The sequence below is a fragment of the Pipistrellus hanaki genome (genome assembly GCF_964339955.1).
Source record: "Pipistrellus hanaki genome assembly, chromosome: 5".
Lineage (NCBI taxonomy): Eukaryota > Metazoa > Chordata > Mammalia > Chiroptera > Vespertilionidae > Pipistrellus > Pipistrellus hanaki.
In genome coordinates, this window is record NC_140507.1 from 89,679,684 (window position 1) to 89,751,772 (window position 72,089).

Genomic DNA, 72,089 nt, shown 5'->3' on the forward strand with positions numbered 1-72,089 from the left:
AACCATGGGATTGGGCCTAAACTGGCAGTCAGACATCCCCTGAGGGGTCCCAAATTGGAGAGGGTACAGACTGGGCTGAGAAGACACACACACACACACACACACACACACACACACCTCCAATGCACAAATTTCATGCTACTACCGTGTTTCCCCGAAAATAAGACATCCTCCGAAAATAAGACCTACTTACAGGTTTCCTTCTGAGTGAAATATAAGGCATCCCCCGAAAATAAGGCCCCCCCCTAGGTTAAACATGAGAGATTTGGTCCACTGATTCTGAAAGAAATAGAGTCACAAGAAATTCACCAGGAAATTCAGGAATTGGATTGTTATGATGATGTTCCAGAAGATGATGACATGATTGTCATTGAATAAATGAGTAAATTCTTGATACTGTAGGATACAGTTTGTCTGGTTTGTGTTGACAACTACCGTACTACCGTACTGTATACAGGTAATAAATTTCCTTTATTTTCATTTAACAATAAATGTGTACCGTATTCTTCTTCATGGAAAAATAACACATCCCCTGAAAATAAGACCTAGCGCATCTTTGGGAGCAAAAATTAATATAAGACACCACTGTCTTATTTTCGGGGAAACAGGGTAGTGTACTATAAAAAACTTTAGGACATGGTTCAGATAAACATTTTTGTGCTCATTACATTTAATCATCTTGAGAACATAGTAACAACCAATGACATTGAGTGATGTTGGATAGAAGTTCCTGCCAGTGCATTATGAGAATTCTTTGTTTCATTCCCTAACTTTACCCAAAGTTCACTACAAAACATGTGAAACATACTGAAAGAAAACCAGAATCATGATCTTAACCTCAAGTTTGTTAAGATTTATTATTTTCTTCTTTTCAACTTCCAATCCCATCTGCTGCATGTTTTCCTTGACAAACAGAAAGAGAAGTGTCAAAAATTTTCCTACTCCTGTTTCCTCACTCCCAATTTCTGAAATCTCTCTTAATTATCCCTTGTCCCATACACTCAATTCTCATGTCTGTTTATTTATATCCATACTCCATTCTAAATAATCCATGCCAGCTATGAAGCTACTGTCTATCAACATCAAGTTGACCCTCCTAATTCCTCTTTTTGACATAGATCTGGGACTCTGAGAAAAAGACTTCTGCTTGTGGTTGCTTCCTATGAACTATTCTGGTTGGAGGCACTGCAGTCAATCTGCCAGGCTGAGGGGAGAGAAGAACTTACTCCATCCTGTTTTCCTTTGTCTCGATGCCACCTCAGCAATGTGCCTTCTCCCTGGTGGTGGCAGCTCATTCCAGAAGCATCAGCTGACTCTGGTTTGCAACACCTACACAACTAGCCCTTCATTCCCCTCAGGGATACCAACACCAGCTTAGTAGCTCCCTTCTCAAAAACTGGGAATCAACTCCATGGGACCCTACTGCAAATATCCAAGTTCCAATAAATCCAACCTATTGCTTTGCTCCATGAAACTGTGTCTTTCCCTCTTTTTAGGGAGGCAATCCTTAATTAAAAAATGTTATTGTGTGCCCTTGAGTTGGCTCTGACTCCTGATGAGTAATGTCCACAGTGTCCTGTCCTCAACAGCCCTTCTCAGCTCCTGGAGACTCGTGCATATGGCTTCTTTTATGGAGTCAATCCATCTCATATTTGGTCTTCCTCTTTTCCTACTGCCTTCTATTTTTCCCAGCATTGTTGTCTTTTCCTTCTTACGATGTGCCTGAAGTAGGACAGTTTCAGTTGTTCATTTTTGTCTCTAGTAATGTTTCAGGCTTAATTTGTTCTAGGACCCACAAGTTCATCTTTCTAGTGGTCCAGAGTTATAGATCTCTCCTTCAACATCATATTTCAAAATAATAAATTTTTCATATCAGCCTTCTTTGCTTTCCACCTTTCACATTTGTACACAGTAATTGGAAATACAAAGGTGCTGATGATCATAGCCTTGGTCTCTAATAATATATCTTTGTTCTTGGTGATCTTTCCTAATCCTCCCTAATTTCTGCCTTTCTGAGTCTTAGCCTTCTCTCAAATTCTTGGCTGCAGTCTCCATTGAATTGGCTAAATCAAAGTAAATAAAATATTTAATGATTTAGATGTCTTCATTGTCTATGTTTAAGTTTTGTATTTCTTCTATAGTCATGATTTTTGTCTTCTTGGTGTTCAGATGCAGTTCTGCTTTCTTTTGCTTTCATCAGAAGTTATTTCAAGTCATTGCTGCTTTCTGCCAGTAAGATAATGCCATCTGCATATCTTAAATTATTGGTATAACTTCCACCAATTTTCACACCTTCCCCTGACTCTGGTCCAATTTTTCATATGATATGTGCTGCATACAAATTAAACTAATAGGGAGATAAAATGCACCCTTGTCTGATAACGTTGCCAATAGTAAACTATTCTGTCTCTCCATTTTCTGTCCTGGCAGTGGCTTTCTGTCCACAATTTGGGTTACACATCAGGATAATAAGTGTTGAGGCATGTTCATCTTTTTTTTTTTCCAGAGCAACCCATAGCTTTTAAAATTCCACAAGTCAAAGGCTTTACATTTATTAACAGTCTTTTTTTGTTAAATTTCCTCTGTTAAAACAACTGGTCTGCTTTCTGCATGTGACTGTATTCTGACTGATACACCTGTATATTATTTAGATATTATCACCGCTTTGAGATAAAACAATAGGACTCTTGCCCAGCTTATGTGGTTCAGTGGTTGAGTGTTGGACTATGCACCAAGAGGTCAACTGGTTCGATTTCTTGTTGGGGCACAGGTTGCAGGCTCAAACCCCAGCAGGGAGCGTGCAGGAGGCAGCTAATTGATATTGATGTTTCCATCTCTCTCTTCTTCTCCCTGTCTCTCTCTCTCTCCCTCTCTCTTTCTCTCCCCACCCCTCTCTCTCTCAAAAAAAAAATTTAAAAATAAATACATAAATTAATAAAAGAGTATGACTCTTACCTAACAACTCCTTAGGACATCCACAGAAGAAGCTTAATAAAAGGATTTACTATAATGGTTATTCTTATAATTGAGGCATCAATAATAATTCCTAAATTTTAGCTTATATGTCTGTTAAGGTAATTCTGGATATAGCTAAATATCATATGACATGGCTTGAAAACAAAAACCTTTTACCTTTTCATGGTCACAAGAATAAACATCTCTATCTTTCCTGGGTCAGAAATGAGAAACCGCATTCCAAACTAAGTCCTCCAATCCACTGAGAATGCTGTGTATCATAATAGAAATTGAAATTAAACTGTTAAACCGTGACCTTATTGTGACATTTAAACATCAGAGTGTGAGAGGGGAAAGAGAGGTAAACAGACATATTGTATTCTGGGTACTGTTCTGAGTGCATTGGTAATCCTTCTAAACCTGACAGCAACAAAATAAAGTGGATATAATCATTATACTGGGTTGGGCAAAAGTAGGTTTGCAGTTGTTCTTAAGGAAAATAATAAAATAATTAATAATACAAGAAGAATCTGTGTTTCATGTTCTCACAACTGTAAAACTACTTTTGCCCAACTCTGTATGCATTTTTACACATAAAGAACAGTGAAGTGACTTTCCCAAGGTGGAAAAGTGAGTGGAGGATGATTTGGAATCCTACATTCAAAGACCAATTCTTCATTTCCAACCAGGTGTCCAAAAATCCAATCCAATGTTGTCACTAAGTATTGCTTTCAATATTTTAAATTCATTTTTTAGAGAAAGAGGTAGGGAGAGGGAGAGAGAAAAACATTAACTAGTGCCTCCTGCATGCCACTCACAGTTATTACTTAGACAGAAGAGGCTTTTTGCCAAATGGTGACCTCTATCTTTTGGGTTACAGAAGGGCATGCTTGCAGTCTAGATTGCTGCATCCATGTACCTTCACATTCTAACTGGCCTTTAGCATTTGGTGTACTAGAACATAATACATATTTATATGAAGTATCTAAAAGTAGTAGGAAAGTAAAACAAACACAAATCCCATGGAAACTAAGAAGAGGAAGGAAGTTAGTAGTGAGCTCAGGGACAGAACTTTATAAATTTAATTTTTTAAAAATCACTAAAGGGTATGTATTATGTGAAATCATATATTCTTTATCTTTTTTTGTCTTACTTCTTTTACTTATCATAATACCTTCTAGTTTCATCCATGCTATCACAAATGATAAGATCACATTCTTTTTTATGGCCAAATAATATTCCATTGTACATATGTATCACTTGTTTTTTATCTACTCATCTATTGATATATAGCTTGCCTCCATACCTTGGCTATTGTAAATAATGCTACAATAAATTAGAGGTGCATATATATATATATATATATATATATATATATATATATATATTTTTTTTTTTTTTTTTAATAGGAATTTTGGGTTTCTTCTGATATATACACAGAAGTGGAATTTCTGGGTCATAAGGTGGTTCTATTTTTTTATTTTTTGAGGAACCTTCTGCTATTTTCCATAAGAGGCTGAACCAATTTACATTCCAACCAACAGTGCACAAAGGTGACCTTTTCTCCACATCCTCACCAACACTTGTTTGTTGATTTATTTTTTTAATCTACTTTTATTTTTAAACTAGAGGCCTGATACACAAAATTCATGCAAGAGTAGGCCTTCCTTTCACCGGCTCCTGGCACTGGCTTTTCTCTGGCTTCCCTCACAGCCCTGGCTTCATCCAGAAGGTCATCAGAAGGAAATCTTGTCTAATTAGCATGTTATGCTTTTATTATTATTGATTTATCTTTATTGTTGAAAGTATGTTGATTTATTGATAATAGCCATTATGACAAGTGTGAGGTGATATCTCATTGTAGTTTTAATTTGCATTTCTCTCATGATTAGTGATGATGAGCATGTTTTCATATGTTTATTAACGCCAAAGTTTCTTTATTGATTTTTGTTTAGATCTCCCCTACTACTATTGTAATATTGTCAATTTCTCCTTTAGGTCTGTTAATATTCTCTTTATGTTTTTACGTGTTGTTATGCTGGCTGCATCAATCTAAATGAATGTTAAATTCTTTTCTTTGATTGGTCTCTTTATCATTTTGTAGTGTCCTTGTCTATTGTTAGTCTTTGTTTTAAAGTCTATTTTGTCAAATATGATATTGCCACCCCACCTTTATTGTTTGTTTCCATTTATATGAAATATCTTTTCCCAACCCATTATTTTCAGCCCAAGTGTGTCTTTAAATTTGTAGACAGCATATGAATGGTCTTTTTTAAAAAATATCCATTCAGCCACCCTGTGTCTTTTGTGAGGCAAACATGATAACCACTACATTACAGAAACTGCTGGTTGCCCTGTGTCTTTTGATTAGAACATTTAGTCCATCTACATTTAAACAAATTATAAATAGACATTTACTTATTGCCATTTTGTTATTATTTTCTAGTTGCTTTTGTAGATCTTCTCTGCTCTTCTCTTGTTATTTTAGTAATATGTTCAGATGCCTTTATCTTTTGTGTGTCCATTATAGGTATTTAGTTTGTGGTTACCATGATGTTAATATATAACAACCTATGTATGTAGTCATTTTAAGTTAATGGCCACTTAAGTTTGAGTGCTTTCTACAAACACTATATATTTACTCCTCCATTCCCATGTTTTACGTTTTCAATATCATAGTTTACATCTTTCTATTTTGTGTATCCCTTAACTAATTATTGTAGATATAGGTGATTTTACCACTTTTGTCTTTCACCTTCATATTCGCTTTATAAGTAGTTGATTTACTAACTTTATGTTTGTCTTTACTGGTGAGATCTTTTTTTTCTTTCCTTTGTTTTCTTGCCTCTCTGGCAGTGATTAAGATCAGTAAGTGGGTCATCTTCACTATAGTCTATGCATTTTCCTATGGAATCTTTGCACTGATTTCCAGGCTAGGTAAGTCTGGATATGAGCCCTTTAAGAGTGGTTTTCCCTTCTATACTTTTTCTGGACATGTTTCCCTTTGGTTTTCAAATTCAGGTGTTGTGGGGGTTCATCTCTCCAGTGCAGGATCTAAATGTTGAGGTACTTGATGTGGAGTTCAAACCACTCAGTCCTCAGGATAAATTTCTGTACCTGAGATCCCTCTCAACCGTGAAACACTGTGTCTGGGGAGTAATTTTTCCTTAGCAGGACTGTATCTCTGCCTCTTCTACCCTTCTTTATGCTGCCCCAGTTGTGGAGGCTGGGTTCATCAAGTTTCCAGGTGCCCTTTAGAGGGCACCATTCCTTTGTGTAGCTGTAGATGCAATGTGTTTGAAAGAATGTGAATTCAGGATCTTCCTACACCACCATCTTGAACTCCAAAGATTCAGAATATATATTTTTGAATGTCCATTTTACATGGATAAGGAAGTGTGTTCATCAAGATTACATAGCAGTAGGAGACTTACTGGAGTGTGCCCAGTGCTCCCCTGAGCCAGGTTTCTCAAAAGGGGTTAGCACTTTTCCTCCTCAAAATCACTTTAAAAATCTTGTTTAAAATTTTGCATTCTCCCTGGATAGTATAGCTCAGTGATTGAGCATCAACCCATGAACCTGTAGGTCACAGTTTGATTCCTCATTAGGGCACATGCCCGGGTTGCAGGCTTCAGCACCAGTAGGAGCCATGCAGGAGGCAACAATCGATGATCCTCTCCATCATTGATATTTTTATTGCTCTCTCCCTTCCTCTCTCTCTGAAATTTTTTTAAAATATTCTGCATTCTGGGCTAATGCTAGAGCAGCAGAGTCATCCAAGGGTGAACATGGAGCTCTAGTCAGTTAACAGGCTCCTTGTCTGGCTGGATAACCACTAAGTTGCTCCTGAGGCTCACTGAGAGTGAAGTGAATTACTCAAGACCTCTCAGGCATCACTGGAGATAACTTTGTGAAGATTCTTTGGAAAATTAAATATGATTCAGCAATTCCACTTCTGGGTATTTATTCAAAGGAAATGAAAACACTAACTCAAATATATATATACACCCTCATGTTTATTGCAGCATAACATACTATAGCTAAGATAGATAATAGCCATTATGATATGATAAACATACTTAGGTTGGAACAACCTAAGTATGTGTACAATATCACATCTTTATCCATTCATCCATCTATGTATGGACACATAAATTGTTTCCATATTTTAGTTATAGTATTTATAGTGTCCCCAAAAACGTATATATACTTTAACAGCTGATAACTCAATTTTGAAAATGAAATGTATTTTAATAAAAACTGTCTTTATAATTATCCAAAGTATGTGTATACATTTTGGGAAATATATATTTCTTTCTTTTTATGGCTGAATAATATTCCATTTTATATATATATATATATATATATATATATATATATATATATATATCCTATTTAATATAAATATGACTCTCCTATATATTAAATGGAATATATATTAATATTATTTAGCCATAAAAAGAAAGAAATCTTTCATTTTAGAACATTATGCTCAATTAAATAAGTTAGAAAAAGACAAATACCATATAATCTTACTAAGATGTGGAATCTTTAAAAAAAGAAGAAGCACTCATAGATACAGAGAATAGGTTGGTTGTTACCAAAGACAAAGGCAAGTGTGGAGGTGGGAAAATGGGTAAATGGGATAAAAAATACAACTGCCAGTTATAAAATAAATAAATTCTGGAGCTGTAATATAGAGCATAGTGACTATAGTAAATAATACTATAATATATATTTGAACGTTGATAAAAGAAAAAATCTTAAAAGATATGAATGGTCACTAGACTTATGAAAAGATGCTCAGTGTCACTTATCATCTGAGAAATGTAAGTTAAAACCATCATGAGATACCACCTCACACAAGTCAGAACAGTTATCATCAAAAAATCAACAAACAAAAAGTGTTGTCAAGGAGGTGGAGAAAATGAAACCCCTGTGCACTATTGGTGGGAATGCAGATGGGTGAAGCCACAATGAAAACAATATAGAGAGACTTCAAAATTTTTAAATAGAACTGTCTTATGACCAAGCCATCCCACATCTGGGTATATATCCAAAGAAACTTGAGACACTAATCTGAAAGAATATATGCACCCTATATTTATTGCAGCATTATTTACAACAGCCACATTAGGAAGCAACCCCAGTGCCCATCAATAGACAAGTGGATGAAAGAAACCCTGGTACGTAAACACAATGGAATATTAGTAGGCCACAAAAAAGAATTCAATCTTAACATTTGTGGCATCCTGGATGGACCTAGAGGGCATTATGCTGAGTGAAATAAGTCAGAGAAAGACAAATATCGTATAATCTTACTTATATGTAGAATCTAAAAAACAATGTAAATGAACAAACAAAATTGAAAGAGACTCATACATACAGAGAACAGTCTGATGATTGCCAGATGGGAGAGAGGTGGGAGGGGCTGGCTGAAAAAGGTAAAGGTATAATTAAGTACAAATTGGTAGTTATAGAATAGTCAGGGGAATGTCAAGTACATATAGGGAGTATAGTCAATAATATTATAACTAAATGTGGTGTCAGATGGTGCTGAAAATATCGGGAAGAACATCCTGTGAAGTATATGATTGATTAACCACTATGTTATACACCTGAAACCAATACAAAGTAATACTGAATGTAAACTGTAAACTGAAAAATAAAAATATTCTCATTACAAGAAAAAAATTATGTAACTATGTGTGCTGGCACATGTGCACTTATTGTGGAGATCATTTTGCAATACACCCAAATATTGAATCAGTATGTTACACTCTTGAAACTAATGTAATGTTATTTGTCAATCATATTTAATTTTAAAATAATCAATTAATTAAAATTGCCTCTCTCTCATAATGTCTTTTGTCTTGTTTTGTCTTGCCTTTGCACTGGTAAGCAGAAGAAGAAAGAAAAGAAATCTAAGCATAGACCTGCTGCCCTTATGTCCAGCCTACCATTTTCTCTTCACCTTTAGAAAAATGTATGTGGTTGACTTTGTATGTGTCTTTATGGACACATACACATAAAACCATAACAATGGCTACTTGAAGGGACACGGGATTGAAACCACATAAGAGCTTGGGGAGAGGGTAGAAGGGTAGAGAGCATCAATGAGGGCAAAAAAGAGAAATGTTGTAATACTTTCAACAATAAAGATAATTTTTTTAAAGAAATCAAATGACTTGCCTATTTGTACAATTCTGTATGTATGGGTTTTCTTCCATAAGCACATTTAAAACTTAAATAACAAATTAAGAAATCCTTCCCCTGGATCTCAGTCTCCTCTGACTAGATTTGAGTTTTGTTCTTGAGAAAGAAATCACTGCATCTAAACCCAAACACCTGACCAAAGGAAAGCACAAGAATGGAAGGAAGCCAGACTGAGAAGGCCCTGAAGACAAATAGGATTTATTGCTGAATTGGTTTATAAACAGAAGAGTCTAATTTAGGCACCTCAGAAAACACAGAAGACTTTCATGGTGGGACAGCTCATAGCAGGCACAGTTAGGTCCAGGGGTGACTGATGTGACCACAGAAGGCATTCAGGTGTGAGGCTCATTTTCATCTGCGAAGGGGTCCCAGTGGCTTATCCATCTCAGGTGAGTCTTCTTGAAATAGGCAGGAAATTCCAGGGCACTAGTAGTCATCTCCATCCAATTCTGTACCCAGCATAATAATAAATGCAGCTCTCTAATCCCAGTCCTCCTTTAATGACCATATGTCCTGGAGGTAAGTCATTTACCCCCTTCTCAGGCTGTAACCCAACCTGGGCTGAAATACTCTGAAATGAGCCTGTAAAGGAAGCGGGAACCTAAGTGATGCCTTCGGGAAAGGCTAAGATGCAGGAGGTTGAGGAGAGAAGTGAACATATTCAAGGCACAGAGGACAATATAAGCAAAACCACACTGGTTTAAAAAAAAAAAAATCACAAGTGCTTTATGTGGTCTGAGAAAAAAAAGTTAAAAAATGATGGGATTTTATGGAACCATGAGAAAGAAATCCTGCCATTTGCAACAACATGTATGGAACTGGAGGGCATCATGGTAAATGAAATGTCAAGGCAGAGAGAGACCAATACTGTATGACATTAGTTATATGTGGAATCTAACGAAGCTGAACTATCAGTAACTGAACAGAGATTGCTATGGGCAGGAGTATGGGGGAAATTGGGGAGATTTTGGTCAAAGGGTAGGAATTTACAGTTGGAAGATGAATACTATCTGGGGATCGAATACTCAGCAGGGCGGTGACTGGTGAGACCCTGGGAGTTTGGAGTTAGCTGTGACTGTTGCTGTCGCTGTCACCTGCTCACCTTCCAAGAGTCCCTCCGGCACTCCAGTCGCTGCCGCCATGGTACCTTGGTGGCTCTGGACAGTGTCCCTATTACATCCCATGCACCAAGATTGAGACAAAAAGGCTTGCTGGGAGGTGTACAACCTAGTGTGCAACGGCAGTTCCGTGGTCCTCTAGATGCCTTTTAAATAGGACTATAGGACTCTCTTTCACGGCCCGCGTAGAAAGAGTTCCTATTCAGGGTTCAGGTTCTGGAGAAGGGCCGCACACAAATGAAGAGACTTGAGACTTGAAGAAATTCAACTTGGCGATATGGGGGAGGCAGGCGGTAGTTCAACTCTAGTGAGAGAACTACTACTGCTCTGGCCCTGCCATCCCCTTTTATTGAGGCTTTGGAAAAAACATCTTAGGCAACATAAACAGAAATTTGCATGTAGCCCTTAGGCAGGAAATAACAGAAACTTAGAAGGGTCAAACAAGGTGGAGGCTGCTTCAGCTAACAATATCTCAACTAAAGGTTAGAGTAATTAAGGTTGTTGACCAGCCTTCCTGGCTTCCTGTCAACATCTCTTTTTTAGTGACACTGATTTGTTTTCCAGCATATGACCGCTCCACCATCGTCCCTGGTGAGCAGGGTGGGAAGGTCAGGACTTACACAGATAACATCTGATTGTTTGCCTTCATGCACTTCACCACAGGGGATACCATGAGCAAGTGGTCCAAGCTCATCCTTGCATGGATCAGTGAGAATGTCAATGGACTGCAGTGAGCCAAAACTCGCATGGACAAGACCCTAGTGAAAGGAGGTTGTGAAGAATTTTGCTAAAAAAGTTGGAGAAAGTTTTCATCAAGAGCAACCACTGGATGGCTCAGTGGTTGAGCATCAACCTATGAAACAGTAGGTCAGGATATATGCCAGGGTGGTGGGCTCGCTTCCCAGTGTTAGGCATGCAGGAGACAGCCAATCAATGATTTTCTCTCATCATTGATGTTTCTATCTCTCTCCTAATTTCCTCTCTGAAACCAATTAAGAAAGAAAAAAAAAAAGAGCGAGCTCCAAATGGGTGTGGGTGGGTAGGGGGAAGCAATTATGAGGCCCAGACCAAGTAACACCAGCCCTCCTCCTTGCCAAAGTCATTTGCCTGCTCCCTGGGGGAGGGGACAGCGGCCTCAGCTACCAGCCCACTAGGGAGAGGAGACACAATGAGAAACCAACTACTCTTTTCTGCTTCCCTTATGACTTTTATTGTATCTTATAGAGCAAAACTCATGGAACATCTTCCTCTTACATTCTTTTTCTTTTGTCCCCCTATTTTCTTGCTCTGAAGAAAAATAATATTGATGCCAAGGTCATGCATATCATCAGATCTGAGTCACCTCTTGCCCAGGTTCAGCTGCCTAAGTTTTGTTCGAAAGCCAATACTCCAGAGACAGGTGGTGATATAAGGAAAAGTGCATTATTTAACAGCCAGTAGCCTAAAAAGACTCTCCTCCCAAATACCATTGTAACATGTCAGTACAGGCAGAGGTCTTTATACGGAGGGAGAGGGAAAGCAGAACAAAGAGATCAAAGGGAGAGGGGTGAGGAGTTATCTGTGCAGACCAGCACTGTCCACTCTGATAAGGACCTCAAAACCTGTCAAACAATGGTCTGGTGTGCGTCATCCTGGTTTTTGTCATCTGGTTTTATGTCCTCCTGGTTTTACAGTTGAAGGTCAGCAAATCTCCCAGGGATGAGATGACTGAGGTTGGAATCTATATCTTTTGAAGTTAGTTCCTAGAATTCTTATACAAACATGCTATTTATCTACAAGTTAAGTATTAGTCAGAGTCAGCATTTATAGAAACGATGTCAAAAGAATGGTGAGGTGGATTACACTGTAAAGATCCCTTTTTTCTGTCATTTCTCTTAGCCTGCCTGGCTTCCTTCACCAATACCTTATCTTGCTTCTGGTTTTCCTTGGCTTGCCTACCTGCTTACTGCTGAGGAGGCAGCTGTGTCAGGAGCCACGCCACAGACTGTGGCCTTCATAAGCACACACAGTATCCCCATTAGTCAGGCTCAAGACCTCCTAGGACCTCTGCCTGTACTGACCCACTCCCTCACCCACCCCATTCAGAGTTGCCTAATCTACATGTCCAACAGCGATGATGCTCAGTGGTGAGAAGTTTAGGCCTGAATCAGACCAAAAGAGATGAGATTAAATTTGCCTTAAAAGATGCCAAGCATTCGTTTTGTCATATCCTCTGAAACAGCACGTTTTCATCCTTTTGATTGAAATCTCATTGTGGCATGGAGTGAGGAAAAATGTTTGAGTCCAGATCTGACAGAAAGAGTTCTTCCAGGTTAACTTCAGAGGCTCCCAGTGAAGAGGACATTAAGGAGAGAGGCCCGCGGTGTGGAGCAGGAATTTAGGTAAAACTGGGAAGTGACGTTTTACTCTCAGGAAGATCCTCTGTGGACAGAAAGGTTGGCGCAGGCCCGAGGGCCCCCTCTGCCACCTTAGCTGTGTGTGTGCGCAGAGCCCTTGTGTTAGGGAACAGAACACCTGTGGCTCTAATCCTTCATCTGCACCACACATTCAAGGAATTTTTATTTTTTCAAATAAAGATGAGCGGTTCTTCCTGAGTATATTTCATATTGTTCTTTTTATATTTTTTCCTTGCTCGCTTCATTTTGGGGAGGAAATCTGTGCTGTATTGGAGTTGTAAAGAATATTTGCTTTTAAACAGTCTACAGAAATAAATGTATTTTATTTTTTTAAATATGCACAGTATGATGATTATAGTTAGCAAAACTATATTTATATACTTAAAGGTTGCTCTTAAGAGAACAGATTTTAAATGTTCTTACCACAAAAAAATGGAAATTGTGTGACATGATGGAGAAGTTAGTGAAGGTTGTGGTGGTAACCACTTTGCAGTATACATCTGGTTCAAATAGTGTACACCTTATTCATCAATTGTATATCAATACAGCTTGGTTGGGGCAGGGTGGATAGAAGCAGTAACTTTATCTAAAAAATATGATGCCTAGGAACTTGAAGGCAGAGCACTTAAAGGTTAGAATCAAGGTTTCTTATTCCAAAAGTCAGGTAACCTGGATGTGTTAGTGGTTAAAAGCCAATGAAAATAATGGTCTTTGTTTGAAAAATCAGTCACTGATTTGTATATCTTTGTTTATTTGTTTGTTTGTTTGTTTGTTTTAATATATTTTATTGATTTTTTACAGAGAGGAAGAGAGATAGAGAGCTAGAAACGTCGATGAGAGAGAAACATCGACCAGCAGCCTCTTGCACACCCCCTACCGGGGATGTGCCCGCAACCAAGGTACATGCCCTTCACCAGAATTGAACCCGGGACCTTTCAGTCTACAGACTGACGCTCTACCACTGAGTCAAACCGGTTTCGGCTGATTTGTATATCTTTGAATGGCTTTGGAGAATGAGAAGGAAGAAAAATCTCTACAAAAAACTTTTTTGGTAATCATTTGGACATTTATAATACTAATGAGCTGGTCTTAGGACCAAAATTGCTTCATAGTAGAGACCATTTATTTTGTTATGCAGCACTATGACAACTACACAATCTTAAATAATTTAATAATTACATTAAATTATTTATCAAAATAAATAGAAGAAATTTTGTGAGTTCACTCAGAATGAGCCCAATGCCATTCAAAATAATGGGTTTTAAGATTGGCATATGGTTTTTAAGATATGGTATTCTGACAATTCTCCCAAAACAATCACCTCTACCCGTCAAGCAGAATAGGTGGCCCAGATTGAGTTCATGGAGGGTGTTCATGGAGAGAAAGAAAAAGGTCACCAAATTGCTAGAGCTGGCACCTAAGGCCCAGGTATGCAATCAAGTCAGCACATTCCTGCCACTTCCTATGGTCTGCCCTTGCTCCTCATCCTCTATGACCTCTGTCCTGACACACAGCACCTTTCAACACCAGCTGTGTCATTACATTGTGGGACTACCATGTGGTGAGTGTGTGCACATTTGCTTACTTGTGAGTGCTCTGGGATATATACATGCTGGTAGGGAATAAAGAAAAAAACACCCACAACGTTTACACAAATCTTTGGGTTTTCAGGGATTTGTGCTAACCAGAGTCGGGTGGATTGATGTGAGTGGCTGAAGCTTGGCTTATAAAGGTCAGACAGTTAGAAATAGTAAGAGATTAAGGAGTCCACCACTGGTGGAATTAACATGGTCTAATTGAAGATATGCTATCATAGAAAAGATGCCTCAACACAGATAACAGATGATGGTTGCTGAGCTTGGAGTGAAAGGACCAGGGTATAGAGCAGAATACAATCTTGGGCCTGAAAGTAGTCCTTTTGTTTAGAAATGTACAAAATTGGAGACTACAGACAGAATAAATATATTTCAAAGGAATGCATGATGATGGATAAAATATAACTTGCTCATGAAGCCACTAGGTGGTGACTGAGTACCTTCTTAGAAGCAAAAGTAGGATTACCACGCACAGCTCCTGACCAGGTCATTAGAGGCTGCTCCTGTCAGAAATGCAGGGCACTAACCAATATCATTATTAGGCTGAAACATGGAAACCTAGAGCCACATGGAAATGCAGATCACCGGGATCCTGGAAAATATTGCTGAGGGTCAGGGAATACAGGAAAGGGAAGCGGGAGGTCACTAGAAGGAAAAGTAAGCCACCCTGCCATGTCCCCACTAGAGAATGTCCCAGAAATGGACTTTTCCTTCCCTGCAGCTCCACACGCCCTGCTGTGCTAGCACCTAACGGATTCACCTCGTAGCTCTCTCCCTATCCTGCTCCCCAGTGTCCACAAAAACCACCTTCCCCTATAACCTTGGTGAGTGCTTTTAATGAAAAGATCCTATGCACTGGGTTTAGCAAGTAAAAGCAGGGAATTTATAAAGATAAAGCAACCATGCCGCCTCAGGCACTGCGGCTGGTACAGAACTTCAGGCTGCCTTTCTGGGCACAGTCTCCCAAGCTCTGGACTAGAGGCCCCCGCTGCCAGCAGCCCTGTGGACCCCCTTCCACACTGGAGGGCCACACTGACCCAAGTGCCTTGGATTTGGTGCAGTGCAGTCTCCCTCTTAGATTCTAGTCCTGGCTGCACGCATTCTCCCTCCAGCCCAGATGCCAGACCCCACCTCTCTCCAGGCGATCTCTGACCTTTCCATCCACGGATTGCCTCACCAGCTGTGTTTAATTCGCCAATTCTGGGTGGACGTTGGTCAATTCAGCTGTTTCTTTTATCTGCTCTGTGAGAAGGCACAGGACCCATTTGTGTAGTCAGCCGCCCACTTGTCTCCCCCTGGACACACTTTTTAGGCACCTGCAGCCAGGTAGGCTGGAGTCTCAGTGCTTGTGGGTCCACAGCGGAGGCAGCTGGTCCCTGGGCGTTGTGGCTGTAGGGTCCTGGGAGGTATCCAAGGTCTCCCTGGGTGAAGGTAAGGCTGGGCTTCTGATCACAGCAGCTCTGCTCTCCCCTTCAAGATGGCGCAGTCTCTGTGGCAGAGCGGGCCGGTCCAGGAGAGATTTCAGTGGTAGTAGAGGCTGCCCGGCCAGGGGAGCTTGGTGTGCCAGTCCTCGACAATCCTGTGGAATATAGCTGTCCCTCATTCTCAAATACACACACTCCCTGCACACCCACACACTCTCCTTTCGCTCTCTCACACTGTCTTGCTGACTTGGATCTTCTCAGATTTTTTTTATCCATCCATCTATTAAAGAGTGCTTGGGCTGTTTCTAAATCTTAGCTATTGCAAACTATGAACATAGAGTATATTCTTTCTGATTGATGTTTTGGGGCTTTTGATTATATATTTCCAGAAGTGGAACTAATCACTGGGTCAAACAGAAGCTCCATTTTTAAGTTTTTGAGGAAACCACACTTTTTCATAGTGGCTGCACCAATCTGCATTCTCACCAGCAGTGAACTAGTGCTCCCTTTTCTCCACACCCTCAACAGCATTTGTTTGTTGACTTTGTTATGATGGCCATTCTGACAGGTGTGAGGTGACATCTTATTGTGCATTTCATTTGCATTTCTCTGATAATTAGTGACTTTGAGCATTTTTTCATGTCTCTTGGTGCTCTCCTCTTTTCTCATTGTTTTTTCTTTTTGGTTCTCTGATTGAGTGATTTTTTTCCTACCCTGTCTTCTAATTCACTGATCTGATCTTTGCCTTCCCTTAATCTCCTGTGCATTCCTCCCACTGTGTTTTTTATTAGTGCTATGCCATTCTTCATAGTTACTATATATTTTCTCATGCTGTTGAGCATCTTTGCCATCATTACCCTGAGCTCTATGTCTGATAGATTTCTTATATACATTTCATTTAGCTCTTCCTCCAGAGAATTCTCTTGTTCTTTCATTTGTGGGGTATTTTTGTTATTGTGTTCCCATTTTGGCTGCCTATTTGCATTTGTGTCTATGTATTAAGTAGATTTGCTATTCCTCCCAATCTCTAGTGCAGAACAGTGTCAGGTTCTGTTTCTGACTGGCCCTGAGTGCCCTGGTTGGGGCTCTCAGCAATTCACAGCTTGTGGCTCCCTCTGCTGGGGCTGGGTGCCTTTGGAAATGACCAAGATGTGCACCAGGGTCTGGTTTACCTAGCCCTCAGGCAAAGATTCAAAGCCTCCAGAGCGCCTCCTCTGCCTGTAAGTCTAATTGTCAGTAGCCTTGATTAGCCTCAGGGTGAGAGGTCTTCTAACAGACTGGAACAACTTCCCTCCCACCTGCTGCCACCCCCAACCCCTTTCCAGGCGGGGTGGGGTGGAATTGTCCGAATAGCAAAGTTCCACCACCAGAGAAAAAGTTCATCTGCAGCATGAAGGAATTACTCAACACAGTAAACCTGTGTAGCTGCCCTCCAAACTCAAACCCCAAAGCCCCCAGTCCTGGCTTCTGCTCATTTAGCTCCAGTCCACTCTGCCCTACCTCTGCCTGAGCTCAAGGTGAGTGGCTGCACACAAAATTTTTTGTTTTGGCCCTTTAAGACTGTGCCTGCATTTCCAGCAGTCTCTCCCTGGCAGATAGCAGTCTTGCTGCTTTTCACAGCCCGATGTTACATGGGCGTTTTTTTCAGTGCTGGTGCTCTGGACTGGGGAGCCCAGCTTGGGGTTTAGACCTTGGAGTTCTAAGTGGGAACCTCCCACAGCTGAGATATCCCTATGGACCTTCAGCTGCTCTCTATGAGAGCCCAGCCAGCATGTTCACACCTCAGACCAGTCTCTATGTGGTCTCCACTCTCCATCCTTGGGTAACAGGGTTCAGTCCAACTAGTTTTCAGTTGAATTTTCTGGGCAATTCTTCTGTATTTTAGTTGTATTTCCTGTTTGGTCCTAGGAGAGTGTCAGTGTAGCTTCCACTTACTCCACCACCATATCTATGTGTTTTAACTACATTTCATCTTCCATGTCAAGGTGTTTGTATCAGGGAGGCAGACTGCAATAGCTCACTTCGAGGAGTTGCAAAAACCAATATCTTGTTCAGAGTTACTTAAAGAGCTGGCTCTGGACAAGCTTAAGTGTTTGCACCTGATTATAAATCACATCTAGCTTCCCTTACTGAGAGTCTTACCATGAAAAAAACCCAGCTTATCAAAAAAGCATACTTGATAATGTTATTGATTAACAATTTTGCACAAGTTCCTTATATCAACATTCCATTGGCCACACTTTGAGGAGCAGAAGCCTGGATGGCTCATTTGACAGAGAAGTAGTATTTCTATCCTAAATAATTCTATGTGGTTCAGAGCTGCCCCTTGTATGGAGAAGCAATTATCAATGTTTATTAATGATTTAATGCTATGTAAAGTGTAGTAGAGTACGTGCTCCTGGCATGAAATAATTCCCAGATAATTTCTTATAATTAAAGGCAAAACACATTTTTTACATTCTATTTATGAGTATAGGATTCATCTACTCTAAAACCTTTTACATGATTTTCAGCCTCCTCTCCCACCAGAGCTGGAATTTCAATCTTCAGATTGAGTAAAGTGATTTTCTTTTACATTCATTACAATGGAATCATTTGGCAAAGAGACTTTTTAGATACATAAAGCAATTTAATTTATCCTTAGTTGTTTAGATAAATAAGTAAAAAGATCTGTAGGCACCCCTTTTAAAATTAAAGAAAGAAAGCAGTTTAACTCAATAAATACAACAGTTTCTATATTTTATGAATTTTCAACCAAGTACAATAAACACAAATTTTTTATTAGAAAATATCACTGTTACAAAACTTAAAAATAAATAAATTGCTGCCACAAAATTGCAACATAATATCTAGTTAGCTCATTCTGTTATGGTCAATTGAGAGAAAGATGACAAAAGTGAACAGAATAAAAAAAAAAAGGAAAGAGATTTAGAAAGAGGAAGAAAGACAGGAAAAGTGCTTTAGTAATAAGTTAGTTCTATGAAGTCACCAAGAGGAACACATCCTCTGACTAAAATGCTGTGTTGAGACCATATTATATGAATGCTCTTATTGTCCCCGGGGGAAGGAGATGCTCATGTTCTCTCTGCAAAGGCACTGCTGGCAAACTTTGCTCTCCCACTCGGAACCAGAAGACCTGAGGAGCAGTGGTCTTAACCGTGCTGGTCATGCTTGTCCACACTTGGATGGCTGGCATCTGGCAGCACTGCCTCCGTCACCACTGAGAAGGTTCAAAGACAATGGCCAAATCGGGCTTTTCTTCTTGAAGAGCTTCTAACGCGCAGATTGTATCATAATTAAAGTACATTTTACACAACCTATAAAAGCAAACAGAGAGCCTTGAGTGATGCTCTTCAAATGAACACTCAAAATTTTTTACCTTAACATATATCATCTCACTTCCCTTATTCTCACACATTTCTAAGCCCTCCAGTTCTGCACTTCATACCTAACGTAGTTTTATGTTCTATTTGTAACCTTCAAGTTTGAAAACGTTTAAACATATATAAACATAAAGAGAATAGTGTAATAAATCTCCATATGGCCATTCAGCAGGTTTGACAATTAATAGCTCATGGCCAATCTTGTTTCAATTAAACACAGCATGTCACACATCTATAAATATTTCATGGTATAACACTAAATGAAGGAGATTTTCAAAAACATAATGCAATGCCATTATTAAAGTTTAAAAAGTTAAGAATAATTCCTTAATATTAACATATGTCTAATATGTTTAAATTTCCTCAACTGTCTGATAATTCTTATATTAATCAGAAGCCATATACAGTCCACATGTTGCAATTGCTTGGTAGGCCTCTCATGTCTTCTTTGACGTGAATTCTTTCTCCTTCTCTTTTCTTTGCCACTCAAATGAGAAATCATACCATTTGTCCTGCATCATTTCTCACAATCTTGATTTGATTATGTTGTGAATTGCAAGTATACATTCCTCCAAAATTTGCATAGTGAATCCCTAACCCTCAGTGTGATGGTATTTGGATCTAATTAGGGTTAGATGAGTTCATTTGGTTGGGTCCTCACAATAGGATTAGTGTTCTTATAGGAAGAGCTACCATCTCTCTGCCACGTGATGACACAGCACAAGGGTGCCATCTGACAGCTCAGAAGAGAGCTTTCACCAGAAACTGAATGAGCAGACTTGGACTTTCCTTCCTCCAGAGCTGTGAGAAATTAATGTCTATACTTTAAGGCACTCAGTCTATGCTATTTTATTATGGCAGCCAAGTTGTCAAGAGAGATTGAGTGCATCTATGGACTCGCAAGTCTGTTTTGAGACTGTCCTTGTCCTCAGAATGTCCTTCAGAGCTTGGTCAGTGATCCCACATTCACCAATGGCCCAGCTTCATCCTTACCAATCCCTTCTTTTGTTCATCTATTTCTCTTAGCTCTGAGAATCTTAGCAAATATATTCCACTGTGTCGGCACAAGGATGCAATGCTGATTCAAACTTTTATTTATTTAAACCTGCATTCCAGCTCAGTTATCAGCCTTGAGGCAGAAGTCCCTGGGCTAATAGAATTTATATTCTTGGGGGAGGGTATAGATAATAAATAAACAAGAAAATAACATATATGATGGTGGTCAACATATGGAGGAAAATATGAAGAGAAGAGAAAATAACATGCTGGCCTGCTACTTTCAATAGGTTGGCAAGAAACACACACAGGAAGATCTTTAAGCAGATAATTTAAGGATGCACAGGAACAAGGCATGTGTATATCAAAAAAAAATGAGAGAGAGCCAAAACCTATTTGGCTCTGTGGTAGAGCGTCGGTCTGCAGACTGAAAGGTCCCAGGTTCAATTCCGGTTAAGGGCATGTACATTGGTTGTGGGCACATCCCTGGTGGGGGGTGTGCAGGAGGCAGCTGGTCGATGTTTCTAGCTCTCTATCCCTCTTCCTTCCTCTCTGTAAAAAATCAAGAAAATATATTTTTTTTTAAATGAGAGAGTTCCAGGCAGAGGAAATACCAAGTGCAAAATTCCAGAGAATACAGTGTTTAAGTGAAACAGTGTAAAAGGAGCAGAAGGAACACGGTCAGGAGAAGATGAATTTGCAGAAGAAGAAGGCTTAAATCACAGAGGGTCTTGGGCTTTTCCATGAGTTTATAGCTCTCACTTTGAATATGATAGGAAGCCACTGGAGCATGGTAATAGGAGTGAGTCCTATTTTAGTTGTACCCTCCATATTCTATGGTAATCAAAATAAATGCAGAATAGCAAATGCAGAATGCCACCATAGCAATCCATTCAAGAGATGATGGTGGCTTGAACCAAGGTAAGAACCATAAATCTGGCAAGAGGTGGACAATGAGTGGGCATGCTGTGGAAGCCAAGCTTACAGGACAGGCCGATGGAGTGGATATGCATAAGGAAGAAGAAACATCAATGGGGACATCTGGATGACAGTTACCATTGGCTGAGAAAGGGAAGAAGCAAGTTTCAGACAGAGTGGAATAGCACAGATTTGGATTTAAACATGTGAAATTTGGAAGGCTTATTAGATACCCAAGTGTAAATGTCAGAGAAGCATTTGGACATGGTGTTCATGGAGATATAACTTGGGGGTATAACACATATAGAGGAGAGCCATGAGACTAAATGATATAAATGAGGGAAAAAATGTGGAGAAGGAAAATTAGGCAATGGATGAGTCCCAAGGATTCAGCATGTAAAGGTAAGGCAATGAGAAGCAAAAAAGAAGACTGAACAGAAATGGCCAATAAAGTAGGAGAAAACCCAGAGGAGAGTATGGTGCCTCTAAAGCCAAGGGAGGGAAACGTCCTCTTTGGCGAGTGTGATCCTCGGGGATGACTGAAGTCCTGACACTAACAGGAAGTTCTTACTACAAAAGTAATGAGTATCTCAGTAGCACCTTGGTGATGGAAGAGAGCTACGTAATAGTTTCAGTATACTTCACTGGCTGAATTTTATGGAATTTCTCATCTTCATGTTTCTGGATCATGCTCTTCTCATTTATAAATACTCAAAAGCAAAATCAACAGCATCCCTCTGTGCCAAGACGGTTGCAATAAGGATGAACCATAGATAAGTCTAGTTATATTAAGTCCAAGCCCCTGCATAGAAATACAATTCCATTTGGCTGCTTTCATTAGACCTTACATTTCTTTTAGGAATATGGATGGAAAGTGTTTTATACCCAACTGAACCTTGAATATTCTAGATGTCTAGATGAAGTTGAATATGTAGTTCATGACTCATCTACCCTATTTTTAAAATATCTTTGCCCTAGCCAGTTTGGCTCAGTGGACAGAGTGTTGGCCTGTGGACCAAAGGGTCCTGGGCTTGATTCTGGCTCCTCCCTGGCATGGGCTCTGGTAGGGGCTCATGCAGGAGGCACCAATCAATTTGTTTCTTTCACATTGATATTTCTCTCTGTCTTTTCCTCTCTCTTCAACTCTCTCCAGAAGATCACTGGAAAAAATATCCTTGGGTAAGCATTAACAAAACAAAACACCAACAACAACAAACATATGTTCAATACCTGGGCCAGGCCCAACTTCACCCTGAGTGCAAAAGAACCATCTTGGATTTTGGTAACTGGACAACTTTCCTTAGAACTTGGAGCCCTGCCCCTCAGGTCTCTGAGGAGAGCACTTACTGGAGTCTTTTTAGGAGGCAGCCCTGTTGTTTCAGCACTTCACAGAACAGCATGACTCCCAGATCACCCAAGTCATTGTTGCCCAGGTTCAGCTGCCGCAGGCTCTGGTTGGAGGTCAGAAGTGTGGAAAGATCCCAGCAGCAATGTGAGGAGAGGCTGCAATTGTCTAGTCTGCAAGAAAGAGAGTGATTCAGATAAAATGTTCCCTTCCCTTTCTCCAGGTCTCCCAGGTCTTAGCTGTAATATTTCAAACAAAGGAAAAGTGAGGGATGAACCAGCTTGGAATAATTATATGTGTCATGATTATTCTGCTCTTCTTTGCAGATGAGATTATTTTTCCAGTCTACTGGAGTATCCAGATCCAATTAGCAATAGCACTTTCTGAATTGATGTTTCCTAAATTCTGTCTCCTCCCAAACTTCCTTAAAATATAAGAGCCATACCACCCCCATTCTGTTGTGGTGGAGAGGTTTGGGGTGAAAGGAACTCATCATTACCTTTATATCATCTAGAAATAGAATTCTTCCCAGTCCCATGATTCTGTAATAAGCCAAACCCTCAGAGGACACCATCACTTCTTAGATACAGATTATCTCATCATCACTTACTCTATACACCCTTCCTCTTACCCACTATATATTCTGACATCTCAGCATCACTTTAATAAGCTAAGGCACTTACTCCAACATCTGAAGCTTGCAGTTGGGGTGCAAGAGTCCCTCACACAGTAGATTCACCCCCTTGTCTCCAAGAGCATTCCCCCGTAGGTAAAGGTGTGTGAGATTCTGGTTGCCACTGAGCACTGAGGACAGAGCTGGACAACAAACTGACGTAAGGCCTGACTTCACCAACCTGTAGAAGAAATGGGAAGAAAATTCCTCAATGTCCAGCCTTCCTTGGACATTGCACAACTATCACACCACGGGAACCTCATCTTATCTGAAGAGCTGCATCCTACAACATAAAGGCCAGGAGCTAGAATCATAGATATAACCTGGGGAAAGCACAAATCCTGTCTCTGGCCCCATAAAAGAGACAAATGATGGTCTCAGCAGATATCTTGCTGAAATAGGAGTGAAAACAAACTGAGCCAGATTGACTTCACAGTCCTTCTCCTTCTTACACATATTCCATCTGGCCATGCATGCTCCTCATGACCACTTCATCCAGAAAGACATCTCAGGTCATCCCACAACATTGCAGAGACCTGCCTTATTTGATTCTTACATCAACCAGGAAAGGTCGCAGTGCAACTGTATTACATATTTCTTTACAGATTAGAAATTTGAGGCTCATCAAATTATGTGTTTCTCCTAAGGTTAAGGAACAAGTGTATGGTGGAGAGGAAACCCAGACTTAAGTCTTCTGGAGGCATCTCCTATCAGCTGCTCCATCTGTCCATGTCACACTGCCTTCTGCACTATAAGGCACTCCTTAGATTCTAAGGCTTAGAACATAAAGCCCTAGCCATGCATTAAATTCAGTGGAATTGATGTTTTTTATGTACTACTTTTGTGTCATGTGTGCTTACTTTCTTACCCAACAAGAGCATGGGGGCTCTGAAATAGAGAGCCCTGTCACTTCTGCATGGAATTTCAGAGGCTGATATACAGTATATACGTAGAAAGGCACAGCTACTAGGCCTTCAACAAGGTCTTGATTAAAGATCATATCATGCAATCATATTTATTTCTGCTAGAATTATTAAGCACATGTTTTTTTAAGCTCTAAAGTCTTAGAATCAGGAAAAATAGAAACACAGAAGTCATTCAGACAGTATAGCATGAACAGATTACCTAAAGCTGTGGTCGACAAATTGTGGCTCATGAGCCACATGCAGCTCTTTGGCCCCTTGAATGTGGCTCTTCCACAAAATACCAAGGCCTGGGAGAGTCTATTTTGAAAAAGTGGCATTGGAAAAAGTTTAAGTTTAATAAATTTGGCTCTCAAAAGAAATTTCAATCATTGTACTGTTGATAATTTGGCTCTATTGACTAATGAGTTTGCCAGCCACTGACCTAAAGGAAACAGAAGTACTTACCTACTCACTGTCTTTATCTTCCCATGACTCAGAATGAAAAAGACAGAGTAAGCAAAATGAAGAGGGAACCTAAGTCCAAGAAGGACAAGTAGAAGCAAGGCAAGTTTCAAGTAGCTTCTAGTACATTTTGTCTCTAGCTATGAAGAATTTCATCTCAGGGTACTCAGTGACCATGCAGAAGGGATTTGCAGGCTTGGTGCCTGTATAGACCTAATGTTTGTAACCTCCAAAATTCCTATGTTAAATTTGTAACTCCCAATATGATGGTGTTATGAGGTGAAGTCTTTGAGAGATTTGATTAGGTCTTGAGGGTGGAGCCCTTGGGATGGGATTAGTGCCCTTATAATAGAAATCTGAGAGCACTCTCACTCCTATGCTACATGATGACATAGTGAGAAGGTGACTGCAAGCCAGTAAGAGTCCTCACTAGGAACCATATCTATAGGAGCCTTGATCTTGTGCTTCTGGCCTCTGAGACTTCAAACAATAAATATTTGTTGTTTAAGTCACCCAGTCTATGGTACTTTTCTTTTTCTTTTTTTTTTTCTTTTTTTTTTCTTTTTTTTTGAGAGGGAGACAGGGAGAGGAAAAGAGAAATAGTAATGAGAGAGATATATATCGATCAGTTGCTTCCCACACACTTCCCAATCTAGAATTGAACATGAACCTAGGTATGGCTTGACCATGAATCAAACACGTGACCTTTTGGTGCATGGAATGACACTCCATTCAGCTGAGCCACACTGGGCAGGGCTATGGTATCTATACTAATAAAAGGGTAATATGCTAATTAGACCAGATAGACTGGACGTCTTCCGATCATCCTTCTGGACAAAGCCATGGTGGTGGGGACCAGGGCAGAGGTGGTTAGGGACAATCAGGTCAGCAGGGAAACAGTTAGGGGCAATCAGGCCTTCAGGAGAGAGCAGTTAAGGGTGACCAGGCAGAAAGACAGAGGAGGTTAGGGGTGATTAGGTTGGCAGGCGAGCAGTTAGGGGTGATCAGGCCTGAAGAGGAACAGTTAGGAGCAATCAGGAAGGCAAGCACAGTGGTTAGGGGTGATCAGGCAGGCAGGCAGGTGAGCAAGTAGGAGCCAGTGCACCCTTAGCCCAGCCTGCATCCTCTCCAATCCAGGACCCCTCAGACATCCCTCTCACAATCTTGGACTGCTGGCTCCCAACCACTTGCCTGCCTGCCTGATTGCTCCTAACCACTTCTGCCTGCCAGCCTGATCACCCCCTAACCACTCACCTACCAGCCTGATCAACACCTAACTGCTCCCCTGCTGGCCCGATTGCCCCTAACTGCTCTCCCCTGCCTGCCTGGTCACTCCTAACTGTCGTCCCCTATAGGTCTGGTCGCCCCCAATTGCCCTCCCCTGCTGGCCCAGTCACCTCTAACTGCCCTCCCCTGCAGACCTGGTCACCCCTAACTGCCCTAACCCCAATGCCTAACTGCTCCCCTTGCCAGGCTGGTTGCCCCTAACTGCTCTCCCCTGCTGGACATCTTGTGGCAGCCATCTTGTGTCCACATGGGGGTGGCCATATTTGACCACATAGGGGCAGCCATCTTGTGTGTTGGAGTAATGGCCAATTTGCATATTACCACATACCCTTTGAAATTTCTGGGTAACTTGTAACTTCCCTTTTTCTGGACCCCTTGGGGCACAACCTAATATGCTGGGTAACAGAACAGATACCACAAATTCATTCATTGGTATCATGTTAATTGTTCCTACACCCACTTAAGTATCATTTTACTTTTTATCCAATCCAAGGGGTTTCCCTTCTTTGCTTTCTCCCACCTCTCTAGTCTATCACCAGTGGATTTCATGTAACCCACCTACGTCCCTTTCCTTTTATTGCAATGTATAAATACAGATGTAACTTGCCATTCTCCAGAGCATTATCTCAATTCATTGAGGTACTACTTCCCAGCATATGTCAACAGTTTGGCTCAAAAAACTCACAAGCCAAAACTGGTTTGGCTCAGCGGTAGAGTGTTGGTCTGCGGACTGATAGGTCCCAGGTTCGATTCCCGTCAAGGGCATGTACACTGGTTGCGGGCACATCCCCGGTAGGGGGTGTGCAAGAAGCAGCTGGTCAATGTTTCTCTCTCTTCGACGTTTCTAGCTCTCTATCTCTCTCCCTTCCTCTCTGTAAAAAAATCAATAAAATATATATATATTTTAAAACTCACAAAAATTCTTTACAGGTTTCTATGGTTTTTACGTTAACATTTTGGTCATCTTATAAATTGCAATATTGTACAATCTTTAACGTATATGTGCATAACAAGAGAGTCAAAATATATGAGGCAAAAACTGATATAACTGGAAGGAAAAATGAATGAATCTACTATTGTTGAAGATTTCAACACCCCCTGTCAGAAATGGACAGATCTATCAAGCAGAAAATCAGTAAAAGCCTTCTTAAATTCAATAACAGTATCAACCAATTAGATGTAATTGGCATCTATGGACTATTTTATCCAACAGAAGAATATACATTCTTATCAAGCTGTGGATGAAAAGGGGTCCACATGCTAATCTGACTAGCTCAGAGAAGGCCTGTGTGGTGCCCTTGTGAACTCAGAGACCTAAAGTAACCACAAAGGATGGTATAAAATTAAAACTTGTTTAACTAAAATGAAGTTTATGGTGGGTAGCATGTTCTAGGCTTGTATCTTTCCCGACAAAAGTCAATCTTCATCTTAACTGAACCTGCTTTTTTTTTTTTTTTTCATCTACAATAACATATTGTTGGAATGTCAAAGTAATTGTCCTTTTTCCAAACTCTGCAGATATAAAAAAGAAAAACACTATAATTAACATGGGAAATTGTGTCTCCAAAGCTGGAAACTCCTAGACCTTCCAGCCCTCGTTAATACTCTTGAAAAGAAGCCTTTATTTGCAAGTGCTTTAGATAAATAGGAATATTTAACTAGAAAATAACCTAAAAATGGCCAAAATGCAGTTGCTGTCTTTGGGTACCTAAATTAGTATTTTGCATGCAAAATTTAGAAAAATGCTGGCTCTAAGATTAAACTGGATGAATGAATGGGAAACATGTCTTGATTTAAAAATTAGAAGCTTCTTAAGAAAATCACAGAAAAAAATATTTTAAACAACAAATTAGTAAAAAATTTTAGAAACTGTCTCTGAACTATTATTCTGAGACTAACAAGTGCTTACACCCTATCCTCCCCTTCTATAACTCCTCCACTATATCTTTTGCTCCTGAGTTTCCTCGTCCGAACTCACCCTTTCCCCTCCCTTCTTTCTTCCCCTTTGTGTCCTCCACTAGTGACTTAGGGGGGAAATGTGAACAGGAATTCTACAGCTCCCTTTAGAAAAAAACTGCTGTCAGCTAGAGAGGAATCAGCAATTGCTCCCAATTTTAAATGGGATACTGATGGGTTCCCAAAGAAATTTAACTGTCAGAACATGTAATCCTGGCCATTCTGATTTATTCCAATTAATACACCAACTGGTTTCTGAGAGCAAGGCAACAGAATTACTAAATAAGGTATGGTGTGAAACTGTAAAGGAGTCTATTTTTACTGTAAAAGGCCAGGTCACCATAAGAAAAATTGTAGAAAACTAAAATGAGATTTACAAAGAGAAGACAACCAAAGCAAATATAGGGTTGCTCTGAGGACTATAGGAGGGTATTTCCCCTTCTTCTTACTAAGAACTCAAAGCTCCAACCATCCAATTCTTGAGCTTGGCTGTATCATGGGTAATGCTCAGAGCCCTGTTGGACTTATACTCCAACAGATGCATGCCACCACTCTAGTCTCCTGTCACTAGAACTTTGCACTGGATGCTCATTCTATAGAGTAAACTTCCCCCGCCCCCGCTGTATGTAATCTGCATGAGACTCTATGGCTTATTGGGGACGTCTCTCCTAATAAATCTGGCATTGTTAAAGACACAAATATGTGTGAGAGACTCCTATGGGGGATGTTCCCTTGCTGAATTGTTCACTTGTGCTTTAAGCCAAGTGTATTGCTAATAAAGTTGCTTGCTTTGCTTCCTTACTAAATTTTCTTACTTTGCTTTAAACACTGCTTTCTGTCACTGGTCTAAATTCTTTCTCACAAGCATGGCAAGAGCTAAGGAGGAGTGAGCCCCTCCAATTTGAGTGGCTCCCTGGTGCAGTGACTAGAATCAATAAATCACCTGCTTTCACTTTGTCGGGGATGCAGGAATGCAGTAAGTTTTGCTCCTAGCCAGTTAACCCTTTGTGCATGCATGTTAATTTTCTTGGGGGAAGGGGCATGAACAACAGCATAAGGAATTAGGCAACTGGAATAAAGTTGTGTCCATTGACAGATACGAGGGGAAAGATGAGTACATAGGCTTGCCTAGGATCTGAAGAAAAGAGGCAATTCCTCCCTCCTGTTTGAATTTTCAATGTGCTTATGTGGGTAAGAACCTTGCAGAGATGTCTGGGGTGGAACCATAAGACATGCAGGGGCCTCATAGTGACTTCCATTTCACATTTAATTAACTGGCTGGCTAATCCAAGGATGCACAATAAGGGTTGATCACCAGTGTTCTGAGCCCTCCAGCTGTGTTAGATGCCCTGGAGAGAACCTGAGATATATAAGGGAGTGTAGGATGACCAGAACGGTAACAGCTTCTGGGAGCCCTACTCACAAACAGCACACAGAGACCCACCAACTCTAATCACTAGCTCATCTGTTCATAGACATGACTGCTAAAGGAATTAGTTTAAGCCACAGTTTAGCCACTAAGCTGCTGCAATTCTCTGTTCCATCAGGATTTTGGCCTCTATATCTGCATTTATAGTTTTTAGAGCTTTTAGGGGAGGAACTTGCTGTATGTGCAGGGCTGCATAGTATATACTACAATAGTAGGACTAACTGGGAGCCCCACAAGTTTGTGAGATATTATACTAGGTTGGGCAAGGATATCCCTTTCTTTGTTTGTTTATATGAGCATTGTAAGGAAAGACACTGGCCAGATGCTATTAACTGACTATTATTATTGTGATGTGAGAAGAGACATAAGTGAGACATCTGGTTGAACAAATTGAAGCTTAGATCTAGTGGTTATTTGCCTAGATGATCAGGACTCTTTAGTCCATCCCATTAATTGAGGAACTGGTACCATGCTAATCTATAATAATAAAAGCATAATATGCTAATTAGACCAGACAGCCAAATGACCTTCCCTACATCATTCCAGATGACTTTCCAGATGAAGCTGCCATGGTCGGGGCCATGGCAAAGGCAGTTAGGGGTGATCAGGCAAGCAGTTAGGAGCCAGTGGTCCCAGATTGTGAAAGGGTTCAGGCCTGGCTGAAGGATTCCCGCACCCCTGTGCACAAATTTCATGCACCAGGCCTCTAGTTATGAAATAAATGGGATTAGATGACTTCCTTCATGTATATACTCCAAGCTCAAATACTTAACTTTGAGGCCAAAAAACAATTTGTTAGGTATCTTGATAAGGTTGACAGATGTAGTAGGGAATGTTGGCTTTATCCTACTGAACCTTACCAAAATATAGGAGATACCAGTTAATTACCTGCTTAGATATGGACAAAGGAAGGGTTACCCCCTCTATTCAGGCATCTGTTATGCCTGGCTCTGCAGGACCCAGGAGATGGAAGAGTAGGCAAGATGGCAGATTTTCAGACATTCCAGCAGAAAAATATGTTGGATAGCAAATTTTTTCAGGGAATGTGAATATTGCAAGAACCTAGAAGGGTCCCATGTTTACAACTGCTGGTGGGACTAGAAATAGTGCAATTCTTTCTCTAGTAATGTCTTTGACAGGAAAAACAGGTCAGTAACTGATGGCATTGTCACCTAAGTAGAATAATGTACCCAGAAAGTACAAGACCTCCCTCCATGGTATAGGGAAGAAGGGTTCGGAGGCAAAGGAGAGTTTAAATTGAATGGGAATAGAGATGTCAGTAGGGCTCAGGAGACTGGCATGGAGTTGAGCCCCCTGTCTGAGTCAGGCATAATCCATTCCTAGGAAACCTGACTAGTGCCCTCCTCATTAGTAAGGTCACCCTTAGGGCGTGGGATAAACAGGACCCTTTAGTCTGCAGCCAAGAATTTCAGTTACACGGTAAAACTAGTTAATTTTGGAAACCCATGCCTGAGAAGAGACGCCTAATCAGATGGGAAACCAAAATCCAATACCATAAGATTCACCTCTGAGATACAGCCTAAAGAACCGGGAAAATTTGATGCTCAAACCTTAAAAGGAAAAGCTTTACTTTTCTTTTGTAATATAGCTTGTCCTCAATATAAATTAGAAGATGGGGAAGTTTGGCCAGGAAATCAAAGCCTAAATTATAATGCAATCTTGCAGCTAGACAGGGCAAGTGGGCTGAAATACCACATGTGCAGGCCTTCATGGCCCTGAGAAATAACTAAAAAATGTACAAAAAACTATAAGGTAGACCCTATGCTCTTAGCAGCCATAGCAAAAGAAGAACCTAATCTTGAGAGTGAATGCCCAATTCCATCCATGGTGCCTCTCAAGAACCAATTTTCCCACAATGAGCATCACCTTATATTGAATCAACCAGTCAGAGCAAAGATTAAACAAATTTCAAAGAAAAACAAAGAATACCACCTCAACATTTCCCTTTGATGAAAACCTCAGGACAGGAGGGAATTTTAAGAATTCAGGTTCCATTTAGCATACAAGACTTCATAGGCATGAAGAATAGGTTGGAAAGTTTCACAGAATGCCTCAGAAAATTTATCCAAGAATGGAAAAAGCTCACTTCAATGAATGATTTATCTTGGAGGATGTTAATCGAATCCTCCAAGAAGCCCTGCTTATGCAAATGAGGTCCTTACAGAAAATTATAACTCCACCAGGAACAGAGGCCATCCCCTTTTCTAATCCTAATTGGGAATATGATTCAGAGGATGTGAAATAGGCCACAGATCACATGCTTTTTTGCCTCCTGCAGGGCATGAAAGCCTCCCAAAAGAAATCTGTTCATTGTAATGAACTGACAGTCATTGACCAAGGTCCCCAAGAAAATTCCACCACCTCATAGAAAGGATAAGGAAAGCTTTAATTAAGGTCCCAAAGATCCAGCTTGAGCTATTGTCCTGAAAGACAAGTCCACGACCCAATCAGCCCCAGATATTAGGAGGAAAGACAAATATTAGAAATAGGACCAGCTACTCCCACAGAAGAGATGTTAAAAGTAGCATCTTTGGTATTTTACAACAGTGATCAAGAGGATGAAGAAAGGGCTTTAGAAAATGAAAAACACAAAGAGAAAAGTCAGGCCCAGCTTCTTTCTACCCTAGAAAAACAGAGGCTGATGAAGCCACAGAAGGGAAAACCCAAAAGTTCTCCTCCCGGCAATTGCATAAATTCGGGCAGCCCAGATGGAAAGGGGAGTACCCTAGGAAGCTGCCTACTCAAAAACTGTGCCCCCTCTATCTCAAATTCAACCACTGGAAGTGGAACTATAACGGGACCTAGAGGGGCCCTGTGCTCCAGTTGGTTCCTGCTGGGAACATCATCATTGAAGGGACAGAGCCAACAGTAAACCTCAAAGTGGCAGGAAGGTAAATTAATTTCCTTTTGGACATGGAGCCACCTTCTCTGTGCCGACTTCCTGTAGGGCTCTCTCTCTCTTCCTTCAGCAGCATTATACAAGGGGTAGGTGGAAAAACCCAAGCAAAATACCTTACACCACCTTTAAATTGCCTATGGGGAGCAACTATCTTTTATATTTTTAAATAAATCTTTATTGTTTAGTTTATTACAGATGTTCCTCTTTTTTTCCTCCCATAGCTCCCCTCCTCCCAGTTCCCATCCTACCCATGCCCTTTACCCGCCCCGGCCCCCCCCCCCCCGCCCCCCGCCACTGTCCTTGTCCACAGGTGTACGATTTTTGCCCAGATCTCTTCCTGCACCCCACACATTCCTTTCCCCCTGAGAATTGTCAGTCCACTCCCTTTCTATGCCCCTGATTCTTTATATTCACTAGTTTATTCTGTTCATCAGATTTTTTGAGACCGGTTTGGCTCAATGGACAGAGAGTCAGCTTGGGGACTGAAGATTTTTTATACACTTGATTTTTTTTTCTTTTTTTTTTCTTTTTTTTTTTTTAGTTTTATTTATTTATTTATTTTTACATATTTTATTGATTTTTTTTATTGCCCCCCTCCCTCCCTCCCACACATCCACTCCCTCCCCATAGTTTTATGTCCATTGGTTGTACTTATATGCATTTATACAAGTCCCTCGGTTGATCTATTATCTCCCCCTGATATCCCTACCCTCCCCACTGTAATTTGACAGTCTGCCTGTTGCTTTACTTTCTCTATATCTGTCTCTTGGTTCATCAGTTTATAAAGATCTTTATCATCCACCGATGTGTGAGGTCATGTGGTGTTTCTCTTTCATTGATTGGCTTATTTCACTCAGCATGATGCTCTCCAATTCCATCCAGGTTGCTGCAAATGATGAGAATTCCTTCTTTTTTATGGCAGCATAGTATTCCATTGTGTAGATGTACCATAGTTTTTGGATCCAATCATCTGCGGACGGGCACCTAGGCTGTTTCCAAATTCTGGCTATTGTAGATTGTGCTGCTATGAACATAGGGTATACACTTGATTTTTAGATTTACTTGTTGATAGATATGTATTTGTTATCACTTTGTTGATTATAATTTTTATATTTACCTTTTTCTTCTTTCTTCTGTTCTTAAAGAATACCCTACAGCATTTCACATAATACTGATTTGGTGGTGATGAACTCCTTTAACTTTTTTTTGTCTGTGAAGATCTTCATCTGACCTTCAATTCTAAGTGATAGCTTTGCTGGGTAGAGTAATCTTGGTTGTAGGTTCTTGCTGTTCATCACTTTGAATATTTCTTGCCACTCCCTTCTGGCCTGCATAGTTTCTGTTGAGAAATCAGCTGATAATTGTATGGGTACTCCCTTGTAGGTAACTAACTGTTTTTCTCTTGCTGCTTTTAATATTCTTTGTCTTTTGCCTTTGGTGTGGTCCTCTTTGGATTCCTCTTGTTTGGGGTTCTCTGTGCTTCCTGGACTTGTAAGGTCTATTTCTTTCACCAGTAGGGGAAGTTTTCTATCATTATTTATTCAAATAGGTTTTCAATATCTTGCTCTCTCTCTTCTTCTGGCATCCCCATAATTTGGATGTTGGTGCACTTGAAGTTTCCCAGAGGCTCCTTACACTATCTTCATATTTTTGTATTATTTTTGTTTTGTGCTTTTCCAGTTGGGTGTTTTTTGTTTTTTTTCTTTGTAGTTCAAATCTTTGACTGGATTCTTGGGATCCTCTGGTCTACTGTTGAATTTATGTATATTTATTCTTTATTTCAGTCAGTTTATACTTAATTTCTGACTGGTCCTTTTCCATTGTTTTGGCATTCTCACTAAGATCCTTGAAGGTCTCATTAAGTTCCTCAGAGGTTTCTAGAAGACTCTTGAGTAACCTTATTACTGTGGTTTTGAACTCTATATCCTGTAGTTTGCTTTCCTCCATTTCTTTCATTCATTACATGTTTTTTTGTCTCTGCATTTTGGCTGCTTCCCTGTGTTGGTAGAGTGGCCTTGTGTGCTAGGTGTCCTATAGGGCCCAGTGGCTCAGCCTCCCCAATAACCTGAGGTGGACACTTTGGTACACCCCTTTGTGGGCTGTGTGTACAGTCTTGTTGTAGTTAAGCTTTGATTTGCTGTTCATATCACTGGGAGGAATTGACTTCCAGGCCAATTGACTGAGGACCATCTGTGTCTACAATGGAAGAACCCTTATGGGGCAGGATTTGCTTCAGTGGGGCTTTGGTTCTCACTGAGTCTGCCCCTTGAATGTGTCACTTGTGGATGTGAAGAATTGTAATCTGGTATGGTCTCACACTGACCACTGGGTAAAGTGTCTCTTGGATCTCCAAGGAGGTGCAAAGTCAGCCACTGCCTGAGGCCACCCAGCAGGAGCTACAGCGATATCTTCAGATTCCTCCTCTTTGTTTGGCGTTTGGAAGTGCCCAGATGAAGCCCAGCTGTAAAGCAAGTTAGGTTGCTGCTGCTGAGCATTGGGCCTTCTTTTGGAGCTTTGGAGTTCTCTGACCCAGGTACATTTTGTTAGGTTAGGCTGTGAAAGGACTAGACCATTCATAGGCAACAGCCACTGCACACAGCTTGGGTAGAGTTGTAAATTGGGTGGGGCAGGGTCTCAGGGAATCACCAGGGCAGAGCAAACAGCAATGACTGACAGTCAGCCCTGTACTGGTGAGGTCCCCACATCTCCTCTTCTCCACATACTGCGCCCCCACACAGGAACAATGATATCTGCGAGCAACTCTGAGAGAAAGCCGCCCTCGCATTCCAACCCAATGCCAGACAGTTTCTCCCCGTATGAATCTGGGTCCCCAGAATCTCACTCATAACAGGAGTTCAGAGCGATCGGCAGCTTGTAACTCCCTCCTGATTGAAAAAACAACAGCACACCCAGTTGCTAGCCTGTTTCACACGTGCTTCTGTACCTCCACACCTCCACACCTCCTACCAGTCTCAATGCGATTTTTCTTTCCTTCTAGTTGTAGAACTCCCACTCAGCCAGCTTTCCCATGGTTCTGGATGATATTTATTTTGTCTTTTGTCTTTTAGTTGTAGTTTTGATGTGATTGTGAGAGGCAGCAAGTATACATGTTTACCTATTCCACCATCTTGGTTCTCCTACCCCTAGCTTAAAAATAAATATTAAAAGAAATATTTGCATTGATTTTTTTCTTTTTGAGAGAGAGAGAGAGAGAGAGAGAGAGAGAGAGAGAGAGAGAGAGAAAGGGAGAGAAATATCCATCAGCTGCCTCCATCACGCCTCCTACTGGGAATTGAGTTCACAACCCAGGCATGTGCCCTGACCAGAAATTGAATCAGCAATCTTTCGGTGCACTAAACAATGCCTAACCAACTAAGCCACATCATCTAGGGCGGGGATCAACTACTTTTGTGCACTAATTCCTAATTTTGACAGAATGTTCCACTCCATTGTTAGGGAAAGATATTTTAAATAAAGTGAAAACCTTAGTGGTTTTTTTTTTTTTTTTTCAACAGATACTTCAAATCCTATTTCACTTATGACCTTACTTGTAAAAAGAGGTGAGATGAAATAGATTCAGACATAAACCAGGAGCTTAACCTCCAGGTCTGGGCCATGAGAATTCCAGGCTGAGCCCAGAGGGCCAAGCTGGCCATGATCAAATTGATGGATCCTAGCATATTTCCAAATAAATGGCAATATCCTATAAATCCAGAAGAAGTGAAGGGCCCACAAAAGGTTATTACTTGGTCACGGACTGCTGATTTCCTTGTAATTCCCCCTTGCAACACCCCTATCCTACCTATTGGGGGAAAAGAAGGGATACACAGGTTGGTCCAAGATTTATGAACTAATTAAAGCTGTAATTCCTATACACCCCATAATACCAAATCCATATACAATTTTGGGAAATTTTCCTCTCTCAAACTCAATGATTCTTAGCATTAGACTTGAAAGATACTTTCTTTGTGTCTCATTAGATCCTAATTGCCAATTCTTGTTTGCCTTTGAATGGGCAGATATCTAGGGACATAAACAACAGCTCACATGGACAGGTCTCTTTCAATGTCTCAGAAATAGCCCACATTATTTGGACAAATATGGGCAGAGGAGTTCAGAGATCTATCATTTGAGGGGTGTGGACAGGTGATCTCATATGTGGATGACCTACTAATCTGTTCTCCTACTGAAGAATTGGGGTGCAAACATATAATACAACTTCTAAACTTCCTGGCCAAGAGAGGCTTTAAGGTCTCTAAAAATAAGGTTCAAATCCTTCAACAAAGAGTAGGGTAGCTAGGCTTTATGCTAACTCCTGGAAAGGGAATGCTATCTTCAGAAAGAATTCAGGCTATCCTAGGTATTCCAGAGCAGACTACCCAAAGACAGCTATGGACTTTTCTAGGGCTAATGGAACACAGTAGATTCTGGATCCCAACATATGGAGAAAAAGCCTGACACCTCTATGAGACCCTAAAAGAAAGCAATCAGTAGGAAACACCTAGTTTACAATGTGGAAAAGATCAACAAAGGCCATTAAAGCCTAAAGAAGGTTTTGACTCAAACTCCTGCTTTGAATTTGCCAGACTTTGAAAAACCCCTTCTCATTAAAATGATGACAGGGGTTACATTAGGGGTTTTAACACAGGCCTTGGGACTTACCAAGAGACCAATTGGCTACTTCTTAAAAGAACTGGGTACAGTAGCCCAGGCCTGGGCCAATGTCTCAGGGTAGTCACAGAAGCTGCCCTGCTCTTAGAGTTAGCTTTTAAATTATCCTTAGGAGAAGAAATTACTCTGTATGCCTCTCATCAAATAGGACCTTTATTACATATCAAGGGGTCCCATTGGCTTACTAACAATTACATGTTACAATATCAGGTCACCTTGATTGAAAACCCTCAAGTGAAAATAGCAAATTGCACAGTCCTGAATCCAGCTACCCTTGGGTCTGCATCCAATAAAAAATTGAGTGTCTTGGAAGCAAATGATGAATTAAGAGGCACAATCTCTCTGGGTTTGTTATAGTCATAAATACCTTACTAGCAGTAGGTAGTATCTTCAAACCCTTCCATCATTCCATCTGCATAACCTTCACATATTTCCAATAATGCATCCTTGAAAAGAAGTTGCTTTTCTGCTGAGATGCCATGAATACTTACCCTAGCTTTTGCAGCTTACATTGTGGATGCTTTGCTTTTTCACATAAAATTTCAACTCCTGAGTCTCCCAGGGCATTTTCTCCCAAGTAGAGTTTGGTCAGGGACTGGTTGGTGCTCAGGACAGATGCAAGATCCACACAGCATGCCGATGTGAGACTGCAGTTGACCAACCTTCCAAAGAAATGGCAGAAAGTCAACACACCTCTCACCCACTCTGCTATAAATCAAGGAAGTACTTGTCCCGTCACTGCCTCTAGCCCAGTCCACACATGGAAGAGTGCATCCAAACTCTTATTAATCTTTTATTTCCCTTTTTGTATGTGTAATAGCAAGTAAACGCCTTCTAAATCTATGCCGATACTACATTTTCCTACGTCCTTATATTGATTATTGGTTGAATATACATAATATACAATTTACCATTGTAACCATTTTTTAGAGAGAGTGGAGGGGAGGGCTGAGGGAGAGGAACAGAGAGAAAGAGAGACATTGATGTGAGAGAGATACATAGAATGGTTGTCTCCCACACGCACCCCGACGAGGCCTGGGGACTGAGCCTGAAACCGCAGTATGTGCCCTTGACGGGGAATGGAACCTGAGACCCATTGGTCCACAGGCTGATGCCCTAATCAAACTGGCTAGGGCTATAACCATTTGTAAGTGTACCAATCAGTGGCATTAAGTATATTCACATTGTTGCACCAGCATCACCACCCTCCATCTCCAGAAATTTCTCATCATCCCAAACTAAAACTCAGTCTAAATTAAACAATAATTCCCAATTCTCCTCCCTCAATCCCTGGCAACCAGCCTTCTACTTTCTGTCTCTATGACTTTGACCACTCTAGGAACCTCACTTGCATAAGAGGATCATATAGAATTCGGCCTTTGTGTCTGGCTTATTTTACTTAGTATAATGTCCAAGGTTGACCGTGTTGCAGCCTGTGTCAGAATTCCTTTTATGGCTATATTCGTGAATATGCCACATTTTTTAAATCGGTGGAAACTTGGTTGTTTCCCCCTTGTGGCTATTGTGAATGACACTGCTGTGGACATGTTTGAGTGCCTCATTTCAGCTCTTTGGTAATTCTGTTTAATGTTTTTAGGAACTGACACACTGTTCTCCACATTTAACATTCCCACCAGCAAAGTGTGAGATTTCCACTTTCTCCACATTCTCACCAACACTTGATGTTTTCTGTTTTGTGTTGTTTTATAATAACCATTCAGATAGGTGTACACCAATTCTACCATTTTCAAGTGCTTTCTTCTCTTCTTCAAAATTCAAGTATCTCAGAAGCATTTGGTAAAGGGCTGCACAGACTGTTAAGTATGTGCAATGCTTTAGCACCATTTTTCCTATTCAGTGTTGAGACCAAGGGCCTGCCATGAATTCTCAAGACTTTTCTAGATCACTGCATTGCACTGGTTGTATTTCTTCAGCTAGACAGTGAACAATTTAAAGGCAACATAATACTTTGACTGAGTCCCCTCTCCAGTGCTTAGCATGTGGCTTCTTCCACAGCAAACACTAACTGATGGAATTGCTGACCAACACCTGGAGGTAACACAAGGAACATCTGAGCAGCCAAGGCCATCCTCACACTAACACTCCAGCCTGTGGGAGCTCATTGAGCCACTGCTCATGCTTCATGGAGGAAACGAGTTCACACTCACCACAGCTTCTTCAGATTGCAGAATGCATGCCTCAGTCCCACACACACACGTTTGACTCCACAGTCTTCCAGAGCATTGTGGCTCAGATCCAGTTCCACCAGCATACAGGTGGTGCTCAGGACCGAGGAGATGTGGAAACAGCACTGATGAGAAAGGCAACACTGCCTCAACCTTGATGCCAAGCACAGAAGCAGAAAGTGTCAAAACACAGCTTCTGGTCTGCACATGTTTTTAGCCTAAACAGGGACACTTGTGTTTTCAAGTTACAAAGTAAAAATCATGATGACGTTTTTATTTTATTGTTTAAAGTATTACAAATAGTAGTACATATGTCTCCTTTTTCCCCCATTGACCTTCCCCCAGCCTCCCCTACCCCCCAGCACATGCCCTCACCCACATAATGAGGCTTCTAAAGCTATCAGAACTCCTGAATACAGCCCAAGATGTATAGGGAAGTTAGCTCTCCCAGCCTGAGACCACAACTGCTGAGCAGCAGGCAGTGAACTCCCTTTGTAAATAATGGTAAACTCTCCGATATATAAATGGCATGTTCCTGTTTGGTAAATAAAAAGGGTAGTGAAGTTGTGGGTTCCACTTCTTTACCACATGCTCCTAACAGTTGAAACTCCCTCGGACAGATGCCAGGCTCTGTAGGGTTGTATCCATCTACTTCACTTTGCCAGCCCCATTCCTGCTAGTCTGCTCAGTGCTTTAATCCCAGGTCCTCATCCATACTGGAGGAGCAAGCAGCACTGATTCTTGATTTGTTTGACACACACACACACACACACACACACACACACACACACTCATTCACCATTACTAAAAACAATGATTTGTCTCTTTCATGGGAAAAAGAGCAATAACCTACTTCCTTTCCAGACCAATGGTTCAGATATCCTAGAGGTTTTTGGACCACCCTTCCTTTCTGTCTCCATCTTCACACCAATTAGAAGCAAATGGACAACTAAATCTGTATTTATCTGCAAAGCAACTCATAATCACCCACATCTCCCTATTTATGTTTCACTCCCTAGAATCACGCAGGGGCACCTAGAGGGGCAAATGGGATAGTAGTATGGGATGAGGGCAAAGAGGCAGGTGAAGTGCCAAACCCAGCCAGAACCTTCAAGGCAAGAAGGAGTCCTCAAGGCAAAAATTATAAAGGATTTGTAATTTATCAATAGAGCAAAGAGATGTACCCATATGTTCATTGTAGCCAAGATTTGGAAACAGGCCAAATGCCCATGAGTAGCTGATTGGTTAAAAAAAAAAAAAAAAAAAAAAGTTGTGGTACATTTGCTCAATGGAATACTATGTGGCTGTCAAAAAAAAGAAGGGAACCTTACCTTTTGCAACAGCACGGATGGACCTGGAGATTTTTTATGCTAAGTGAAATAGCCAGTCAGAGAAAGACAAGTACTATATGATTTCATTCACATGTGGAATCTAATGAAAAAAAATTAACTAACTAACAAAATAGAAACACTCTCACAGATAGAGAGCAGATTGACAGCTATCAGAGGAGTGGGGGGTTGCAGGCCTACGTGAAGGAGATGAGGGATTAAGCAAAAACACCCACAAAATATGGACACAGACAACATTATAGTTATTACTAGAGGGAAAGAGGGTTGGAAAGTAAAAGTAGGGGGATAAATGGTTATGAAAGGAGACTTAACTTGGGATAGTGAACACACAATACAATATACAGATTATATATTATAGAATTGTATACCAGAAGCCTAGATAATTTTATTAACCAAGTTTACCCCAATAAAATCAATTTAAAAAGACTGTATTCCGTTTTTAAAAAGTGAAGAGATAGCACTTAAGCAAGTGAAATGTCATGATTAAGGTAGAATTTTTAAAATAACCCTCTGACTTTTGTATGGACAAGGGGTTGGAGTGAGGCAAAAGTGGATGCAGGGAGAATAAACAGCCATGCTATTCCTTCAGGTATTTGTTTTGTTGTGTGGTTGTTAATCCTCACTGAGGATAATTTTTGCATTGCTTTTCAGAGAGTGGAAAGGAGTGAGGAAGGTAGGGGGAGAGAGACAAGAGAGAGAAAAACATCAATGTGAGAGAGACACATGGATTGATTGCCTCCTCCGCATGTGTCCCAATCAAGGCCAGAGGATGAAACATGCAACCCATGTATGTGCCCTTGATCTGAAATTAAACCTGCAACCCTTAAGTGTAAGGGGTGTGTGTGTGTGTGTGTGTGTGTGTGTGTGTGAGAGAGAGAGAGAGAGAGAGAGAGAGAGAGAGAGAGAGAGAGAGAGAGAGACTCTAATCACTAAGCACACCAGTCAGGGCCAGTGTGTATTTTTGAGTACTAATGTGTGCTAAGACACTTCTTAGGGCATTGCAGTAATGACGGCAAGACAAACACAAATCCTGCCCTTGGAAGTTGATGATCTTGGAAGCCATTGCAATATCCAAAAAAAAAGTGATTGCAGTTGTTGGATCTGGGCTGGTGGAGTGAAGCTGAGGAAAGTGGACAATGGCTTGTAGTAAAGTAGGTAAAATTGATAAGATCAGAGATGGGAAGGGTATGATGAGCAAGAGACAAAGGTAAGACATCTTAGAGTGGTGGGCTGTCAACAATGCAGCTGTGCTACGGAGCGGGACTGCAGGGATGACCCAGACCCCCTGTGCCCAACTCAGGGCACAGGAGTCTGATTCAAAGCAAGCACTTTAGAATAAAGCTACCAGAAATTCCCTGTGACAATTCAATCTATACAAAATGTCCTGGTGGGTTCCAGCCCAGTAGCCATCATTGTATGCGATAAAACTCTCAGATTCACGTCTATGAGCATGGCCCATGAGGAAATGGAAATTTTTAAAAGTCACGTCTTTTTTGACCCACCACCAGCAAATGACTTGTTTTCAGTTCCCCTTCATCCTTCTCTATCCAATACTTCCCAAATAGCTGGACTCTGATCTATTCTGCCTTCTCACTTGTCAGGTGTTGAATTGTGCTCCCCACAAAAAAAATTCATACATTGAAGGTTTAACTGCTAGGACTTCAGAGTGTGACTCTATTTGGAGATGGGCTTTTTAAATAGGTCACTAAGCTAAAATGAGGTCATTAGAGCAGGCCCTAATCATCCTTGTAAGAAGAGGAGATCAGACATGCAGAGAAAGACCATGTGAGCACCTGGGGAGAAGATGCCATCTACACCCAAGGAAACAATCCACAGTAGAAACAAGCCCTGCCCAGACCTTCATATTAAACTTCCAGCCTCCAGGACTGTGAAAAATATATACTTCTGTTTTTCAAGCCCCTCAATCTGTGGTACATTGCTATGGCAGCCCTGAGAAACTAGTAAACCACTGATCTGGCCCCTCCAGCTCTCTCTCTCTCTCTCTATCTCTCTCTCTCTCTCTCTCTCTCACACACACACACACACACACACACACACACACACACACACACACCACAGAGAGATTCTTACCACAGTCTCTGAATGTTACATCCAGGATTGTGGAGCATTTCACATAACACCTTCATCCCTGCATCCCCCAGGGGATTGCCACTGAGGTTCAATTCAGTGAGGCTCTGGTTAGCACCCAGGACAGAGAAGAGGCTCCGACAAATGCTGGAAGTGAGATAGCAGTTCACCCATCTATACGAGAAGGAAAAACAAAACAAAAGAAAATCAGTCTTTAAGAACAGCAAATAAGTTAAGGGTCCAGGAGTGCCTGGTACCCATTGAAACAATGGCTTCCCAAAGAAGGCAGGGAGCCTTGGTAATTCTCTTTCATCATTGATGTTTCTATACCTCTCTCCCTCCCTAATGGGTCAGCTGTCACTCTGCTACATGATGTAGAGATCAGCTCTCACCCTGGCTGCACAGTGGCATCAGCAGTGCTCTCAAAAGTCCATAGGCCAAGCCACACCCTGGGAATAACATCAGACTCTCAGTGATAGGACCAGGTACATCAATATTTCTAAGATTTTCAGGTGATTCCAATGTGCAACTCTTGTTCAAATGCAGATTCTGACTCCACAGGTCTAGGGTTGGGCCTGCATTTCTTTTTAAAAAATATTTTACATGTTTTTATTGATTTCAGAGAAAGGAAGGGGAAGGAGAGAGGGATAGAAACATCAATGATGAGAGAATAATTGAACGGCTGTCTCCTGCCGGGGATCGAGCCCCCAACCCGGGCATGTGCCCTGACTGCGAATTGAACCATGATATCCTGGTCCATGGGTTAATGCCCAACCACTGAGCCACACCAACCAGGCATGGGCCTGCACCTCTAACTTGCACTGAGTGGATGCCCTTGCCACTGGTCCCAAGAAGGTTCTAGAACACATGAAGCAAGCTCCTGCCCTTCGAAGAAGGGAGCTGGGATCTGGAGAGACTGCGTCAGGCTTTTCATTGGGTGTTTCAGAGTGTCTGCGAGCCTTTCTCGCAGCTGTGGGTTCTTGGTCAGGTCTTACTGTTAGGTCTTTAATGAGCAGGTCTGCTCCCTTCTCTCTCCACCTTCCCCATCTTCTTTCTAGCTATTTGAAACTGTTAGCCACCATAGAAGCATATCCCACTTTCCCACCTCCCACCCCCTGAGCCTCTGCTCTTCTGTCTGCACTGCCTCTGCCCCACTCGACTCTCTCATGCCCCATCCTTTAGGATCTGGTAGGTGTCTCAGGTGCATTCTTCAAGTGTTCTTTCCATCGCCCATCTTCCTCAGTCTGCCTGTCCCCACAACTGAACCTTAATTGCTGGGATTAGGACCAGAGGATGGTCCTTGATGACTGCACAATAAAGGTGCTAGAGAGAGAGAGGACAAGAATTGAAAATTCATTGTTGCTGATGGAAGAGTTCAGCCTACTTCTCCTTAATTTTGTCCCATGTCTAGTGTCTTCTACAGAGATCACACGCATGCACTCATAGAGTGGCCACCTTCCAATAGCTACTGTGGTTGCAGCAATTCCATGCAAGGATCTCAGAAGTTGGGTAACAACTGCTTCACTGTACCAACCAGCCACGGCTTCCAACCCACCTCGCACGTGGGTGAACAGACTGTGATAGGCTGTTTGCAAGCACAGTGGGGCCTTGGAACACTGTCTCTTTCTAGCCCTATTTTCCTCAATTTCCCCGTATTGTGTTTGTTCCAATGAAGCTGTGTCCCTCCCCATTGTCTCCTAAACACACATTCACATCTTGTTCTTACTGGACTCACTCCCCAAATCCCTTTATCTTTTACTCCTCTCACCCACATCTCTACCACTCCATCAAGGCAGGCTCAGGCTTCACTCTGAGAAAACTTCATTTGGTGTTCAGTGCTAAGGGCCCTCTGTCCTTTGTGATCCTGAAACAAAGTCACTGGGCTGATTTTGCCTCTTTGGTATTGACTGGCTAATATGAACTAGAATCCCCAAATGGATTGTAAGCAATTTGAAATTACAAACACTTTTACTCAGTTCTCTATTGTTTCATTGGCTTTTTCTCATCCCATTTGTCAAGCTACCCTTCTTCTATTGGTCAGTCTCTGCCAGTGAAGGTATCTACTAGAAATGGTGGTTGCATTGCATAGTTGTGGCAACTGCATTTGAAAGACAGTTGATAAGAAGGGAGAGAGAGCAAGAGCAAAGAAAAAGGTGGCTGAAAAGCAGAGAACATGTTCTACCACCTGCCTGCAGTTGGTTTCCTTACCGATGAGAAGAGGCCATCTGAAGATCTGGGACAACACACTGGTCCACATCAGAGTGCTGAGCTTCCTCTTCCTCTTCCTCCTCCTCCTCCTCCTCCTCTTTGGGCGAGTTATGGAGCAACCTCAGGGAAAGGGATTGCACGTTGTGACAGTTCTCGATACAGAAAGAGGAAACCACATGGTCCATTCTGGTGGAGAGATTGATCTCAATTTTAGGGAAGTAGCACATAGCCTTTTGCACAAAGTCCTCCTCCTGCATCTCATACAAGCAGTAGAACAACTCTAGCTGGCTGGGCTGCATCTGCAAGGTCTTGGCCTTGGCTTTTGCTTCAATCCACTTCAGCAGCTCCAGCCTGATTTGCTGAGAGATCTTACAACTCAGTTTTCTCTCCAAGTAGGAAGTTCTCTCCTGGTTTATAAGACCGAAGAGGAAACGGACGACAAAAATCAGATATCCTTTTTCAAATTTGCCATAGTTTTCAAGAAGAACTGTCATGTCTCTCTTGGGGAGCTCCGAAGAACTCTGTGGCATGTTCTTTGCATCTTGCTGTTCCTCCTCTTCCAGCAAGTAGTACATGGCAGCAAAGAACTCCTGGAAAGTCATGTGGATAAAGCTGTAGAATTTCTCACATTCCACTTCCTTTTGGAATAGATTCACCCTCAGGAAAGCAGACACATCTGCCTTCTGCAGGCCATGGTTCCTTAGGTCACCCTCCTCAAACAAGATTTTCTGGTTCCAGATTCCATCTGCAGCCAATGAGCAGAGGCCCCGAAGGTTGGCAGAAACGTGGTGCTTCTGGCTTCCTGCTTGTGATTGCAACAAACTGGAAAGAAAGAAGATGTACACGGCAGTGGTGGTCTTGGATGTCTGAGCAAGATTCTTGCCCCTGTCCATCTGCTGTTTCAGCCCAGTGCACACGATCCAGCAGACCAGGGGAATAAAGCACATGGTGAAGAGGACCTCATTCTCCTGAATCAACCTAAAGGCTTCCTGGGCTTGCTGCTCATCTGAGAAATACTTAAAGAAATATTCCTTCTTCTTGGCCTCTGAGAAACCGAGGATCTCCACATGCCGCGGACGGTCCAGCAAGTGGTTTAGTTTCTCCAGGGCTACGGGCCTTGTGGTGATGATCAGTGAGGCCTCAGGAAGCAGCCTCTTTTTGATGAGGCTGCTCAGGAGAATGTCTCCCCGCTCCACCTTCTGCCAGTCTGTGCAGAGCGCCTCTGTGTGCTCATCAAACGCTCCTTGCAGCTCATCAAAGCCGTCCATGAGGAAGAGGATCCTGGAAGGCTTCCTCACAATCTTGCATATGGGTGGGTTTGGGTCAGGGCAGCAGCTGACCATCAGGTCCCCCAGGCTCCTCCGTGTCCCCAGGCTCACCTCCCTACAGTGGATGTAGAACAAATAGTCAAACTTGCCTTGGTAAAGCTTCTCTGATGCCCAGTCCAACATGATCTTCCTGGCCAATATTGTTTTCCCAATGCCTGCCGATCCCTGGAACACCACCGTGTGCACAGGCTCAGTGTGTTGGTCCTCAGGATCGAACAGCAATTCCAAGTTCATGGAACTCATGGGGCCATCTTTCATCTTGGCCAAGGTCCTACCAATTGCCAGGAGTTCATGTTCCCTCTCCTGCTGGCTCTGGTGTTCCTTGACGAGACGCAGCCTGGTGTAGCGTTTGTTGAGGTTCACGCTCTCACCCAGACGGGCATTCCTGTCTTTGATACACTGGAATCTGCTTCTTACATAATTTCTGTACTTCTTACAGTAATCTAAGGCAGAGACAGAAAGTTAGACTCTGGGAGAAGCCTGAGCACATCCACCTGAGTTGAGCTCTCAACAGAAGCCTGTGGTGACTGGAACTAAGAGATGGGGTGCAGTTCCTCTCCACTACTTGGTTATAAATCTTCCTAAACAGAGTTTAGCAGACAAACAGCAAAGTGCCTTTGTGCTGCCCCCAGCCAAAAATCCTTTTTATTCAGTCTTACCCCCTCCAGGCTACGCCTTTCAAAATCTGAAACACTCAACGGCTCTCCTTGGTTTGGGGACGGCAAGAAGCCTGGTGAACATATATCCACATCTTCAGCTACAAGGAGCAGGAGCACTTAAGAGGATGACCAGCTCCCAGACAACATCTCCAAACCCAATTGAAAGCACCACCCCCATGATTACCTTGCTTTTTTTTACAAGTAGAGATTCTGGAAAGAAACCCCAATAATCCCATCCACTCTTCTTCGAGGCTTTCTTCCCGGCATACCACAGAAAAATGTGCATTGTCTGAAATTAAAAAGAAAAAAATACCAAGTGTCAAAAAGTAGAACTCCTGCCTAAGGTGATGTAATTGAGACCAAGCACCAGGCACAGGTCAAAGGCACCTGCCTGGACACCTGCCAACCCAAAACACAGCTCAGAGTTACAAATGACAGGTGTGCAGATAAAGGTCCAGTCAGGGGTGTTCTTGTGCTCCCAATTTCAAAGTAATGGCATTGATCCACCCTCTAAGCATCATGTACCCACAGAATCCAGTCTCAGAATCTCTCTCCCAGGCCTAGAAAACACTTGGCAAACATGTGGGGCAGGCAGGTTTCTCTGTTCTTCATATGCATTTGGCAGCCAAACCTTCCCCCCTATCACCACCACCACAATGCTCTGGTGTTGAGGCCAATTCCATGCTCCCCAGTATCCCCAAGATGGCCATGGGCCAGCAGGATCACCCCTCCCTGACCCCACGTGCCTGGAATTCATCTTAATCCCCATTCTGGGTCTTCAAGAGGGAGAATCCCGATCTGGTTTATGTCTAACTCAGTGGTGCAGAATCCTGGCTGACTTTAGATTCACCTACAAAGTTTTAAAAAATACTGATTTTCAACCTGTGTGAGGTAGGATCTGGCACCATTACATTTATAAAGCTTCAACCTGTATCCACAGTTGAGAACTACAGATCTAAACAGTCACTAAATGACACATTTCAAAGAGGCATTTCCTATGAGAAATTCAGGGGAAATAGACAGTGTGGATAACTTTAAATGGGCAGGAGCCCAAGAGGGACAGGAAGGATTCCTAATTGGCCTCTGCTTCCCCTGATGCAAATGCTATTGGTAACCTGATCACAAAACAAAATCCAAACATTAACTCAAACCAAAGCCTAACTCTAGCCCAAGCATGTCAAATTCACAGCCGGAGGGCCCCCACCAGCCGCAAGTTTGACATGCTTGCTCTAGCCACTCCTCTCACTACCACCCCCAAAAGAAGTTCCACCTCAAAATCTAGATATGGAAGTCAAAATGTCATAGTGGTTAAGAGCCAGGCTTAAACCAAAGACACACCTGGCATTGAATTCTGGCCTTGGGCCTGGTGAAGACATTGCCTCGGACAATCAGAACTTGTTACAGGCTCGCTTCACATTGTTGGGAAGTCAATTCCAGAATTCTTGCAAAAACTGAAAATCTATACCCGTTGAATAATTTTCCATTCCCCTCTCCCTGTAGCCCCTGGCAACCACCATTCTCTGTGCCTACTCTTACAGTATTTCTCTTTTAGTGACTGGCTTATTGCCCTTAGTATAATGAAATTGAAAGTTCATTTGAAAGTGCTGGCCTCATGGGGTTCTTGTGAAAAATGAATAAAATCTATAAAAACTACTTAATGAACTACTTCTGCAACTATGGTTTAACTTTAATTTGGTTACATGGTAGGTAAGTACTGACACAATTATAATTGTGTTATTATGTGAACACCCACTGCCATGCACCCCTCCTCATGCCCCCGTGTCATTTTCTCTTCCTTCTCACACCCACATTGCTGCCCCGCCTTGCCATGCTTCCTCTGATATGCTGGTTCACTTATATCTTCCCTTTTCACTAGCTCAAAATCATCATTCTATGATTTTTAAGATTCCTCTGAGCCCTACTTGTGCTCTTCCCTTGCTCAGCACACCAAGCCAAAGGGAAGAACCTCACCCGTCCACAAGAAGGAAGAAAATATTTTACCCTTCACATGCCCAAAGTAATGGTTATAAGAAAGGCTTTTCTGCACACAACACATAGCTCTGTAAGGTGAGAGGTTGCCCCTGAGCTAGAGCTTGTCGGCCATGCCAACAGACACTTAAAGAATTTGATGGAGACCCGGAGGAAGTTTCAGACATGGAAAAGGTTTGGATAAAGTGGAACTAATCAGGGAAGTTTCTTAGGGATACATGAGCACTGACTTGGATTTCTAAAGGAGTTAGAAAAAAGAAAACTGCTTTCTGCCATCTACTCATAGTATTAGCACAAGAGGAAGAAGAGGATGAAGCCAATAAGAATAAATGGCCAAAACCGGTTTGGCTCAGTGGATAGAGCATCGGCCTGCAGACGATTCCAGGTTCCAGATTCGATTCCGGTCAAGGGCATGTACATTGGTTACAGGCACATCCGCAGTGGGGGGTGTGCAAGAGGCAGCTGGTCAATGATTCTCTCTTATAGATGTTTCTAGCTCTCTATCCCTCTCCTTTCCTCTCTGTAAAAATCAATAAAATAGATTAAAAAATAGATTTAAAAAGAATAAATGGAATTATTTAAAAAAAAAAACAACATATCAACTTTGATGCATCAAAGGATACCATTAACAGAGTAAAAGGGCAACCCATGGATGGAATGGGAGAAAATATATGCAAATCATATATCTAATAGGTGCTTACTATCCAGAGTATATATAGAACTCCTGCAAGTCAACAAGAAAAAAAACAACCAAGCAACTCAGTTAAAACATGGCAAAAGGAATAGATATTCCTTCAAAGATTAAATGCCAACAAGCACATGAAAATGCACTTAATATCACTAATTAATAGGGAAACGCAAATCAAAACCAAAATGAGATGGCATCTCACACCCAAACTTAGCTACTATTAAATAAAATATAAAATAAGTGTGGTGAGGATAGGGAGAAATTCTAACCTTTGTGCACTGCTGGTAGAAGTATAAAGTGATGCAGGCACTATGGAAAACAGTATGACAGTTCTTCAACAAAATGAAACATAGAATTACCATATAATTGAGTAATTCCACTTCTGAGCATATACCCAAAGAATTGAAATTTGTACACCCACATTCATAGCAGCATTATTCACAATAATGCAAGCTAGAAGCAATCTGAATGCCCATTGATAAGTAATCCCACTTCTAGACTATATGCCAAGGAATAGGCATACCATAAACTGGATTAAAATGTTATCTTATGTGATAACCTGGGTGACAAATTCTGCCACTAATAAAAGGTACCTCAAGGAGTCAAATTTATATAGACAGAAAATATGTGGTGGATGCCAGGAGCTGAGAGAAGGGGATAAATAATTGTTTAATAGGTATAGCATTTTGCAAGAAGAAAAAGAATCCTGTTGATTGATTGTATACAACATGAATGTGTTGAATACTAAAAAAATATACACTTCAGACTGATTCATTTGCCTTTCAGCGTAACCATTATTGTTTGTCTCATTTTCGATTCTTATAAGTATATTTCCAGTAGGACATGATCTCACTCATCTAGGGGAAATGATGAACAACATAGACAGATGAACAAGAACAGACCCAGAGATAAGAAGCCATGGGTCAGACTGTTGGACCTCAGAGGGAAGGTGGGGATAAAAGGGAGAGATCAACCAAAGGACTTGTGTGCATACATGAGCCTAACCAGTGGTCAAGAACAATAGGGGGGTGGGGACATGAGTGGAGAGGAGTGGGGGATTGGAATGGGGGATTGAGGACAAATATGTGATACCTTAATCAATAAAGAAATTAAAAAATAAAAATAAAATAAGAAACATACACTTAAAGAAGGTTAAGATGGTAAGTTTTATATTGTGTGTATATCTTATCACAATTAAAACCTTTACTGTCTTCCTCTACTCACCCCACTCTGGCTCATCCCTCTTGGCTTTCTCATAAAGGTCTCTCCTGTTGATTGCAGCAAAAATCCAGACTGCCATGGCCCATGCCTTCTCCTCCCCATTGAAGTCAATCATAAGGGTGGCTAGATCCACAGGATCTGCTTTCTCCGTCTGACCCCGAGGGAGTGCAATGCAGCCCTTCTGAGGAGGATAATCTTCTAAGTGCATCTTGAACTTCTTCAAGTCCATGTCCTCCAGGTCCTCCAGATACTGGGTCAGCTTGCAGCGGACACTGGCCATGCTTGTCTGAAGCCCTGGTCAGGGCCTTTAGGCATAGGTCCACACTGGGAAAGAGGGGTGAAAACAGCATATGGGTAAGGCAAGTCTATTCCAAAGTTCACCCTCAGAGAGAACTAAGTGATCAAAAAGTAGGAAGACAGAAAGGAAAAATATGTCACTGAACTGTAATGAAATCCATCTGAAGTTTTGAAAAATAAGCCTAATACCTACCAGACAATTTTGCTCTTGGCTCAACTCAAGAGTGTCCTGAGCCATAGAAGAAAGGCATCCCTGTAGAGAGAAACAATAATTAGACCCACAAATACAGTTGCACCAGCACATAGTGGATGCCCAGGACTGCATCATGGCACCATCTTTGTGGGTCACCGGGAGAGTGTGGGTCACACTGAAGACTGGGCTACAATCTTGGGCAAACTTCAGTCTCCTCATCTATAAAATGACAGAGTGAAAAAAAATGGTTCTAAGTTCCTTCCAACAGGAGGACTCTGGTTCCTTGTTTCTCTGTTGACCTGAAGAAAGATGGGTGGGGGGCAAAAAGAGAGAACCCAAAAAAGAGTAATTAAGGAAATACTGGAGAGAGTGCACAGTGGGAGGAGGAAGGCATGGTCTGAAACTGTCCTTCTGACAACCCACTGATGGAGGAAAACTTCAGTGAGACAAAATTTGAGTGCACAGGGGAACAATGAACATACATCTCTTTAATGTCTCCTGTAAAATGTGGTCATAATAATCAATGTAACTCACACTGATTGAGTCTCATGGGCTAGGCATGGCTCTGATGCTTCCTTCCATCTCACCTGCACAAAGCCCTATGAGGTGCATGTATACCCGCCCCATTTGCTAGGAGTGGAGACCAAGTCAGAAAGATGAAGCCAGGTAGCGACAAAGCCAGAATTGAGACTGGACTCATAGATCTTTGAGCTCATGCCTCTAATCTGCACTTTATACAGCCATTGGCTCCATTACTTAACTATAATAGTTATCTCTGCCAGAGAAGAACAGAAATGATCAAAGACAATAAAAGAGATGATTAAAAGACAAGGACACTTTTCCAGCCTTTATCACACATGGTCTTTCTTTTTCTTTTTTACATTTTTAAAAATTTATTGTTGACACATACTGATATCCCCCTTTTTCTCCCCCTTTATCTACTTCCTATCATACAGACTTTCATTATTGAGCTCACCAACTCAATTTTTGTGACTCACAGAATCAGTGCTCTCAGTTTTCCTGACTAGACTTTACACAATACAGTAATGTTAGATTCAGGCACTGTGCTATGCAGTAGAACTCTACGACTTAGTCACCTTGTATAACAGAAACAGTACCTATGCGTTCAACTATTTTAGACTCCACATATAACTGAAGTTATATGTTATTTCTCTTACTGACTTATTTCATTTTCCATAAATGTTGTCACAAATGACAGGATTTTATTATTTAATGGTTGCTCCCATGTCTTGGCTGTTGTAAATAAGATGCAGAGAGAGAGTAACCCACAAAATCAACGCTCTCAGTTTTCCTGACTAGAAATCAGTTCTCTCACTATCCTAGGTTTTGAATGGATGGACATGTTGCTTTGTTTGAGATTGACCCCTTCATATAACTGAATTGGGAAAAGCAAATCAGCCAAAGCCATAAATTATACTAACAGAGTGAGTGGCCAAATCATGATTCATAATAACTATAGTTCCATGTTCCACCTCAAACATGCTCATCACTCTTCTAGTTTCATCCTTGCCTCTCCACTTCTGGCCTCACAATCCACCCAAGTCCATTCCTTATGCATTTAGGGGAGCGGGGGGAGAAGGTATCTTCAGATCCACCAGCTATGCAGACCTCCCTGTCTACCCCACCCAGTGATTTCCAACAGGTGAACCACAAGAATTTTTAAAACTTGCAATACCTGACCTCTTTTCCCTTAGATCAGGGGTGGGGAAACTTTTTCCTGCCAAGAGCCATTTGGATATTTATAACATCATTCCTGGGCCATACAAAATCATCAACTTAAAAATTAACCTACTATATTTGGTCAAACATTTAATTAACTCACCTCTAATAGGGCCAGACCAAATGATTTCTCAGGCCTTATATGGCCTGAGAGCTGAACATCCCCCATCCCTGCCTTAGATCGTCAAATTAAAAAATGACAACAGAGCTGGCCTGTGCTTCTAAGTGGTTAGAGCGTTGGCCTGTGCACCCAAGAGCCACGGGTTTGATTTCTGGTCAAGGATACATACCTTGGTTGTCTATTCTTCTCTGAAGAGCAATGAAGAAAACATTCTCAGGTGGGGATTAACAACAACAACAAAATAATGACAGTGACCAACACAACAATAGCCATCTGATGTGAATGAATCAAAATTATATCTACTTTTTGTCAGGTTGGCAAAAAGTATATTTTTTGGTGTGCTGCAGAATTTTAGTCACTAGTTTACTAGTATGTGTGCCATGAGATGAGAAAAATTGAAAATTATAGACACCACCAATCTTTCCATCCACATCAGGACTCCAACTCTCCTCCATGCTCCCCTAATCCTAACCCTAGTGCACTTGCCATGACCTTAGCTAATCGGTGGGAGTCCTGGGATAGGCTGTAATGCTTCTCCTGTCCCTACACACACACACACACACACACACACACACACACAGAGAGAGAGAGAGAGAGAGAGAGAGAGAGAGAGAGAGAGAGAGAGAGACCCATATAATAGTAAATATAAAAGAACATTTCAGAAACTTTGTTGAAAGGTACGCAGAAGGCTGGCAGAAAAAATCTCTAGTCAAATTCTGGTCCTAAAAACACTATACCCATTCCTCCCCAGGCCCATTCGGCCACCCGGTTCCACGAAGCTGGACTCACCCAGAAGCTGGACTCACAAAGATGTCGACCTCAGGAACAGCCCAAAAGGAAACCTGATGAATTTATAGTTAGCCCAGCAGGAGCAGGAAGGATGTGGTCTCAGTGTGGAGTGAACAAGATTGCATCACAGGCAAAGGCAGAGACTAACGGTTAGTCACATCACAGGGTCTGGCCTCTCTACGTAGCCACCAGAGTGGTGTGGGGGTGAAGGGGGAAGCAGTAATGTGAATGCTGTGAGGACAAAGAAGAGTGGGAGGGGGATTCCACTGGGCTGGTGAGTAGGGAATTGAGGGGGAGAGCGTGACCCACAAAATCGGTGCTCTCTAAGACATCATGTGGAAGCAGCAGCAGACAGTGCTGGTTTTCTCCATTGCCTGTTATTTTTAAACACTTTATTAAGGTAAATATACATTGTGACACCATCACCATCAATGCCAAAAACACATTTATTACCTCCCAAAGTATGTGTGTAGGGCACTGAACATAAGGTCTACCTTTTCAACAAATAGTGAGTACTCAGTTCAGTATTGTTAGATTCAGGCACTGTGCTGTGCAGTAAACCTCTACAACTTAGTCATCTTGTAAAACAGAAACAGTACCTATGAGTTCAACTATTTTAGATTCCACATATAAGTGAAATTATATGTTATTTCTCTTACTAACTTATTTCATTTTCCATAAAAGTTGTCACAAATGGCAGGATTTATTCTTTAATGGATGCTCCCATGTCTTGGCTATTGTAAATAAGATGTAGTGAACATGGGAGTGCAGATATCTCTCCAAAATTCTAATTTCATTTTCTATGGATAGGCACAAATTCTACTTCCAGACTCATTGACTCACTTGTTTGACTAATATTTATGGAACACCCGATGTATACCAGGCACAAAACAAAGCTGGAAAACACCTTGCCTTATCTTGAAGGAGCTGGAGGAAAATGAAGCATGCAGACTTGCTTTCCTGGCTCTTGCAGTGGCCCAAGAACCATAGTCTGACAATGGCATGAGTTCAATAGAGTGTGATGAGTGAGAGGCCATCAGCATCCCAGGTGGGTGCAGGAACTCTGGAACAAGAACAAGTGTCCAAGTTCAGCAAAGCATCATTGACAATGACTTTGTTTCTTTGTGCTTCAGTTTCCTTATCTGTAAAATGGGACAACAATAGCTGTCATAAGGACTGAGCAAATAGATAAATGTGAGATCTTTTGAACAAAGCCTGAGATCTTTTGAACAAAGCCTCCTGGTACTGTAGTAGTACCAGGAGCTAATCACTGATACTGACTTCAAGGAAGTCAGTATCAGTGGTTAGCTCCTGGTACTACCACAGTTATAGAACTAAATACAGCTCTAAGATGAAAGAGAAGCCCCACCTCCTACTGAGGTCAGGGCAAGAGAGCAAACCCAAGTCCCAATTGTCCATATCTCTAGGGCCAGGGTCCTACAGGAGCAGCAAGGACCTTGGAGGCTGAGGCTCCACTGACAGCAGATAAGGTCAAGTTTCAAAGTGAAAGGAGCTCATTGGCCAAACCAGGAACCAGGGATTTTCTTTGTAAGAATGAGGAAACTGGACTTCTGGCCAAGATAGCGGTGTAGGTAAATGTGGTACTCACCTTCAAAAACTACCACACCAAAATTGCAACTAAACTAGAGAACAACCATCATTCAGAACATGATATTGAGCTGAACAGAAGTCTTACAACTAAGAATATAAAGAAGAAGCCATATCTAGACTGACAGGAGAGGCAGAGATGGGGAAGGGCTGGTCCCAGACCCACATGTGGCAGAAAAAATCAGAAGTGACATCTCAACTGTGGAGGTCCCCAAGAAGAGTGAGGATTCTTTGATCTATACCAGATCCCTATCCAAGAGTTCCAAGGTCAGGAAGAGAATCCCCATAACTTCTGGCTGTAAAAAACAGTGGGGACTGTGGCTGAGGGAGGCTGCGGCTGCTGGAATCCCAGGCAGTTCCTCTTAAAGCACCTACACATGGACTCACTTCCTATGAGCTTTAGGACTCACTTCCTATGAGCTTGAAAAGCACTGGAGACATATGATGAGGAACTGAATTGTTTGGCATCAGGGAGAAAGCTAGAGGGGCAACTTTCTTCCAGATAGAAGTCCTGGCAGAAGCCATTGTTCCTTTGATGAGCCCTTCCTCACAGAGCCAGTTGACAAGCACCAAATCTGAGACTCCATCACCTGGCTCCAACTGTTTGCTTCACCTGAGTGATTCCCTGAGGTCGGGTCCCACACAACTTCAATGCCCACCTGAGCTGTTTCCAGAGCCTTTACCTGGAACAGCCTGTCTTGGCTCATGCTTCAGTTTTTTTTAAAATCTTTCACACAAAAAAAAGCAGTATCTGGCCTCAGCAAGCCCCATATCTCTTACTAAGTGGCCCCAGGCCCACCACTAGCAGAAGCTAGTGTTTATTCACAGCTTGGTCTCATCTGGGCAACTCCAAGCCCAGGACAAGAAGCAGCCACCCGAAGATTACTTTGCAGCTTATGTCTGATGGCCCCGGGCAGAACACAGGCAGTGGATGATCTTGGTCTGCACCTCCTCAGAGGTCCCAGCATCAGTACACCCAGGGGACAGTTTCAGACCACATCAAAGCACAAAGCACCACCACTCAACCACTTCCACAAGCAATACACAGAAGTGGTGGACTTAGAGGGTACCAAAGCCCCAATAAAGATGAAGTAAGTTCTGCTCTGTGTGGTGGGCCTCTGCACAGCTGATCCTCCAAGATGGTCGGAGGTAGTTGGCCAGTTGTCACAGACAGGCCTGGTAACTGATAAGCCTGGGTAAATCCCTCCCATTGACATGCCTATAGAAATCAAGACTCATTTACAACAGCAAGATGTATAACCCACACAGGAGGTGCACCTCAAGTACCCACCTGGGGTTATCAGGGAGGCTGCCAATATGCCCTATAGTACACCTACCAAGCTACCAAGCCTAGGAGACATAACAGCTCTACCTAATACATAGAAACAAACACAAGGAAGGAGTCAAATTGAGGAGACAAAGAAACATGGCCAAAATGAAAGAACAGAACAAAACTCCAGAAAAAGAACAAAACAAAATGGAGACCAGCAATCTACTAGATGCAGAGTTCAGAACACTGGTTATAAGGATGCTCAAGGAACTTAGTGAGGACCTCATAACATAAAAAAGAACCAGTCAGAGATGAAGGAAACACTAACTGAAATAAAGAATGATTTACAGCCGGAACCGCTTTGGCTCAGTGGATAGAGCGTTGGCCTGCGGACTGAAAGGTCCCAGGTTCGATTCCGGTCAAGAGCATGTACATTGGTTGTGGGCACATCCCCAGTAGGGGGGGGGTGTGCAAGAGGCAGCTGGTTGATGTTTCTCTCTCATCGACATTTCTAACTCTCTCTCCCTCTACCTTCCTTTCTGCAAAAAATCAATAAAATATATTTAAAAAAGAAAATAGAATCCAGAAAAATGAGGACAATGTAAGGAGCCTCTGGGACAATATCAACTGTACCAATATTTACATCATGGTGATGACAAAAGGAGAGAAGAGAGAACAAGAAATTGAAAACCTATTTGATGATAGCCATTTTAACAGGTGTGAAATGGTACCTCATTGTTGTTTTGAATTGCATCTCTTAGATGGTTAGTGACTTTGAGCATGTTTTCATATGTCTCTTGGACTTCTGTACTCCTTCTTTTGAAAAATGTCTATTTAGGTCCTTTGCCCATTTTTAAAAAAATATATTTTGAGTTTTTACAGAGAGGAAGGGAGAGTGGTAGAGAGTTAGAAACATCGACAAGAGAGAAACATCAATCAGCTGCCTCTTGCACACCCCTTACTGGGGAATGTGCCCGCCACCATGGTACATGCCCTCGACCGGAATTGAATCCAGGACCCTGAGTCCCCAGGCCAATGCTCTATCCACTTAGCAAAACCGGTTTTGGCCCTTTGCCCATTTTTTATTGGATTATCTTCCTTTTATTAAGTTGTATGAGATCCATGGAAATTTTGTAGATTAAACCCTAATCTAAAATAGCATTGGCAAATATAGTCTCACATGCAATGAGCTTTCCTGTTGTTGTTGTTTTTTTTAAATAAATTTTTATTGTTCATATTATTACAAATGTTCCTTCCCCCCCCACCCCCTACATTGCTCTCTTCCACCAGGTTCCCATCCCACCCTCTGCCCTTTCCCCACCCCCCATTGTCCTCATCCATAGGTGCACAGTTTATGTTCAGTCTTTTCCCACATCCCCCTCTCCCCTTTCCCCAAGAATCGTCAGTTCACTCCCCTTCCATACCTCTGATTCTATTATATTCAACAGTTAATATTGTTCATCAGATTTTTTTTTAATTTCCTTGGTTTTTAGATTCACTTGTTGATAGTTATGTATTTGTTGTTCATAATTTTTATCTTTATTTACTTTCTCTTTCAAAAGAACCCCCTTCAGCAATTCATATAATTCTGGTTTGGTGGTGATGAACTCCTTTAGCTTTTTTTTAATAGTGAAGCTCTTTATCTGGTCTTCGATTCTGAGTGATAGCTTTGCTGGGTAGATTATCTTTGGCTGTAGGTTCTTACTATTCATCACCTTGAATATTTCTTGCCATTCCCGTCTGGCCTGCATGGTTTCTGTTGAGAAATCAGCTGACAATCGTATAGGTGCTTCTTTATAGGTAACTACCTGCTTTTCTCTCACTGCTTTTAATATTCTCTCTTTGTCTTTTGCTCTTGGAATTTTAATTATGATTTGTCTTGGTGTGGTCCTCTTTGGATTCCTTTTGTTTGGAGTTCTGTGAGCTTCCTGGATTTGTAAGTCTAATTCTTTCACCAGGTGGGGGAAGTTTTCTGTCACTATTTCTTTCAGTATGTTTTCGATCTTGCTCTCTCTCATCTTCTGGGACCCCCATAATTCTTATGTTGGTTTGTTTGAGGTTGTCCCAGAGGTTTCTTACATTATCTTCAGTTTTCTGGATTCTCTTGCCTTCTAGCTTCTGCGGAGGAGTGTCTTCTGGCTCTTTATGTTCCAAATCTTTGACTTGATTCTTGTGATCTTCCATTCTGTTTTTAGGACTCTGTATATTTTTTATTTCAGTCAATGTATTCTTTATTTCTTGTTAATCCCTTATCATTTCTTGTTGATTCCTTATTAATTCTAGTTGATCCCTTTTCATATCCTCATAGGTTTTATCGACCTTTTCTAGGAAATTCTTGAAAAACCTTATAAGCGTAGATTTGAACTCTATATCCAGTCGCTTTTTGTCCTCCATTTCTTTCCTTTGTGATCTATTTCGTTGTCGCATTTTCGCAGCTTCCCTGATGGGGCGGAGTTTCAGGGTGGAGCCTACAGCTTTGGCTTCCATCAGCCCCACCCTATGCGGCTCCTGAGTCTCAGGGTCCTTCAGTACTCGCTGCAGGCACCTCTGAAAGAAAGGTGCCCTCGATTTTCGCCTGCTACCGAACTGTCTAGGTTCTCCCCCAATGAGCCCGGAACTGGGGTTCAGTTCAGTTGGAAGTGGGATTGGAGGTGGCGTTCAGAGCAGTCTGGAGCCCCAGTCTCCTTCCCACCAGGGCAATCCCACGGCACAGACAACCGTCCCTTCTCTGTGCGCAATGTGTGTGCCTCTGGGACCTCCTTTCACCACTCCCCCGGGCTTCTGCCTTACAGCCCAGCTCTCTATGGATGAGCCTGGGTCCCTGGAGTCTGGCCTAGAACTGGGGTTCAGAGCAGTCGGAACTGGGGCCCAGCACAGTCGGAGCTTTTATCTCCTTCCCGCTTCTCTCCGGCTCTGTCCTCTCTGCGTGCGAGCCATGTGTCTCCGTACCTTAGGCTTTTACAGCTCCTCGGCTCTTCCTTCTGGTTTTCTCCTTGCTTCTCGTTGTAGAATAACCAGTCAGTCAACTTTCCTGTAGTTCTGGGTAATGTCCATTTTATATTTTAGTTGTATTTTATAAAAATTGTTGTGTGCGGCTGCGGCTAGGTGTTTACCTGTGCAGCCATCTTGGATTCTCCCCCCTTTCTTGTTGTTTTGTTTATGGTTTCTTTTGCTGTGCAGTAGCTTTTTATTTTGATGTTGTCCCATTTGTTTATTTTCTCTTTAGTTTCCATTGCCCTAGGAGCGGTATCAGTAAAAATATTGCTATAACATGTCTGATATTTTGCAGCATGTGGAGTCTTCTAAGATGTTTATGGCTTCCTGTCTTATATTTCAGTCCTTTATCCATTTGAGTTTGTTTTTATATATGGTGCAAGTTGGTGATCTAGTTTCATTTTTTTCCATGTATCTGACCAAATTTTCCAGCATCATTTATTGAAGTTTCACTCCATTGCATGCTCTTGCCTCTTTTGTCAAACATTAATTAAGCCTAATGGCTTAGGCTGATTTCTGGATTCTCTGTTCTATTCCATTGGTCTATATGTCTATTCTGGTGCCAGTACCAGGTAGTTTTGAGAACTGTGACTTTGTAATATAGCTTGATATCTGGTATTGTGATCCCTCCAACTTTGGTCTTCTTTCTCAGGATTGCTGTGGCTATTCCGAGTGTTTTTTTTATTCCAGATGAATTTTTGGCAAGTTTGTTCTAAGTCTGTGAAATATGCCATTGGTATTTTAATGGGGATTGCATTGAATCTATAAATTGCTTTGGGTAGTAGGGACATTTTAATGATGTTGATTCTACCAATCCATGAACATGGTATGTTCTTCCATTTGTTTATGTCTTCCTCTATCTCTTTTTTCAAAGTCCTGTAGTTTTCTGAGTACAGGTCTCTTACCTCCTTAATTAAGTTTATTCCTAGACATCTTAATTTTTTTTGGCAATGTTAAATGGGATTTTTTTTAAATTTCTCTTTCTGTAAGTTTCTTTTTTGTGTATAAAAATATCATAAAGCCCTAGACAGTCTGTATCAGTGGATATAGTGCAGTCCTGTGGAGTGGAGGGTCCCGGGTTCAATTATCATCAAGGGCACATGCCTGGCTGCAGTCTCAGTCCCCAGAGGGAGCATACAGGAGGCACCCAATCAATGATTTTCTCTCATCATTGATGTGTCTATATCTCTCTCTCCCTCTCCCTTCCTACCTGAAACCAATAAAATTATGTTTAAAAAAAAAAAGGCGTAGATTGTTGGATGTTAATTTTGTATCCTGCTACATTGCTGAATTCATGTATTAAGACTAGTAGTTTTTAATGGAATCTTTGGGGTTTCTATGTACAGTATCATATCATATGCGAATAATGACAATTTTATTTCTTCTTTTCTAATTTGGATGCCTTTTATTTCTTCTCCTCTGATCGCTTTAGCTAGCACTTTCAGTACTATATTGAACAGAAGTGCTGAAAGTGGGCATCCCTGTCTTATTCCTGTTCCTAGGGGAAATGAATTTAGTTTTTACCCATTGAATATAATGTTGGCTGTAGATTTGTCATATAGGGCTTTTATTATGTTGAGGTATGATCCTTCTGTTCCCACTTTTTCCTCATGGAGTATGATCTTTCTAATGTAATACTGCATATAATTTGCTAGAATTTTGTTGAAGATTCTAACATCTATGTTCATCAAGGATATTGGCCTGTAGTTCTCTTTCTCTGTGGTGTCTTTATCTGGTTTTGGTAATAGGGTATTGCTGGCTTCAAAGAAAGAGCTTGGAAGTATGCCTTCCTCTTAAATTTTTTGGAGTAGTCTGAGGAGGATAGGTTTTAGTTCTTCTTTGAATGCGTGGTAGAACTCCTTTGTCAAGCCATCCAGACCAGGGCTTTTGTTTTCTAGATTTTTTATCACTGCTTCAGTTTCTTTGGTAGTTAATAGACTATTCAGGTTTTTTCATTCTTCTTTATTGAGTTTTGGGAGATTATCTTTTTCTAAGAATATGTCCATTTTGTCTAGGTAGCCCATTTTGTTGGAATAGAATTGTTCATAGTATTTTTTCATAATTTTTGTAGTTCTGTGGGATTGGTTGTTACTTCACCTCTTTCATTTCTAGTTTTGTTTATTTGGATCCTCTCTCTTTGCTTCTTAGTGAGCCTGGCTAGAGGTTTATCAATCTTGTTTATCCTTTCAAAGAATCAGCTCTTGATTTTGTGGATCTTTAGTATTGTGTTTTTTGTTTGTTGTTGCAAAATTAGCAAATTCATTCTCATATATTCGTTGATATTCTGTTTATAGTACTTACCACACCTTATAATTATAAAATCATTAGTAATCTACATATGCATGTCATATCTGCACTAGATTACAAATCCCTTAAGAGTACAAACTGGGTTTTCTATTCTATTCTTTTGATCTATATATCTGTGCCAGTACCAAGCTGTTTTGAGAATATGGGAGAATATATCTTAATATCTGTATTGATATCCAACCTACTTTGTTCTTATTTCTCAGGATTGCTGCAGCTATTTGGGGTCTTTGTTTTTTTATTCCAGATGAATTTTTGGAAAGTTTGTTCTAGGTCTGTGAAATATGCCATTGGTATTTTAATGGGGAGTGCATTGAATCTATAAATTGCTTTGAGTAGTATGGATATTTTGAGAATGTTGATTCTACCAGTCCATGAACACAGTATGTTCTTCCATCTATTTATGTCTTCCTTTATCTCTTTCTCCAGTGTCCTGTAGTTTTCTGGTATAGGTCCTTTACCACCTTAGTTAAGTTTATTTCTAGGTATCTTAATTTTTTTGGTGTGGTGGTAAATGGGATTGCTGTTTTAATCTCTCTTTCTGTAAGTTCATTATTAGTGTATAGAAATGCCATAGATTTCTTGGTGTTAATTTTGTATCCCACTCCATTGCCAAATTCATTTATTAAGTCTAATAATTTTTATGAGTCTCTACCCAAACCATTATGCTCAATTAATATTCGACAAAGGAGACATGAACATACAATGGAGTCAAGACAGTCTCTTCAATAAATGGCATTGGGGAAATTGGACAGATACATGTAAAAAATGAAACTAGACCACCAACTTACACCATACACAAAAATAAACTCATAATAGATAAAGGACTTAAACATAAGATAAGAAAAAATAAAAGACTAGAGGAATTTACAGACAGCAAAATCTCAGGCATATACCAAAGCAATTTCTTCACTGATACAACTCCTGGGGCAATGAAAACTAAAGAGAAAATAAACAAATGGATTACATCAAAATAAAAAGCTTTTTTCACAGCAAAGTTCATCATCAACAAAACAACAAGAAAGCCCACTGCATGTGAGAACATATTGGCCAATTATATCAATGATAAGGGTTTAATCTTCAACATTTACAGGGAACTCATACAACTTAATAAGGGAAGATAAACAACCCAATAAAAAAAAAATGGGCAATGGACCTAAATAGATACTTTTCAAAAGAAGACATAAAAAGGCCAAGAAACTAGAGAAACCAAGATGGCGGTATAGGTAAACATCTAAACTGCTGCCTCACACAACAATTTCAAAACTACAACTAAAAGACAAAACAGACACCATCCAGAACCACAGGAAAGCTGGATGACTGGAAATTCTATAATACAACTAAAAGGAAAGAGAAAAGCACATTAAGACTCAGAGGAGCTGCAAAAGGCTGAGGTATGGAGACATGTGCATGGAGAGGACTGGCAACTGAGTGTGTGGCTGGCTTTCTCAAGAGGCAGGGAGATACAAGCTCCTAACTGCGCTGAACTCCAATTCCAGGCAAGACCCTAGGGACCCAGACTCATACAGGGGGAATCTGGACTATCAGGAAAAGAGAAAAGCACACTGAGACTCAGGGGAGCTGTGGAAGGCAGAAGTCCTGAGGTGCGAGTGCACAGAGAGGACTGATGGCTGAGTGCACAGCTAGCTTTCTTAAGCAGAAGGGAGACGGAAGCTCCTGACTGCACTGAACTCCAGTTCTGGGTGAGACTCTGGGAACCCAGACTCATTCAGGGAGAAACTGGACTGTCAGGCAGCAGGCGAAACTCAAGGGCAACTTTCTCTCAAAGGTGCTTGCAGTGATTACCAAGGGACACAGAGACCCAGGGGCCTCATAGGGCAGGGCTGATAGGAAACCAAGGCTGTTTGCTCCACCCTGAGACTCCACCCTATCCAAGCTGAGCACAGAGGCTTTTGCAATTTTGCAAGTCTTTTTTTTTTTTTAATCAATCTTTATTGTTCATATTATTACAAAGGTTCCTCATTTCTTCCCCCCTCCACCAGGTTCCCACTCCACCCTCCACCCCCTCCCCATCCCCCATTGTCCTCATCCATAGGTGCACAGTTTATGTTCAGTCTCTTCCTCCCTCCCTTTCCCTGATAGTAAATCCCTATACAGACAGTAAATCAGTTACTTAGCATTTTCTCATATCGATAATACCTCCACATGCCCTATGATACACTTCACACAAAAGACATTTCCAAATAGGTCAACCAGCCTCATCCAGGCCCCACCCAAGGCACTCACAGATCAACACCCCAGTGCTATGCTAACTCAACACATCCAGATCTAAGCCTTCATCACTTGATTCAGCAGACCCTCAAGTTCCTGCAAAAGTTTCCAGCCATGTCTGAGAGGCAGCCGTGGGGCAGGGGCAGGCAAGGAGCGGGCTGTTCCGGGCCTAGATGCTCCGGGCCTGGCCTCTGTTGCTCTGGTTCATTCCACAACCAGCTGCTCCAGGTCTGGTCACTGCCGCTCCCGACCTAGTTGCTCTGGACTTGGCTGCTGCTGCTCCGGGCCTGGCCGTACCAGACCCGGCTGTTCCGGGCCTGGCCACTCCCAGCCTGGCAGCTGCTGCTCCGGGCCTGGCCGCACCCGACCCGGCTTCTCTGGGCCTGGCTGCTCCGGGCCCGGCCGCTCCGAGCCTGGCCACTCCCGGCCTGGATGCTCCGGGCTTGGCCACTGCTGTTCTGGGCCTGGCTGCTCCCAACCCGGCTGCTCTGGGCCCGGCTTCTCCCGGCCCGGCCACTCCGGGTCTGGGTGTTCCTGGATTGGCCACCCTGGGCTTGGCCGCCTCCTCCTCAGGCCTGGCTGCCACTGCCCCAGGTCTGGCCGCTCCAGTGCTGGCTGTTGATGCTCTGTTTCTGGCTGCTGCTGCTGCTCTGGGGCCTGGCCGCTGCTGCCCTGGACCCGGGTGCCACTGCCCTGTGCCTGGCCACTCTAGGCTGGCCGCCGCCGTTCCAACATTCTGTCCCTTTTTTTTTTTAAACGCATTTATGTTGCAATGTTGGCTGGTGAGTTGAGTTCTGACTTAGTCCTCGACCCCTCAGGATCTTCTTTGTACTCCTTCTTAAGTAATTTTACTATCTTTTGCTCTCACTTGATTTCTTCACATTGAGAACTTCTTTGGTTTCTTCCTCCTTGTCCTGGGAGCTCAGCAGGTTGGCCTGTGGCACCCCTTTGTTCTCTGCAGGCTCCTGCGCTGCTTCAGCCTGTTGCCTGGGTCGGCGCCGCCCAGGAAGCAGCCCCCGGCCTTGGCTCCGTTGCCCGTGCTCAGCAGTCGAAGGCTCAGGGGCACACCCCGCCCCCCATGGGAGCCCCGTCACCCGGCTCCTTGCTGGTGCCCGGCTGGCCGGTGTCTGGCAGGGGCTCCTGCTCCTCGTTGCGTTCCTCCAGTCTGGAGCTTTTTTTCTCCTTCCCGCTAGGGGAGTCTAGGATCAGAGTCAACAGACTGTCCTCTGCACGCAGTGTGCGCTACTCCGGGGGCTCCGCTTTTCGCCGATCTCCCAGGACTCCACCTCACAGCCCCGTCTCCCTCTGCTTAAGCCTGGGTCCCCAGGGATTGGCCCAGAACCTGGGTTCAGGGCAGTCCGGACTGAGGCTCATTGCCGCCGGAGGCTTTGTTTCTTCCGGCTAGGGTAATCCAGCATCAGAGTCAACATTCAGTCCTCTGCGCGCAGTGTGCGCACGACTCCGGGGACCCTGCTTTTCACTGCTCCCCTGGGATTCCACCTCACAGCCCCGTCTCCCCCTGCCGGAGCCTGGGTCCCCAGGGTCTGGCCCATAACTGGGGCTCAGCGCTGCCGGTTCGGGGGTTCAGCCCAGGCTGGGGGGATTTATTTCCTTCCTGCTATGGAATGCCAGGCAGCACCCAGCCCTCTCCTCCTCTCCGGCTGCGATCTCTCCGCACGTGTGCATGCGCGCGTGCGTGCTTGTGGGCGTGCAGCATGTCTCCGTGCCTTAGGCTTTTTTTCAGCTCCTCTGATTTTCCTTCTGGTTTTCTCTTTCCTTCTTGATGTAGAATTTTCAGTCAGTCGACTACCTGTAGCTCTGGGCAATGTCCACTCTACATTTTAGTTGTATTCCATTGAAATTGTTGTGTGCTGCTGCGGTTAGATGTCTACCCGAGCAGCCATCTTGGATCCTCCCTCTGCAATTTTGCAAGTCTTGTCTCATAAGGGTGTCTCCAGCACAGAAGTTCACCCAACGTAGACACAGCTGATCTTCACAGCCAGTTTGGCCTGGAAGTCAATTCCTCCCAGTGATACCAACAACAATCAAGACTTAACTACAACAAGGCTGTACACACAGTTCACAAAGGGGTTGCTCCAAGAGTGTCCACTTCAGGTAACTGGGGAGGCTGAGCCACTGGGCCATATAAGACACCTAGCACACAAAGCTACCCTACCAACTCAGGGAAGCAGCAAAAATATAGAGACAAAGAAACAGATTACAAATGAAAGAAATGGAGGAAAGCAAACTACTGGCTATAGAGTTCAAAACCACAGTTATAAGGTTTTTCAAGAATTTCCTAGAAAAGGCCGATCAATTTAGTGAGACTCTTGAGGATATGAAAAAGGACCAACTAGAAATTAAATATACACTGACTGAAATAAAAAACATTATGCAGAGACTAACAGCAGACTAGAGGACCACAAGAATCAAGTCAAAGATTTGAAATACAAAGAAGCAAAGAACACTCAACCAGAAAAGCAAAAAGAAAAAAGAATCCAAGAATTTGAAGATAGTGTAAGGAGCCTCTGGGACAACCTCAAGCGTACCAACATCCAAATTATGGGGGTGCCAGAAGAAGAGAGAGTGCAAGATACTGAAAACCTATTTGAAGAAATAATGACTGAAAACTTCCCCCCCTGGTGAAAAAAATACACTTACAAATCCAGGAAGCGCAGAAAACCCCAAACAGAAAGAATCCAAAGAGGACCACACCAAGATACATCATAATGAAAACGCCAAGAGCAAAAGACAAAAAGAGAATATTAAAAGCAGTAAGAGAAAAACAGTTAGTTACCTACAAGGGAGCACCTATATGATTGTCAGCTGATTTCTCAACAGAAACTATGCAGGCCAGGTGGGAGTGGCAAGAAATACTCAAAGTGATGAATAGCAAGAACCTACAACCAAAATTACTCTATCCAGCAAAGCTATCATTCAGAATTGAAGGTCAGATAAAGAGCTTCACAGATAAGAAAAAGCTAAAGGAGTTCATCACTGCCAAACCAGTATTATATGAAATGCTAAAAGGTATTCTTTAAGAAGAAGAGGAAGAAGAAGAAAAAGGTAAAGATAAAAATTATTTACAACAAATACTTATCTATCAACAAGTGAATCTAAAAATCAAGTGAATGAAAATTCTGATAAACAGAATAAACTGGTGAATATAATAGAATCAGGGGCATAGAAAGGGAGTGGACTGACAATTCTCAGGGGAAAGGGGTGTGAGGGTGCAAGAAGAGATTGGACAAAAATCATACACCTGTGGATGAGGACAGTGGCGGGGGGAAGGGCAGAGGGTGGGGTGTGAACCGGGTGGAGGGGAGCTATGGGGGGCGGGGGGAGCAATTGTAATAATATGAACAATAAACATTTATTAAATTAAAAAATTAAATATAATTTAAAAACAGGAATGTATCAAAAATAAGGAAAAAATATATAAGGGAATGAAAACTAAGAATGTAGGATATACAAATAACAAATTGTTTATTGAAACTAATTTGTATACCTGAAATTCATCTTATGTCAATTACACCTTGTGGGAGTGGGGGAGGAACAGGAAGGTGGAGTGATTTGTCAAATAGCACACGTAATATACCTCATATAGAGTGCTTGGTATTTCATAGGATCTCAGATGGTAACTATCACATAAGCCATAAAAGGCTGCACACAGAAAGCTGTGCCTGTTCTAGTGGGATGGGAAGCAGCAGAGACCAACAGAGCCTAGAGAAGAAAGCTTCCATCATGAAAGCTTAGGTTCAAGAGTCTAGCCTAGCCCTGACTGGTTTGGCTCAGTGGATAGAGCATTGACTTGCGGACTGAAGGGCCCCTGGCTTGAGTCCAGTCAAGGGCATGTAACTTAGTTGCGGGCACATCCCCAGTAGGGGGTGTGCAGGAGGCAACTGATCGATGTTTCTCTCTCATCGATGTTTCTAACTGTCTATCCCTCTCTCTTTCTCTCTGTAATAACATCAATAAAATAAAATTAAAATTAAAAAAAAGAATCTAGCCTACATGACAAGATCCTTTCCCAAAGTCCAGTAGAGGGGTAATTTTGTCACTCCTCCTGTTTTGTGCTGAACCTCACACCCCACCAGGGGCCAGTCTTGGCATCTGTCTTGGGGAAGCATGGGACTTGGTTGGAAAGTCTGGAAGGAGGATTCTCGGAAAGGTCAGAGGCCTCAGGTGATCTTGCCAATGGTGATAGCCACTACCTTGACTTTTCCAAACAAGTTTGAGCTTTACCTAGATGTGTCTTTGCTTAAAGGACAGGGCAGATGGATATACTTTCTCAAGGATGCTTACCCTGCTGCTTCTATCTAGAGGTTAATTTCAGTTTAAGCTGTTGTGATAATAAAAGCTAAACAAGGCAGGCAATCAAGGCTTTTTGGGCTCCTTATGCCAACTAGCCCCTTAGCTTCTCTTTCACAAAAAAAGAAGAAAAAAGAGTTTTTGTTGGTAATATCTTATTTTTCAATGTCCACAAAAGTATCCCCCCAAATATCTGAGATAATCATATATCATATCCTAGAAAGATATAACCTAATATAATATGGCACAATATAAAACAATTAATGTACTAAAGTTTCCTAATTTATTTCCTTCTAACAAAGTTGTCATAAGCAACTCTAAAAACACTATGAAAAGGGGACATTTGTAATGCTTTCAACAATAAATATTTAAAATTTTAATAAAAATAAACACCATGAGACTAACCAAAATCACAACACTAGGCTGACCTTCCTAGCCTCCTTTGGCAACTCCTCTCCAGAGCTTTTCAATCCCTGATTCAGTACAAAGACGGACAACAGAAGACGAAGAAGTGAGTTGGGAAAAGAGGAGGAGGGGGAGAAGGTAGAAAGGAAGAAAGGACTGGAGAGGGGGAGAAGAAAAAAAATAAGAAAAACAAAAGAGGAGAAAAGGTCCTTCCCATTCCTTTGCTGCTGCAAAGCAAAGAAGCAGAAGAAGAATATCATCCTGACTCTTTTTTACATGGATGTGCGGAAGAGGCAGCATGTGTCTACAAGAGCACAAGAGGGCACATGCTCAGTTGAAATCAACCCTGTACCTATAAGGAAGGAAAGAAAGAAGGAAGGAAGGAAAGGAGGGAGGGAGGGAGGGAGGAAGGGAGGGAGGGAGGGAGGGAGGGAGGGAAGGAGGGAGGGAGGGAGGGAGGGAGGGAGGGAGGGAGGGAGGGAGGGAGAAAGAAAGAGAGGGAAAGAGAGACAAAAGGAAAGAGAGAAAGAGGGAAAGGAAGAGGAAAAGAGGGAGAGAGGAGGGAGGGGGAGAGGGAGAGGGAGAGGGAGAGGGAGAGGGAGAGGGAGAGGGAGAGGGAGAGGGAGAGGGACAGGGAGAGGGACAGGGAGAGGGAGAGGGAGAGGGAGAGGGAGAGGGAGAGGGAGAGGGAGAGGGAGAGGGAGAGGGAGAGGGAGAGGGAGAGGGAGGGAGGAAGAAAGAAAGAGAGACAAAAGGAAAGAGAGAAAGAGGGAAAGGAAGAGGAAAAGAGGGAGAGAGGAAGGAGAGGGAGAGGGAGAGGGAGAGGGAGAGGGAGAGGGAGAAAAAAAAGGGTAGAACCCAGCTGGCTTATCTCAGTGGTTGAGCATCAACCTATGAACCAGGAGGTCAGGGTTCGATTCCCGCTCCAGTGGGGACATATGCCCACGTTGCAGGCTCAGTCCCCAGTGTAGGGTGTACAGGAGGCAACTGATCAATGATTCTCTCTCATCATTGACATTTCTATCACTCTCTTCCTCTCCCTTCCTCTCTGAAATCAATAAAAATGTTTTTTTAAAAGGGACTCCGGTTGGTGTGGCCCAGTTGATTGGGCATTGTTATGTACCCCGAAAGGTTGTGGTTGGGTTCCCCATCAGGATACATGCTGCAGTGGCAGATCACTCTTACATGGATGTTTCTCCCCACCCCCCTCTATCTCTATCTATCTATCTATCTATCTATCTATCTATCTATCTATCCCTCCCTCACTCCTCTCTTTCTATAAATAAATACATACATACATACATACATACATACATACATACATACATAAATACATAAATACATAAAAAGACAAGAGAAATTAAGGTGCAGATGTGCGCAGCTCTGGGGCCTATACCCTGGGGCAGTGAGAGGCTAGATGGAGAGGAGTTCAAGGAGGCCAGGGGTGGGAACTCTGGCGTTTTTGAGTTGCGCGTGCATGCCCTTTGTGGCTCCCTGATCAAAGCAGCACAGGTGGAAAGCCTGTTGTTTTGTAATTTGTATACGTAACTAACATAGGGCTGGACTCAGACCATCTGCAGGCGATGGAAGCACCCTGATGCCCTCTAGTGGTTACAGCCAAGTAAAACTGGTGGGGAATTTTGCACTAAATTTGTTCCTCCAGGCAGAAATTCCTGACCTTCCAATTTGTATTAAAAACATCCAGAGCTTGAGGCTCTCACCGTCATCATTCACCAAATGTACATATCTCTCTGGTTCTGTTGTGGATTCGATGTTCCAGTAGCACCTAATGTCTGGAGACCTGCTGTCACAATGGATATTGCCTTTGTCACCTTCTGGATCTCTAGGTGTGCATTCCAGCAGGCTCCCAGCCTGCCCCACTAGACTCCTCAGGAATACCCAGACCAGGACTGCACAGCAGCTCCCCCAGCATCTGGTCAGGGAGGCTGCTGGAGCAGTACTCTACTTAAAATCCTATATTATAAAAGGCTAATATGCAAATTGTCCCTTCGACCAGGAGTTTGACCAGCAGGCAGGCTGGCCAATGGCCCATGTCCCCTCCCCCTAGCCAGGCTGGCCGGACCCCATCCATGCACAAATTCATGCACTGGGCCTCTAATATATATATATATATATATATATATATATATATATATATATATATATATATACTGAGTTGCCAGATTATTATGTGTTCAGAGTGTATATCAAATTATTATATTTTGCACTTACAACTAATACAATGTTGTATGTCAGTTATATCTCAGTACGAAAAAAATACAATGGCGTTCACAAGCAATCACTGAAAACTTTCTGTATGTACCAAAATCACCTAAAGCAAAAGTCCTCCAACTTTTTGTGTTTAAGATACTCAGCTGGGGGCGCTCTCCCTCCCCAGAGCATACCCATGCCTTTCCCTTTCCCTTCTCCTCCTCCCCACTTCCCCCAGGCACTTTACCATTAGCTTCCTCACTCGCTCCAAGGCCCCTTCCTTTACCTCTATAACCTGGTTCCTAAGTCCATTTCTTATAGAAATTATTTCTTCTACCTCTATGACTTCAAAAATAAATGTTCTCTTACAAAAAAAAAAAAAATACTCAGTTGGGGAGTTTAGGAAAAAGGAAGGCTTTTTTGACCCCACCCAACAATTTTAGGACCCAGGAGCCTTGGCCTTAAAGATACTTAGATGGTGGTGATACAATCTGTTCCCTCTGCATGTTGAGAAATACTAACTGGTAGAAAGGTGGTTCTGAGGCTCCTGCCTAGTACACCTCTCTGGGAAGGTTTGTGGAGGCTGTTGGCCATCAGCATTCTCATTACAACACACACACTTCACTGACTGACTGACTGACTGCTCTTTAAGAACTCATAGTGCAACATGGTTACTACCTTTCACATGTTTTATAATTAAAAACCAAAGAAAGAAATGCATCTACCGTTGTATCTAGTACTTATGTATTTATGTGTATGTAAATACGCAGGCATGTATTGTGAGGACTAGGGCAGTAATGGCCATTTGCAAGCTTCCTGCTTAGATCTGATCAAATAATTGAATCGATACTTCCTCCCCTGGGAACTGACCTTTAGGCCACTTCATAATGGACATTCCACTTGCTTAGACCACATTCCACTTGCTAAGACCATTTACCTCTCCCCTCCGGACTTTCACAGAATCCAGATCTGCCCAGAAAAAGCCCTCCTAGAGTCTTTTAAAAACCTCTGACTCCCAGTCTTTGAGGGCTGGCACCATTTGGGGGCCCAGCCCCATTTAGTATCCAGGTGACCTAATAAATTTATAATCCCTTACCACTTTGGCCTTGTGTGTCCCTCTTTTGGCAACCCTAATATTTGGTGCCAAAACCCGGGAGGGTTCCATGGGGATGGGGAGCCATTGTCCCAGCTACTTAGAGAGCAGTAGGAGGCAGCAGCTCGACCAGGGCTTGCCTCCAAATCCTACTCA

General features: G+C 42.1%; 1 protein-coding gene across 2 annotated transcripts; it reads right to left on the reverse strand.

The window, feature by feature from the left end:
* Nucleotides 1–18,317: 18,317 nt before the first annotated feature.
* NLRP3 (NLR family pyrin domain containing 3) lies at nt 18,318–53,543 on the reverse strand. Of its 2 annotated transcripts, XM_084884090.1 has the most exons (11): nt 53,506–53,543; nt 50,856–50,915; nt 50,369–50,689; nt 46,652–46,756; nt 44,481–46,251; nt 42,276–42,446; nt 38,818–38,988; nt 37,141–37,311; nt 23,030–23,200; nt 22,349–22,519; nt 18,318–19,021 (listed from the first exon to the last, which is right to left on the reverse strand). In XM_084884090.1, the coding sequence occupies exons 3-11, from the start codon at nt 50,643–50,645 to the stop codon at nt 18,919–18,921; spliced, it is 3,111 nt and encodes a 1,036-aa protein (XP_084740216.1). In that variant the 5' UTR covers nt 50,646–50,689; nt 50,856–50,915; nt 53,506–53,543; the 3' UTR covers nt 18,318–18,918. The 2 variants fall into 2 exon arrangements, with proteins under 2 accessions (XP_084740216.1, XP_084740217.1); XM_084884091.1 differs by lacking the exon at nt 50,856–50,915.
* Nucleotides 53,544–72,089: the final 18,546 nt, after the last annotated feature.

Excerpts from the sequence above, each read along its gene's own strand:
- NLRP3 (XM_084884091.1), bottom strand. The coding sequence starts at position 50,645 with ATGGCCAGTGTCCGCTGCAAGCTGACCCAGTATCTGGAGGACCTGGAG. Across the intron at positions 42,447-44,480 it reads CAGATGGCCTCTTCTCATCG|ATGGGTGAACTGCTATCTCA; the intron begins GTAAGGAAACCA and ends CTTCTCGTATAG. Across the intron at positions 37,312-38,817 it reads TGCAATCTGAAGAAGCTGTG|GTTGGTCAACTGCAGTCTCA; the intron begins GTGAGTGTGAAC and ends TTTCTTTGGAAG.